Source organism: Bufo gargarizans, chromosome 11 (assembly GCF_014858855.1).
Source record: "Bufo gargarizans isolate SCDJY-AF-19 chromosome 11, ASM1485885v1, whole genome shotgun sequence".
NCBI classification, from domain to species: Eukaryota; Metazoa; Chordata; class Amphibia; order Anura; family Bufonidae; genus Bufo; species Bufo gargarizans.
The window spans coordinates 8,740,470-8,795,486 of NC_058090.1; the positions used below are offsets into that span (position 1 = coordinate 8,740,470).

The 55,017-nt window shown below is 45.2% G+C and overlaps 1 protein-coding gene across 2 annotated transcripts; it reads right to left on the reverse strand.

Moving 5' to 3' along the window:
* Positions 1 to 523: 523 nt before the first annotated feature.
* On the reverse strand, positions 524 to 43,438 carry ASB2 (ankyrin repeat and SOCS box containing 2). 2 transcript variants are annotated; one of them, XM_044271192.1, is made up of 10 exons: positions 43,156 to 43,437; positions 39,496 to 39,739; positions 26,172 to 26,273; positions 18,703 to 18,869; positions 17,098 to 17,253; positions 16,403 to 16,648; positions 15,446 to 15,620; positions 9,503 to 10,064; positions 2,254 to 2,407; positions 524 to 1,743 (listed from the first exon to the last, which is right to left on the reverse strand). In XM_044271192.1, the coding sequence occupies exons 2-10, from the start codon at positions 39,729 to 39,731 to the stop codon at positions 1,601 to 1,603; spliced, it is 1,941 nt and encodes a 646-aa protein (XP_044127127.1). In that variant the 5' UTR covers positions 39,732 to 39,739; positions 43,156 to 43,437; the 3' UTR covers positions 524 to 1,600. The 2 variants fall into 2 exon arrangements, with proteins under 2 accessions (XP_044127127.1, XP_044127128.1); XM_044271193.1 differs by lacking the exon at positions 26,172 to 26,273 and having other exon boundaries at positions 43,156 to 43,438.
* Positions 43,439 to 55,017: the final 11,579 nt, after the last annotated feature.

A 55,017-nucleotide genomic window follows, 5' to 3' on the forward strand; every position in this document is an offset into this window, starting at 1 on the left:
CATTACTATTACTGGAGGAACTAATGGAGGCATTACTATTACTGGGGGGATTACTATTACTGGGGGAACTAATGGGGGCATTAGTATTAATGGGGGGCATTAGTATTAATGGGGGGCATAAATATTACTGGGGACTCTAATGGGGGCACTATTTATGGGGGGCTCTAATGGGGGTACTATTAATTATGGGGGGCTCTAATGGGGGCATTATTAATTCTGGGGGGCAATTATTGAGGCATTAATATTATTGGGGGGACTAATGTGGACAGTATTAATTCTGGGGGGCACAAATTGGAGATTACTAGTATTATTGAGGGGCACTAAGTGGGCATTATTAGTTTAGGGGCACTAATGGAGGCATTATTAATTCTGGTGGGCACTAATGGAGGCATTACTATTATTGGGTGCGCTAATGGGGGCATTATTAATTCTGAGGGGCACTAATGGGGGCATAAATATTACTGAAGGGCACTAATGGGGGCATGATTAATTCTGGGGGGCACTAATGGAGGCATTACTATCACTTGGGGCACTAATGGGGGACATTATCAATTCTGGGGGGCACTAATGGAGACATTAAAGTTACTGGGGGGCACTAATGGGAGCATTAATAATACTGGGAGCCACATTATAACACCCCATGTTAAGTCACGCCCTACAATCACACCCCCTTTGGGGCATGGCTTAACTTGGCTAGTATTTTTTGTTGGGAAAGGTGGCAACCCTAGACCAGGCAGATATTTCCTGTGCAGTGTAAATGTAGTATTATATGGTGGCCATTCAGATGCGTGGGGCCCCTCATAATGGAAGCTAGGGGGACCCCCTTTAGGTAGTCCTTATGCCCTAATCAGGCACATCAGCAGGGGTCATCTTCATAAAGGCAACCCCTTTACGTGATTACAGGGCTCAATTTTTACCCTCAGCCCATTAGAAGCGCCAATATGGTTCATGTTTTGGTCCTTCCAGCTGCATACATACTCTATGCACATGGAAGAAACCAACGAGGGCCCTTTTCCGCTTCTGATTGGCTCCTCCCTTCTGAGAACATGTGGACATTTTTGGACACCCAGTCAGAGGACTGGTGAGAGGTCAGGAAGTTTGGTTGCAACATACCGAGTCCTATTTGGGAAGGATGAGTTTGTCTGTGCATATATGTATGGCCACCACTAGAGGGCAGTATAAACCCAAACAAAAAAACTATTAACCCCATCCTGGCCAAAACCAGAACTTGCTATCACAATAGCAAGCTGTCACTTGTCAAACAGCGAATTTCCATGCAAAAACACTAAATACAATGTGACACAGCAGTGCAAAGACAGCGCATTCTTTTAAAGTGAACCCGCCGCTCACAGATTGCAGCAGTTTTGAGGGCTGGGTCATTAGTTAGCCCGTGGGGTCCACTTCATGAGACACGTGATCATCGTCAGTCATGTATTCAGTAACTTCCATTGTCTTTTTTTGTAACTTGCCTGTTGCTTCTCGAGACGGCCCCCGAGGAGCGCTGTGATCTGAACGTTGTGCCCTATGAAGGCAGGAATAACGCCAACCCCACAACCTGGTCTCCATCACTTGGCTCCTCATGTCCTCAATGTTTCAGCAGCTAACTCTGGTTAGAGGTATCATAACCTAAGTATCGGATGAGTCTACCGGGAAGTGGCAAAGTGTCCAATAGCTTCAGACGATTTCTATCCAACAAACTCCGCACCTTTAAGCGACACAAGTGGGTAAGAGGTCTCGGCAGTTCTGGAAAAGGTGCAAATTTAGAAAAATTGGTCAAGGATGGAATTCAAAATTTCCTCAAATACTTTAAAGCTCATTGATTCCTCCACTAAAGTCAACTGACTTCCATCTGAGGTAAGACGTTAAACACCAGGGACAATGGAGGCCATTGGACCATACCAAGAAGATCTGGAGGTCAACCTTCTATTTGGCCTGTGCTGTTGGGTGCTCCCCCTTCCCATAGTCCCTTGTTCTCAACATTTCGGGGGTCATGAACTTGAAATGAACCACAGTTTTACCCCAAAACTTGGACAGATCTTCAGATAATGTATTATAGGAACCTACGCCATATACTGACTGGGGCAATGAGGGTGGAGCATGACAAAGAATGTGATTAGGGATGGGGGTAACTTCCTTCCCTACATGCACAGCTGAATGTTTATATAGGATGAGTAAGCAAAAAATGGCAACTACATATACGGTAGGAATACTACCCCCACCGGAGTCTTGTGATGTATAACGGATATAAGTTACCTGCTTTTGTCTTAATACAGTCCCATTCAGAGTAACTGTCTAGATGCTCCTGTAATCGGGAACAGAGCTGCACGTTCCCCACGTAATCCAAGAGGACGTCGATGATGGGACCGGCCCAGCGACTCAACTCCGGAGTGGAAACCATCTCACAAAACTGGAGGAACGAGAACAAAACATTGACGGATAACTTAAAGCAAAGGGCAAAAAGGATCAGAACCAGATGTTCTCACTGGAGGACATATTACTGACACAGGACACATAGCAGAACAAGTGGGGGCAGTATTATAGTACTTATATCATTGTACATAGGAGGCAGTATTATAGTAGTTATATTCCTGTACATAGGAGGAAGTATTATAGTAGTTATATTCTTGTACATAGGAGGCAGTATTATAGTAGTTATATTCTTGTACATAGGAGGCAGTATTATAGTAGTTATATTCTTGTACATAGGAGGCAGTATTATAGTAGTTATATTCCTGTACATAGGAGCAGTATTATAGTAGTTATATTCCTGTACATAGGAGTAGTATTATAGTAGATATATTCTTGTACATAGGAGCAGTATTATAGTAGTTATATTCTTGTATATAGGAGCAGTATTATAGTAGTTATATTCTTGTACATAGGAGGCAGTATTATAGTAGTTATATTCCTGTACATAGGAGGCAGTATTATAGTAGTTATATTCTTGTATATAGGAGCAGTATTATAGTAGTTATATTCTTGTACATAGGAGCAGTATTATAGTAGTTATATTCTTGTACATAGGAGCAGTATTATAGTAGTTATTTTCTTGTACATAGGAGGCAGTATTATAGTAGTTATATTCTTGTATATAGGAGCAGTATTATAGTAGTTATATTCTTGTACATAGGAGGCAGTATTATAGTAGTTATATTCCTGTACATAGGAGCAGTATTATAGTAGTTATATTCTTGTACACAGGAGGCAGTATTATAGTAGTTATATTCTTGTACATAGGAGCAGTATCATAGTAGTTATATTCTTGTACAGAGGAGGCAGTATTATAGTAGTTATATTCTTGTACATAGGAGCAGTATCATAGTAGTTATATTCTTGTACATTGGAGCAGTATTATAGTAGTTATATTCTTGTACATAGGAGCAGTATTATAGTAGTTATATTCTTGTACATAGGAGCAGTATTATAGTAGTTATATTCTTGTACATAGGAGCAGTTTTATAGTAGTTATATTACTGTACATAGGAGCAGTATTATAGTAGTTATATTACTGTACATAGGAGGCAGTATTATAGTAGTTATATTACTGTACATAGGAGCAGTATTATAGTAGTTATATTCTTGTACATAGGAGCAGTATTATAGTAGTTATATTCTTGTACATAGGAGCAGTTTTATAGTAGTTATATTACTGTACATAGGAGCAGTATTATAGTAGTTATATTACTGTACATAGGAGGCAGTATTATAGTAGTTATATTACTGTACATAGGAGCAGTATTATAGTAGTTATATTCTTGTACATAGGAGCAGTATCATAGTAGTTATATTCTTGTACAGAGGAGGCAGTATTATAGTAGTTATATTCTTGTACATAGGAGGCAGTATTATAGTAGTTATATTCTTGTACATAGGAGCAGTATCATAGTAGTTATATTCTTGTACATTGGAGCAGTATCATAGTAGTTATATTCTTGTACATAGGAGCAGTATTATAGTAGTTATATTCTTGTACATAGGAGCAGTATTATAGTAGTTATATTCTTGTACATAGGAGCAGTTTTATAGTAGTTATATTCTTGTACATAGGAGCAGTATTATAGTAGTTATATTACTGTACATAGGAGGCAGTATTATAGTAGTTATATTACTGTACATAGGAGCAGTATTATAGCAGTTATATTCTTGTACATAGGAGCAGTATTATAGTAGTTATATTCTTGTACATAGGAGGCAGTATTTTAGTAGTTATATTCATGTACATAGGAGCAGTATTATAGTAGTTATATTCTTGTACATAGGAGCAGTATTATAGTAGTTATATTCTTGTACATAGGAGGCAGTATTATAGTAGTTATGTTCTTGTACACAGGAGTCAGTATTATAGTAGTTATATTCTTGTACATAGGAGCAGTATTATAGTAGTTATACTCTTGTACATAGGAGCAGTATTATAGTAGTTATATTCTTGTACATAGGAGCAGTATTATAGTAGTTATATTCTTGTACATAGGAGCAGTATTATAGTAGTTATATTCTTGTACATAGGAGGCAGTATTATAGTAGTTATATTACTGTACATAGGAGCAGTATTATAGCAGTTATATTCTTGTACATAGGAGCAGTATTATAGTAGTTATATTCTTGTACATAGGAGGCAGTATTTTAGTAGTTATATTCATGTACATAGGAGCAGTATTATAGTAGTTATACTCTTGTACATAGGAGCAGTATTATAGTAGTTATATTCTTGTACATAGGAGCAGTATTATAGTAGTTATATTCTTGTACATAGGAGCAGTATTATAGTAGTTCTATTCTTGTACATAGGAGGCAGTATTATAGTAGTTACTAATGTGTGTTTTTGACCTTGCATCTACTGAATTGTACTGACATAATGCTGTCAGTATAATTTAGTAGAGGCAAGGTTGGATAGGGTGACATGGAATTGTAAATCCTTATAATGCTGTGGGGTCCTGTGAAAGGAGCAATGTCCATAATAAGATCACGCTTCTACACAGAGTGTGTTTTCCGCACTGGACGCGTTCGTCTGAAATTATCCTTAGTGTTTTTATTTCTCACCATTTTCTAGATCTCAGATTGATTTAAAGGGAGATTTTCTCCTCTAGAAGTAATTATACCACCACGCACGGTAGGTGCCCTAAATTATAATCATTCCTTTCTTATGAATATCCTGCCGTCTAATCCTGGCATATGCTTTTTATTTTTATGGAAATAAGGTTTTCTGTGCACTGTAGATTCCCTTGCGTCATTGCTCCCAGCTCTAAAATCTCATAGACTAGAGGGGGAAGTGCTGGGCGGTGTTATAGAAGCGGGGGCAGACTGGGAACTTAAAGTGGCCCTGGAAACAAAACCTAAAAGTGGCCCCATGTTGTAGGTGGGTCCAAACCGTTAGAAGACAGGGCAACACAAGTAGGCAGGACCAGCAATAATGTAATACAGAACAAAATACTGCCCCAGCAGAACTAAGGGTACTTTCACACTAGCGTTTTTCTTTTCCGGTGTTGAGTTCCGTCACAGGAGCTCAATACCGGAAAAAACGGATCAGTTTTATCCTAATGCATTCTGAATGGAGAGCAATCTGTTCAGTATGTATCCGGATGCATCAGTTCAGTCTCTCTTACGTTTTTTGGCCGGAGAAAATACTGCAGCATGCTGCAGTTTCCTCTCCGGCCAAAAATCCTGAACACTTGCAGGAATGCCGGATCCGGCATTAATTTCCATTGAAATGTATTAGTGCCGGATCCGGCATTAGGTGTTCCAGCAAAACGGATCCGGTTTTCCGGTCTGCGCAGACCTTTAAAAATGCAAAAAATAAATAAATACCGGATCCATTTTTGCAGATGACACCGGAGAGACGGATCCGATATTTCAATGCATTTGTCAGACGGATCCACATCCGGATGACAAATGCCATCCGTTTGCGTCTGGATTGCCGGAATCCTCTGCCGTAAGTGTGAAAGTACTCTAACTACCACAGTGCAGCACAAAATACTGCCACCCTCGCCAGTATGAAACTGTATCATTGTCCTGAGGGCGACAATACAGTTGGAATTAGGGACCTGTGGCCTCTGGCCAGGGGCATAAGTGCCTGGTGCTCCTATGTTAATTAATGCTGAGAGCATCAGATCATTGTGTACCTGGCTGGTGGCCATGAGGAGGCCTTGGGTGACCCCTGGGCATCGGCCCACCAGGAAATGTCCCTTTATGGTCTATGGCCAGTCCGCCCCGGTATAGAGGAGCAATAGAAAACTGATCATGGCGGTCCTACCCATGGCACAACTAAATTATTACTTGCATGAAAATAATATAAATATTTCTTAGGATTAGAGGACAAGGTTTTTACAAGAAAGTTATGGTTATGTTTCAGGGCGTCTACCCTACAAGGGCGTATGCATAATCTGAACTTGATTTTGGAGGTGACAGACCCCTTTGAAGTGAATTTAAATTTTAATGGGTTTGTTTATAGCTTCAAACTACTGTATTTTTCAGCCTATAAGACACACTTTTTCCTTAAATGTGTGTGTGGCGGGGAATGTCAGTGTGTCATATGGGGTGAATAATAATGAGTAGAGATGGCCTTGTGGTTCGCCCGGCGGTCGTTTTGCGGCGAACTTTGCATGTTCGCAATTCACTGAACATGTGAACATATGGAGATATTCGCGCCCGCCATACTCTTTTACATTGTGAAGAACTTTGACCCATGACACATCCATCAGGTGGTACAGGGCAGCCTATTGAGACGTTTCAGCACATGGACGTACCCCCTACCTTATAAATAAACCTGATCTGGCCGCCATTTTACATTCAGTGTTTTGCCAGTGTAGGGAGAGGTTGCTGTGTGGAGCAGGGACACCAAACGCTAGCTAATAGGGCCACAAAAGTCCATTTAAGGACTGATATAGGTGTGCTATCGATAGGTGTGATATACTGAGGGGTGCGATATACTTATACTATACTTTTATAATGAGTCAAAAACACATAGATCTATATAGTGATCACCTGGAAGTCAGTGACCTATGGGCTAGGGGCTTACTAGGGCCATTTTTATATAGGGTGAGGTTCTGGATGGGGCACCCGCTCTTATCAAGGCGGATGTTCTGTGGTTAGGCTATCAGGGCCAGAATAGCACCCCCCTGTAGGGCAATATCAGGGACAGTTCTTTGCCCACCCGGTCCTTCAATACCACATCGTCACCTAGCCCAGGGATAGTTGGTTTTTGCTTTCCCTCCAGGATTCATGGATGTGCACTGGAACCCCCCGGATTGTGGTAGGACATATGGTTTCTGATTATGTGCCGCCGAGCACTTGTTATTGCCGACCACATCTATGCTTTTTGCTTAACTTTAATAATTTAAGTTATTTTCATTTTGAGGGATATCTTTTCCATTCACACGTCCACAAAATGGGTCCGCATCCGTTCCGCAATTTTGCTGAATGGGTGCCGACCCATTAATTTTCAATGGGGCTGTAATGTGCTGTCCGCATCCGCATTTGCTGATCCGCACTTCCGCATCCGTGCTTCCGTTTCCGCCCAAAAAATAGAACATGTCCTATTCTTGTCCTCAATTGCAGACAAGATTAGGCATTTTCTATTATAGTGCCGGTGATGTGCGGTCCACAAATTGCGGAATGCACATTGCCGGTGTCCGTGTTTTGCGGATCCGCAAAACACTTACGGACGTGTTAATGGACCCTCATAGTAACATTATTAAAGGTTTCGTTTTATCTTTATGTATATTCTAATGGATTGCCTTCCTTGCACAATGTTATAATATACTTTCCATGTTAGACAGTATATTATAGTGTATTGGTATTGTGCGGCAGTTGTGTGCGGTTCTGCTGCGATACTGCAGGTATATAGAGGGACAAGCGTTATTGGAACAAATAATTTCTACTGGTGTGATATACCAGTCGCCCCCCCAAAAAACTGATTGAAGCGGGGTGTTATATACCAATATACTTTCTTTATGGTGCATTTGGGTACTGTATAGTGCATTTGCGCATGCGCTTACGAGAAAATTATATTGCCGATATTTCGCCTTGAAAAAAATAATGAATGGAGATCGCAAATTCAAATAATACATCTGGTATGTCACTGTCCATGTTGTGGGACTATTTGTGCACTTCTAGTAATTATTTCTTGGCTGCAAATATGAGCTGAAGGTTTTTCAGGTTCGCCTGCTATTAAAATGAATGGGACCCGCCGCAAACTTGCGGTTCGCAAACATTTGATCAATATGCAAATTACCTTACTTTGTGCCCAAGGGGCTGTCCCTCATTCAGTTCTGTGCCCAGCCGCACCCCAACTGCCGTCTCCTAGTGCCGCCCAGCTCATTAGTATTCACTGCACTGGGCGGCTTGTTATTCTTCCGACACGGTGAAATCCCGCGCATGCCCAGTGCTATCTTCCTGGCATCAGCTTCATCTTGTCTCTCCGTGCCGACACCCTCCAGCTCTAGTAGAAGATAGTACTGGGCATGCGCCGGATTTCGCCACGTCGAGAGAAAAAAAAAGCCGCCCAGTGCAGTGAATACTGAGCTGGGCGGCACTATGAGACGGCAGTTGGGGCGCGGCTGGGCACAGAACTGAATGAGGGACAGCCCCTTGGGCACAAAGTAAGGTAATTTGCATATTTATAAAAACACTTTTTTATAAGTAAACGGACAAGCAGATCTGAGGTCTGACTGTGAATCTGATCTGATGTCTAATTAACATTGGGAGTCTGATCTGAGGTCTGATTGGGGGTCTGAGCTGAGGTCTAATCTGAGGTCTGACTGTGAGTCTGATCTGATGTCTAATTAACATTGGGAGTCTGATCTGAGGTCTGATTGGGGGTCTGACCTGAGGTATAATTAATATTAGGGGTCTGATCTGAGGTCTGACTGTGAGTCTGATCGGATGTCTAATTAACATTGGGAGTCTGATCCGAGGTCTGATTGGGGGTCTGAGCTGAGGTATAATTAATATTAGGGGTCTGATCTGAGGTCTGACTGTGAGTCTGATCTGAAGTCTAATTAACATTGGGAGTCTGATCCGAGGTCTGATTGGGGGTCTGAGCTGAGGCCTAATTAACATTGATAGTCGGATCTAAAGTTTGATTGGGGGTCTGATCTGATGTCTAATTAACATTGGGGGTGTGATCTGAGGTCTGATTAACATTGGGTCTGAACTGAGGTCTAATGAAAAATATTGTTTTTCTTATTTTCCTCCTCTAAAACCTGGGTGTGTCTTATAGGGTGAAAAATACAGAACTTATAATGGAGCTGGGGCAACATAAATCATTTGTCTCCTGGACTCTCTTCTTTCTCCTACACTGATATATTGCAGCAAACCTTCAGGGCAGGGGAGAGAGGTGCGGCGCCGAAGTGTTTATTTCAGAGAGGAATGCCTAAACTAGTGGATAAATGGTAGAAAATCCTCAGCTGGTGTGAGCACGACTGAGACTGACCAGAATGTCTTAATTCACTGACAGCAATCAAAAATCTTGAATATTCATATTAGAATTACGACTGGGCTGTACCTGGACAATTTTTGGGTGTTTTTGATCTTGGGGTGTATCATTCTGTCGCCTTGGATCCTCAACTGGAGGATGAGGTGCACTTCCATATTCACACGTAAAGCAAGAATCTGCATCGCACCCAAGATCCATGATATACTTCAGCAAGCTCAGATACTTCATGGAGAACATGATGGTGGCCGGGAAGGAGGTAGGATGGGTGGAGATATAAGCATTTATATTTGCCCCGTGATCCAGAAGCATCTTCATGGTGGTGATGCAGCCATGTCGTATGGAGATCAGCAGCGGATTGATGATATCTATATTGGGGTTGGCTCCGGCTTCTAGCAGCAATTTTGTTGCATATATATTGTTGTTCATGACAGAAAAGTAAAGTGCGGTGCTGCGCCTGTCCTCATACAGCCTGGCCCGGTCAAACGATAGGGTGAAGTTGACATCATAGCCAGCATTGATGAGCTCTTCCAAGACGCCATCGTTGTTGCACTCGGCTGCTATGTGCAAGGGGCTTATCCCACTCCTCTTCACTCGCACGCGACTGGTTACAGGGATCAGCATTGAGACTATGCTAAAAATACAGAACAACAATTGTCAGTATTAGGGCTCAGGCACATGACTGTATTTTCTTTCTATGTCAGTTCCATTTTTTTTCTGCCGACCGTATGCGGAAGTTACTGCATGTGCATTCCGTTTACATATGTCTGTTCCACAAAGGAATAGAACGTCTTATTATTGTCCGCATTACGGTTCTATTAGGGGCCAGCTGTTTATTTCCGAAATAAATGCACACGGACGTCATCCGTATGTTTTGTGGATCCGATTTTTGCGGACGGCAAAATATATACGGTCGTGTGCATAAGCCCTTATGTACAGAAAATGACATTACTATAGTTAAAAAAGCATGATAATATACAGTCATGTGAAAAAATTAGGACACCCTTTGAAAGCATGTGGTTTTTTGTAACATTTTTAATAAAAGGTTATTTCATCTCCGTTTCAACAATACAGAGAGATTAAAGTAATCCGACTAAACAAAGAAAACTGAAGAAAAGTCTTTTCAAGATCTTCTGTAAATGTCATTCTACAAAAATGCCTATTCTAACTGAGGAAAAAGATAGGACACCCTTGCCCCTAATAGCGAGTGTTACCTCCTTTGGCTGAAATAACTGCAGTGAGACGGTTCTTGTAGCCATCTACCAGTCTTCGACATCGGTCTGAGGAAATTTTACCCCACTCCTCAATGCAGAACTTTTTCAGCTGTGAGATGTTTGAGGGGTTTCTTGCACGTACAGCCCTTTTCAAGTCACCCCACAGCATCTCAATGGGATTCAAATCTGGACTTTGACTTGGCCATTCCAGGACTCTCCATTTCTTCTTTTTCAGCCAATCTTTGGTTGATTTACTGGTATGTTTTGGGTCATTGTCATGTTGCATGGTCCAGTTCCGCTTCAGCTTTAATTTTCTAACTGATGGTCTCACATGTTCTTCAAGCACCTTCTGATACACAGTAGAATTCATCGTGGATTCTATGATGGTGAGCTGACCAGGTCCTGCTGCAGCAAAGCAGCCCCAAACCATGACACTTCCACCTCCATGCTTCACAGTTGGTATGAGGTTCTTTTCTTGGAATGCTGTGTTTGGTTTACGCCAAACATGTCCTCTGCTGTTGTGTCCAAATAATTCAATTTTGGACTCATCTGTCCAAAGAACATTATTCCAGAAGTCCTGGTCTTTGTCAACTTTATCTCTGGCAAATGTCAGTCTGGCCTCGATGTTTCTCTTGGAAAGCAAAGGTTTCCTCCTTGCACACCTCCCATGCAAGTTAAACTTGTACAGTCTCTTTCTGATTGTAGAGGCATGTACTTCTACATCAACAGTAGCCAGAGCCTGCTGTAGTTCTCGAGATGACACTTTAGGGTTTTTGGAGACCTCTTTTAGCATCTTGCGGTCTGCTCTTGGGGTGAACTTGCTGGGGCGACCAGTCCTGGGCATGTTGGCAGTTGTTTTGAAAGCCCTCCACTTGTAGACTATCTTCCGGACAGTGGAATGGCTGATTTCAAAATCTTTTGAGATCTTTTTAAATCCCTTCCCAGACTCATAGGCTGCTACAATCTTTTTTCTGAAGTCCTCTGACAGCTCTTTTGCTCTCACCATGGTGCTCACTCTCACTTCAACAGTCAGGAGCACACCAAACTAAATGTCTGAGGTTTAAATAGGGCAAGCCTCATTCAACATGCAGAGTAACGATCTACTAATTATGTGCACCTGGTGTGATATACCTGTGTGAGATCTGAGCCAATTTAAGAGGGAATACATGTGAGGGTGTCCTATCTTTTTCCTCAGTTAGAATAGGCATTTTTGTAGAATGACATTTACAGAAGATCTTGAAAAGACTTTTCTTCAGTTTTCTTTGTTTAGTTGGATTACTTTAATCTCTCTGTATTGTTGAAACGGAGATGAAATAACCTTTTATTAAAAATGTTACAAAAAACCACATGCTTTCAAAGGGTGTCCTTATTTTTTCACATGACTGTATAATACGGGATATATGGGATAAGTCTGAGGTAACAAGTCAGCAGTATAGCTCTGAGATAAAAAGTCAGTGATTCCAGATAACATAAGTGTCAGTGACCTTGACTGCAATATGACAAAGGTCTGAGATAATAAGTCAGCAGTATGGCATGGGTCTGAGATAATAAGTCAGCAGTATGACATGGGTCTGAGATAATAAGTCAGCAGTATGACATGGGTCTGAGATAATAAGTCAGCAGTATGGCATGGGTCTGAGATAATAAGTCAGCAGTATGACATGGGTCTGAGATAATAAGTCAGCAGTATGACATGGGTCTGAGATAATAAGTCAGCAGTATGGCATGGGTCTGAGATAATAAGTCAGCAGTATGACATGGGTCTGAGATAATAAGTCAGCAGTATGACATGGGTCTGAGATAATAAGTCAGCAGTATGGCATGGGTCTGAGATAATAAGTCAGCAGTATGACATGGGTCTGAGATAATAAGTCAGCAGTATGGCATGGGTCTGAGATAATAAGTCAGCAGTAGGACATGGGTCTGAGATAATAAGTCAGCAGTAGGACATGGGTCTGAGATAATAAGTCAGCAGTATGGCATGGGTCTGAGATAATAAGTCAGCAGTATGACATGGGTCTGAGATAATAAGTCAGCAGTAGGACATGGGTCTGAGATAATAAGTCAGCAGTATGGCATGGGTCTGAGATAATAAGTCAGCAGTAGGACATGGGTCTGAGATAATAAGTCAGCAGTATGGCATGGGTCTGAGATAATAAGTCAGCAGTATGACATGAGTCTGAGATAATAAGTTAATAAGTCAGCAGTATGACATGGGTCTGAGATAATAAGTCAGCAGTAGGACAAGGGTCTGATATAAAAAGTCAGCAGTAGGAGATGGGTCTGAGATAATAAGTCAGCAGTAGGACATATCGCTGAGATAATAAGTCAGCAGTAGGACATGGTTCTGAGATAATAAGTCAGCAGTAGGATATAGCTCTGAAATAAGCCAGCAGTACGATATCTATCTGAGCTAATTAGAAATTCATTTGAAATAGCACTTAGATAAAATTACATGGTTCTGAGATAATAAGGCTACTTTCACACTGGCGTTAGAATTGTCCGGCAGGCTGTGCTGCGGTTTTTGTCCGGCCGCCTCTCGGCATGTTTGCCGTGCTGCGGCTGCATCTCCGACCCGTCCCCATTATAGTGAATAGGGCTGAAGCGGACTTCTGGCAGCATATGTGTGCTGCCAGGATAGGGCCGGAACAGCCTGACAAACAATCCTAACGCCAGTGTGAAAGTAGCCTAAGTCAGCAATATAAAACAGCTGTAGGATAAATCAGCAGTATGACATAGCTCTGAGATAATAAGAGCAATATGACAGCGCCCAGAGATAAGTCAGCAATATGACATAGAAAAATAAGTCAGCAATATGACAGCACTCTGAGACAATAACTCCGCTGTATGACATAGTCCTGAGATAATAAGTCAGCAATATAAAAAAGCTCTGAGATAATTCAGCAACATGACATAGATAAATAGGTGATAATGTGAAAGGTCTCTGAGATAATAAGTCAGCTGTATGACATAGATCTGAGATAATCACTAATCCCTCAGATAATATGTCAGCAATGTGACATATATCTGACAAAAAAAAGGAAGCAGTAGGATATAACTCAGACAATAAGTCAGCAGTATGACATAGCTCTGAGATAATAAGTCAGCAGTATGACATAGCTCTGAGATAATAAGTCAGCAGTATGACATAGCTCTGAGATAATAAGTCAGCAGTATGACATAGCTAATAAGTCAGCAGTATGACATATATCTAAGATAATAAGTCAGCAGTATGACATATATCTAAGATAATAAGTCAGCAGTATGACATAGCTCTGAGATAATAAGTCAGCAGTATGACATAGCTCTGAGATAATAAGTCAGCAGTATGACATAGCTCTGAGATAATAAGTCAGCAGTATGACATAGCTCTGAGATAATAAGTCAGCAGTATGACATATATCTAAGATAATAAGTCAGCAGTATGACATAGCTCTGAGATAATAAGTCAGCAGTATGACATAGCTCTGAGATAATAAGTCAGCAGTATGACATAGCTCTGAGATAATAAGTCAGCAGTATGACATATATCTAAGATAATAAGTCAGCAGTATGACATAGCTCTGAGATAATAAGTCAGCAGTATGACATAGCTCTGAGATAATAAGTCAGCAGTATGACATAGCTCTGAGATAATAAGTCAGCAGTATGACATAGATATGAGATAATAAGTCAGCAGTATGACATAGCTCTGAGATAATAAGTCAGCAGTATGACATAGCTCTGAGATAATAAGTCAGCAGTATGACATATATCTAAGATAATAAGTCAGCAGTATGACATAGCTCTGAGATAATAAGTCAGCAGTATGACATAGCTCTGAGATAATAAGTCAGCAGTATGACATAGCTCTGAGATAATAAGTCAGCAGTATGACATAGCTCTGAGATAATAAGTCAGCAGTATGACATAGATATGAGATAATAAGTCAGCAGTATGACATAGCTCTGAGATAATAAGTCAGCAGTATGACATAGATATGAGATAATAAGTCAGCAGTGTGACATAGCTCTGAGATAATAAGTCAGCAGTATGACATAGCTCTGAGATAATAAGTCAGCAGTATGACATAGCTCTGAGATAATAAGTCAGCAGTATGACATAGCTCTGAGATAATAAGTCAGCAGTATGACATAGCTCTGAGATAATAAGTCAGCAGTATGACATAGCTCTGAGATAATAAGTCAGCAGTATGACATAGATCTGAGATAATAAGTCACCAGTGTGACATAGCTCTGAGATAATAAGTCAGCAGTATGACATAGATATGAGATACTGCTGACTTATTATGACATAGATCGGAGATAATAAGAGATAATAAGTCAGCAGTATGACATAGCTCTGAGATAGTCAGATTATAGAGATAAGATCCCAGTTCCAGCTTTTCTGCCCGGGTCTTTTTTATACGTCTCATGTAAAATGTATAAAATCTTTACTGTAATGTTACGTAGGACAAGCATCTGGACACAGGTGCCATAAACTAAGATGGCGGAGCATCCCTGCAACTCTGAGGCCCGTTCTCCATGTGTTCCTCAATGTCACGTGTGATGTGGATGCACTTACATGTTCCAACAACAATGTAGGAGATTCCTGAGTGTTGACATCAGATATCCCCCCCCACGCGCGTATACAGCACCAGCGCGCTGTTACTATTACCAGTGCCAGATGTATTACTCAGTGTGTGTGGGACCTGTCAGTTTCATCTCGCTTTCCTCATGTTGGAAGCATGCAATATGTTTTTTGGGGGCAGAGTTCAGGGGGTGAGAGGGATATAATGTACGAAGGGGGAGGGGTGACTTACTCGTCATTGTCACGTTTCTTGGCTGCGATGTGAATGGGTAAAAACCCATCTTTATTTTGCTTGTTGGCGTCAGCTCCTTGTGCCAGGAGGAACTCAACAATCTCGTCGTGGCCGTTTTTGGAGGCTTCAAAGAGGGCTGTGGCGCTGTCATTGGCCTGGGTGTTTATGTCAGCTCCTAGTAAAAAAATAAATTAAAAAAATTAAAGACATTATCCATCTACCTATTTATTAATTTTTTTACAACTTTACTAGTTTTCTAAATCAGGGATGCTCAACCTTCGGCCCTCCAGCTGTTGTAAAACTATAACTCCCAGCATGCCCAGAAAGCCTACAGCTATCAGCCTACAGCCGAGCATGATGGGAGTTGTAGTTTTACAACAGCTGGAGGGACGCAGGTTGAGCATCCCTGCTCTAAATGATGGAGTACGCCTAGGTTCATTCATTGCCTCTTCAATCAAAGACAGGCTGGTTGCAAGGGCGGTACTCCCTGACAACCTCATGGAAAAGCATGGTTTTACGGCTGTGCGCCATTGCTTAAAAAGCAACCCCATCAAGGGTGTATGTCTAAGCAGCTGTACGCCATTTTTTATCCTTTCCAGATGTCAGTTTGTTACAGGGTCGAAATGGCCCACCAGATCACCAGAGGATCCTCCGGTGGGCCCAGGCTCGGATACCATAGTGGACCCAAAGGACCCGGTTCCTGAGAAAGCTGGGTGACAACCAACATGGCCGTCATTACTTCTCCCACATAGATTGTACCCCATCTTTCCTAGATCCCTGAATGATAAACCCGCCATGTTGGTCAGCTCTACAGGACTGAAATGTGTCTCAGCATGAATTCTAGGAACCGGCCATATTGGTTGTCATTCAGCTTTTCATGAAACAGATATAAGTAAATATTTATCGTGCATAGAGATGAGGGTGTCTGTTGTGATAATCTGGAGCTTTGGCACCTACCGCATTTGAGTAAGTACCGCAACGCCTCCAGCTGTCCGCTCTGCGCGGCCACAAATAAGGGGCTGATGCCGTAACAGTTCTTGGCCTCAATTTTTGCTCCTCCCTTTACCATGATGTCGATGATATCCAGCACGTTTCTCGCCACCGCCTCATGCAGCGCCGTCCAGCCCTGGTTACACCGGTGGTTAACGTCAGACCTGTAGTCCACCAGCATCTGGACCACGCTGCTGTTCTTCCGCTCGCACGCTGTGAATATCAAATGAGTATAATGCGAGGTATAATGGTGTATCATGTGTGATACTGTCTAATGAGCTGAGGTATCTAAGTCAATCATGTATGATACTGTCTAATGAGCTGAGGTATCTAATCCGATCATGTGTAATGCTGTCCAATGGGCTGATGTATCTCATTCTATCATGTGTGATACTGTCTATTGGGCTGATGTATCTAATTCTATCATGTGTGATACTGTCTAATGGGTTGGGGTATGTAAGCTGATCATGTGTGATACTGTCTAATGGGCTGATGTATCAAATTTTATCATGTGTGATGCTGTCTAATGGGCTGATGTATCTAATCCTATCATTTGTGATACTGTCTGCTGAGTGATGCACCTAAGGTGGATACCCTCTTCTGAGCGGGTGTATCTGAGCCCATTCTGTGTGTGTGGTTTCGGGGTGTGGACATGCTTTTACCTTTATACAGGGGGGTTTCTCTGGACTTGTTCACAATATCGGGCTCAGCTCCAGACTGCAGCAGAAACTGTATGCACTCCAGGTGCCCCTGTACAGTAGCGAGGTACAGCGCCGTCTCCTCGTGCAGGGTCCGCTGGTCGATCATCACAGGATATGCTGCACAGAGGACACACGTCTGTAATTTCTTTAGGTATTGTGCTGGTAGCCATTCAGTGACAGGTAGCCATACAGTGACAGGTAGCTAATGACAGCCATACAGTGACAGCCGTAAAATGACGACCATACAATGAAAGGCAGCTGGTGACAGCTACACAGTGACAGCCATACAGTGACAGGCAGCTAATGACAGCCAAACAGTGACAGATTCGAAAATATAGGAAAATCCAGCTCAAGAATGGTGGAAAAATTCGTAGCTTCATTGCGGCATAAAATCTTCGACAGGAACAGGAATTGTTCGGTTACGCGTTTCAGACCACAAACAAATATCGGTCCTTCCTTATGACATAATTGGATATGTCATGAGGAAGGACCGATATTTGTTTGTGGTCTGAAACGCGTAACCGACCAATTCCTGTTTCTGTCGAAGATTTTATGCCGCAATAAAGCTACGAATTTTTCCACCATTCTTGAGCTGGATTTTCCTATATTATTACCATTACGCATCCGGGTGCGTCACCCGTGCTCGACTGGTGAAGGGGAAGGTGAGGGCTGCTGTGTGCTTTAAGTGATACAGTGACCGCTGTACAGTGACAGACGTACATTCACCACCGTACAGTGACAGACGTACAGTGACAGGCAGCTAATGACAGCCGTATAGTGACCGCCTTACAGTGACCACAGTACAGTGACAGGCATACAGTGTCAGATGTACAGTGACCACTGCACAGTGACCACCGTACAGTGACCGCCACAAAGTGACAGCCGTACAGTGACAGACGTACAGTGACAAGCAGCTAATGACAGCCGTATAGTGACCGCCTTACAGTGACCACAGTACAGTGACAGGCGCACAGTGACAGACGCACAGTGACCGCTGTACAGTGACAGACGTACATTCACCACCGTACAGTGACAGCCGTACAGTGACAGGCAGCTAATGACAGCTGTACAGTGATAGCCGTACAGTGACAGGTGCACAGTGTCAGATGTACAGTGACAGCCGTACAGTGACCGAAGTACAGTGACCACTGCACAGTGACTACCGTACAGTGACCACCGCACAGTGACTACCGTACAGTGACTACCGTACAGTGACCACCGCACAGTGACCGCCACAAAGTGACAGTCGTACAGTGACCGAAGTACAGTGACCACCGCACAGTGACCGCCACAAAGTGACAGCCGTACAGTGACCGAAGTACAGTGACCACCGTACAGTGACTACCGTACAGTGACCACCGCACAGTGACTACCGTACAGTGACCACCGCACAGTGACCGCCACAAAGTGACAGTCGTACAGTGACCACCGCACAGTGACCGCCACAAAGTGACAGCCGTACAGTGACCGAAGTACAGTGACCACCGTACAGTGACCGCCACAAAGTGACAGCCGTACAGTGACAGGTGGATTTTCCTGAGAATAAGCTAAATTCCATCCACCAACCTTTGAGCAGAAGCTTCAGACAGTGCAGGGAGCCATAGTACGCCGCCTCATGCATGGGTAGCCAGCCATCTTTGTTGGGTTCGCACAGCCGTGTCCCGGATTTCAGGAGGTTACTCAGCGCCTCCTCATCTCCCTTTTTGATAATCTCCTCGATGGGGTTCCGTTCTCTGTGAGAGAAAAAGGCCAGAGTCAGAGGAAACCTCCAGCAGGAGGAGGCAGACATCTTTCTGGCCCCAACCTCTGCTCCATCCACCTGTGGTTACCCTGTAATCTGCTCTGCGGTCTCACATTGGGCACAATCCCTGCCGAGGCCTATCAGTGGAGTAAGTGGAGATTGTCCTGCCGACAACCAATCAGATTCCAGCTCTCATTCTTCAGAGGCTGCATGGAAAATGATAGCAGCGACCTGATTGGTTGCCAGGGGCAACCTGCCCTCCCTTTTCCTCTGCACTAGTTTTGCTAAATCTCCCCCAAATTTCTCCATGATTCAGGGGATTAAGGAAGACATAACGTGACAGAGGCCGAAGAGCAGTCTTCTCACGCCTGCCAGATCTGATGAGGGTTGTCATTTGTTTTCCTGAAGACATAATACGCAGCAATTAGAGGATCAGGAGCCTCGTACATGGCAGGAACGCAGGAGGAATGATTGCATTTCTCAGATAATTAGCCTTCATGTCGTGTGGCTCCTCAGAGTAAAGTCAGCGCCAAGACAAATACCGGCCGTAAATCCATACGGATGCTGAAGTAATCATTGTGGCCGGAGGAGAACAATCTGCGCCCATCTTTGAGGCTTCACTGCCGGGCGCATCTACAGCCCAGACCCCCATATGTCACTTATTGAGGGGTCCTAAAGGTACTCCATGACAGAGCAAGCCACAGATGCCCATGTTACAATGTACCAGTCACATGCCACCATTACAATGTACCAGCCACATGCCCTCATAACAATGTACCAGCCACATGCCCACGTTACAATGTGCCAGCCACCTGCCCACATAACAATGTACCAGCCACATGCCCACGTTACAATGTACCAGCCACATGCCACCACAACAATGCACCAGCCACCTACCCTTATAACAATGTACCATCCACATGCCCACGTTACAATGTGCCAGCCACATGCCAGCATAATAATGTAACAGTCACATGCCCATGTTACAATGTACCAGCCACAGTGCCCTCATAACAATGTACCAGTCACATGTGACTGGCACATTGTTATGAGGGCACGTGGCTAGTACATTACTCTGTTCAAAGTGCCATACAGTGGGGCATTATTACTGTCTATCACGAAAAAGAGGGCACCATTAATTTCTAGAGGGCAAACCAAGTCGTGGATGGAAGAAGAAGTTGTCATGGTGGTCTGATGCCCGATGGAAAAAATGGGGAAAGTAAAATGATTCCTACCAAAGAACATGTGTTTCAACGGTAAATTGGATTGTATTTTACTGCACTGCGTTCACTTATACCGTCTGTAGTAAATACTGTGTGGGCATTGTATTCAGTAACAGTATGGCGGTGATATTCAGTCAATACATGGTGGCAGTTGTATGGTGCCATTATTTAGTGGTATTGCTATGTTGTGGTGTTACCAAGGTTGGCAGCTGTCTTAGGCAACAGATGCGTTTTTTGCCTCTGCCTACATCCGATAATCCAGAAGGTCTGATAATGCGGCACTTGTTCCCAGAGCAGAACCTCAGTATAATGTAATACTCCCATGGCGGATCGAACTTTACAGTAACTTCATAATACTCGTGCATCTGCAGAATGTCACTGCGTGGACCCCCCTGAACTCCGTACACAATTTCATATGTCACAACGTGTTCATTTCACAGGAGCACATATGTAACACGTTAGGAACATGTAACGATCCCAGGGGCAACTGTTTCCTAGAACAGCCGACTGACAGCAAGAGTTCTCCTGCATGAATGGAGACTGTCTCAGCTGTCATGGCAGCTGCACGGGGTCAGGGGGACCGTATGGAGAGAGAGGCAAGTGTGTCGGCGAATAATTGCCCTGTAATGTGCGGCCCCCGTGTACACCCACCCTGCACGGCTGTCTAAGAACTGAGGGTCTGCTTCAATGTCCTCCCTGCCTCCGCCATGAGAATGTCCCTGACAGCTGTACGACCCAGAAAAGACAAGGGGAAGGGGTCAATAATGTCCCTTTAAATTTGAAAAAAAAAAAAAAAACTTACACAGCTTTGCCTCCATGGTGGTTTTATCTGGGCAGTATATAATGCTATTATCTGGCACTGTATGGCGGTATTATCTGCGCTCTGTTTGGCTGAACTATCTAGGCAGTGGATGATGGTTTTAGCTGGACATTGTATGGTGATATTATCTGGCATTATCTGGGCACTAGATGGTTGCATTTTATAGGCACTGTATGGTGGTATTATCTGGGCTCTGTATGGTGATATTATCTGGGCACTAGATGGTTGCATTTTATAGGCACTGTATGGTGGTATTATCTGGGCTCTGTATGGTGATATTATCTGGGCACTAGATGGTTGCATTTTATAGGCACTGAATGGTGGTATTATCTGGACACTGTATGGTGATATAAGCTGAGAACGGTATTATGGTATTATCTGACATTCTGTTGCTGTATTATCTGGACACTGCATGGTTATATTATATGGGCACTCTAAGGCGGTGTTATCTGGACATTTTATAGTAGTATTATCTGCGCTCTGAATGCCTGAACTAAGCACTCTATCGAGTGTATAAGGGTTTTAACTGGACATTGTATGGTGGTATTATCTGGCATTGTATGGTGGTACGGTATTATCTGGATGCTGTGTGATGTTATAATCCGGGCACTGTATGGTGGGATTATCCAGGCACTGTATAGTGCCATTATCTGGCAGAGTATGGTGGTATGATCTGGACACTAGATGGTTATATTATCTAGGCATTCTATGGTGATATCTGGTCACTGTATGGTGCTATAATCTGGGCACTAGATGGTTGTTTTATCTAGACACTGTATGGTTATAATATATGGGCACTGTATGGCGGTATCTGGACATTTTATGGTGGTATTCTTTGGATTCTGTAAAATTTTTGTACAGTATGATACTATTATTTGGTTACACTTTGACATTGCTGCTTGAACTCTTTATGGTGGCATACATTAGGCACTGTATGATAGTAGCAGTATTTGGGTACAATATGGCACTGAGATCTGGGCGTCATATGGTGGCTATTTCAATGGCGCTGTTGTAGGGCACCAGTTACTTTCACACACTGAATAGTACTGTTCTTGGTGCACTGTATGGTGGTATTCGTTTAGACATATCGTTTGGTCCCCGTGTGATGATAGGCATAACATGACACTGCTATTTGAGCCGTATCTGGTAGTATTATTTGTCATTGCATGGCACTATATCATGGGCACTTTTTTCATCCTGCACCATATCACTCCGCAGGGCAGACTAAGCGTGAGCATTCGACTCCGGCTCTGTGTGGCAGTATTATTTCTTCATATTATGGTGGCTTAATTTGAACACTGTTCTGTATGGTAGCATTATTGTACGGTGCTACTATTTGGTCACTGTATGGCATTATTTGGGGTCAGTATTGCATTTTTAGCAGACTATTGTGATCGTGTTTCTGTCTGTACTCTGCTATATAATATAATCAAGCTGTACGGTTTTCATGATTTACCAGCAGGCAGTTTTTACGCTCTGTCCGCAGAGGGGCCCCTCGTAATGTTCGCCCTGGGGACCTCCCTGGATTGAGAATGACATCTTTAATCCTTGGGCCTTGTGGCGCCTTTATATAATAGCCATTATTTACCTTCAGCAGGAAGATCTGTGGACATTATATCTCCTTCATCTTGTAGATTTTGTACCCGGGAGAAGATCACATGTTTACACTTAACTTCAAAGTGCCGGTCCACCTACCTGCCCGTCTGACTCATTGACTATGTGCGATCATAATCTGCCTCTGCTTATTCCACTCATCTCCCACCTGGGCAGAATTACGGACATGGGGGGCTCCTTTAGGGGACACTCTGCACAGTGCCTTGGGTAATCGCCTACATGCCAATCCCTTAAACCCCCTTAAAGGGCATCACCAGTACAGATAGGAGTCATCATCTAAGTCACTTACATTCATTTTTGTTGGTGGGAGCTGGGTGAAAACCAGTATGGGACTGTCACCCAGCTTTCCTACTCCTGAACGGCTCTTTACTGTAGTATTGTGGGAGCAGGTATTGTTTCAGCGCTAAAGTAGGCAGATTGCCATTCAGGAGTCTGGAAAAGCTGGATGACAGCCAGTAGGGCTCAATTATCGCTCCTAGAAGGGTTTTCACCCAGCTTTTCGTGCGCTGAATTGATAATCTGCTAAAGTAAGTAGTAATAAGTGAGGATAAAATAGGATCTAAGGTTTTTTTTTTTTTTTTTGCTATTCGGGAATCTAGGAAAGCTGGGTAACAACGAATATGGCCAGAATTACAGTCCTGAATGGCTAAGGAGCAGGTAACACACCATTGCAAATGTAAGCATATTTGCTATTCAGGAGCATGGGAAAGCTTGGTGACTAGCATCACGGCAGTAGTCACCTCCATAATAGGGGTTATCACCCAGCTTTCCACAATGAAAGCGCTCATTGCTCATGGTCCTTCGGCCGCCCCTCTCTTGCCCCTATCTGGTGCTGCTTGAGGCCTCATTGGTGGTGCACCCCTTAATTATATGGGTTGTCACCCAGCTTTCCAAGCCCTGAATGGTTAACATACACAGTTTTGTAGGAGCAGGAGCCATGTCATTGCAACAGCAGTCTGAGAAAGCTGAGTGGCAGCCAACGCGGCCACAACCATAGGGGCTGTTACCCAGTTATAGGGGGGCATCCCGACACTTGGACCTGTGCAGGTAACATCCACCACTTCCCTACATCTGCATAGATTTGCCATTCAGGACTATGGGAAAGCTGAACGACAGCCCCATAGGGATTGCGATTGGCAACCCTATTGGTTATCACTCAACTTGACGGAGGCTCTGTAATAGTTTTATATTACCGCCATCACTCTCATCTGCTGCAGCGGGGGATACTGCGATGCAGGGTGGGCTGCTGGGGGGCCCGTGACCACAAACACAGGATCCGTCCTCTGCACCATGAGAAAGTTCAGCCAGGATGTGACATTGACGTATTATAATGTATATAATGTACGCTTCTGTATTCAGACATATAGGAGACGCCCGCTCTGGAGATTCGGGCTCACAGCCACATACTGGGACTTCTCTATAGGAAATATACCAAGCGCAAAGTCCAGGTGTCCTCTGACCACAGGGATCATTAGAAAGGTTGGCTCTGCCCAGTGAAGCACTTACTTTTAAACACAGTGGGGGTCATTTAGTAAGACCGGCTCTTAGATTCCCCACTATGCTGCCGTAAGAGTCAGCGTGCGCCTAGTCATAAATTAGGTGCATCTACAGCGGTCCATGCAACTGGTGTAAAAACGACGCCAGCCCCTGGGATTATTGAGAGATGCCCTTTAAATGGGATGCCCAGCTGGGGGCCTGCTGTGCACTACCGCTGCCTTTAGCTGGTTTCTAGTTCTGCCCATTTCCTAATGGATTCCGTGGTAGTCTAAACTCATCTGAGACACAGGAGGCTGCTTTGTCCTTCCACCATGTTTTACACTACAGCTCTGCTCCACCAGAACACAGCTACGATCAGCGACTCCAGCTTAGCTGCACTGCCCAATGGATTAGTCTGAATTCCACCAGCTGTCTCAATAGAGATATAGGCTTCTCCTCCTTTCTTTCACTATATTTTACACTGCAGCTTTGCTCCATGTGGAATCCATGCAAAATCCATGTGGAATCCATAGTCAGGTAGGGCACATGGATTAGCCCCATTCAGTGGTCATATCCATGGCAGAAATCTGAGTTCTGGATTAAAGCTACAGATTCCACGGCAGATACACATTCGATTTTTTCTAAGGCCACGCTCACATCGGATCCGGCACAAACGTCGGCTGTCGGCCGGACCAAAAACTGTTGCATGCAGCCATTTTTGTGTTGCAGAAGGCCAAAACCTATGCCAGAAAGCTGCCGGACCTCATTACAGTCAGTGGGGATCCGGCAGTGCGCTACACAATCAGGCAATGCTGCCCCAGCAAAACCTGGCTGGCTGCCCCGGCAAAGATCTGCTCCTGGACAAGTGAACGAAGCCTGAGGCTATGTTCACATCTCCGTTAGAGATGATCTGGCCGGCCGAAAAAGCGATATTTGTGTATCCGAAACCTGGCATTTATGCCGGAGAGCGGCCAGATTACCGATGGATCCTATTATGGTTCAATAGGGATCCGGCGGTGATCTGTTGAATCCAGCAATGCCTAATCCGTTGAACGCCGATAGGCTGGAAACGTTCACCAGAAATGTGAACAGAGTCTAAAGTATTTTAAGTCACCCTCAGGCCTCCGCAAACCGCGGATCCGCAAAAAACAGAAGCCGCCCGTGTTGCCTTCCACAATTTGCAGAATGGAACGGGCGCCGGCAATATTAATGCCTATTCTTGTCCGCAAAGCGCGGACAAGAATAGGACATGTTAAATATTTTTTAGCGGGGCAGCGGAACGGAGCCACGGATGCGGCCCCATTGAAGTGAATGGGTCCACATCGGAGCCGCCGAAAAGGCGGCTCAGATGCACACGACAGTTGTTTTTCTCGGCCTCCGTTCCGTTTTTTTTTTGTGGATAGGATGGGGACCTATTCATTTCAATGGGTCAGCAAAAAAATGCTGATAGTTCATCCATTTGTGTTCCGCGTCCGTTGTCCGCGTTTCCCTTTTTTCACATTTGCGGACAAGGATAGGCATTTATTACAAGGGATCTGTGGGAAAAAAATTGATCCTCCAAAAAAAAAAGTTTTTTGGGCATACGCACAATTTGCGGACGCAAAAAACAACTGTCGTGTGCATGAGGCCTTACCAACGTGTTGTACCTCCCAGTAACCAATCACGTGGCAGCATTCATCACCGGTCGCATCTGATTGGCTACTTAGATAGTTTAGTACAAATCGAAGCCGGCAAATTCGGACATGATCTGTAGATTCTGGCCGTGCTGCAAACTGCAGAGATTATATGGGGAGGTGCAGATGAAGCAAATGCAATAAATGCCAAATTGTTCCAGTGCATCTTGATGTATGAATAGAATGCCAGTACTACAGTAAAGACTGACACACGGGCAGAGCAGCAATAAGATTTGTGCACGGTTGTCACTCAGCATTGCACTGGAGAATGCTGGTTTACAGTGGTTATGGCCCTTGTCACCCAGCCTCCGCAACCTGCACCGCGACTACTGACAACCATGCGAACATTTCCGATTTTAGGAGCTCACACCAGTACATAGGAGAATTACAATTTCAGCAGTTTTCTATGGCATTCTTCATAAGATAAGAGAATTCCCTTCCATCACATTAACCCCCCCCCCCCCCCTAAGACAATAGATGTCACTTACACAGGCTTGGCGTTGAGACAATAACTCCCATCGTATCTCTTCCTCACGACCCCCGTGCTGAAGTCAGGGTTCTGGGTCTGCGCCGCGGTGGCCTGAGGGGACCTGGATTTGTGGCGACATTTGTGAAACAATGAGAAATACTCAGAGTAGGAGAAGCAGATCATGTCCACTACACCTTGTGAGGGGAGAGAAGAGCCTGGCGGAGGGGAGAAGGAGGCACTGACAGATGAAGCCTCCTGCCGGCTGAATGGAAGCAGATGGTGCGGGCTCTGGAATCAGCTGCTAAGTGCTCTTGATTATTTTTGGCCCTGGGAGGAAACGTCAAGGGATTTGAATGACCATATAAGACAACAATGGAGTAAAAACAGCGCTCTGGATCTATAGGTCCAAAGGCCGGGGGGGTTCACCTAGAGCACACGTGAGAATGACCCCCACTCCCCTGCTGGAAAGCTCCCACTGACCACAGAATGATCGTCCTCTGCACGTCTGACCCGCTACACCTGGCACAACCTGTTCAGATGCTGCTTCCCCCTTTATTTTTCAAAGCCGAACCCATGGCCCTAGTTTTGGTCCGCATCCGATCCACGTTTTTTTTGCAGATCAGATGCAGATCCATTTGTCTCAATGGCACTGTCCGTATCTGCATGTTTGTTCCGCGACCTTGCAAAAAAAAAAATAGAACAGAGGGCACGACTTACTGATCCGCAAAATGGGGAACGCACACGGCCGATATCCGTGTTTTGCAGACCGCAGAAAATGTATACAACCGCGTGCATGAGGCCTTAGACTGGGGTCCAAACAGACTGTAAGCCCTCGCGGGCAGGGACCTCTCTCTCCTTCTGTACCAGTTTGTTAAAAGGGTTGTCGTCTCACTTCAGTAAATGGCATTTATCATGTAGAGAAAGTTACTACAAGGCACTTACTAATGTATTGTGTCCATGTTGCCTCCTTTGCTGGCTGGATTCATTTTCCCATCACATTATACATTGGTCGTTTCCATGGTTACAGAACACTGTGCAATCCATCTGTGGTGGTCGTGCTTGCACAATATAGGAAAAAGCACCAGCCTATGTGCGCTCCCACGGTCCCGGCCACCAGAGAGGCTGACGCTTTTCCCTATAGGATGGTCGTAACCATGGAAACATTGCACTTGAAAAATAATAAATAATAATAATAATAAAATGTGGGGGAGGGAGAGATGTGTGACTACTATGAGAATTAGACCGTGTCACGTGGATCGGTGGTGCGCGCTGTTAGTAAATCTGGGGCATGTTAGGACTCCATTTAGCCACGTCCACCTTTGTAGAATACTAATTAACGTAAAAAGTATCTAAAACATAATGGGGGTCATTTAAAAAGTTTCCCCCCTGCCCAGCCGTAGGATTCGGGTAAATTATGACGAGGCGTCAATCCTTGCCTGCAGCAGTTTTTTGCCAACATTTTCAGGCGCTAATGTTAGTAAATTTGCTGGACCGGCGAGGATGGCATAAAAATGCACATGTAACAAAATATTGTCAGATGGGCATTTAAAAAAATTGCAAAAAGGAGTCTCGAGACTATACGTGAGAAACTGGTGTAAAAATGTATGTAAGTGACCCCCCCCCCCATGGTGTTGCTAATGGCTGTAGTCAATAAGAATAGATATGACAGCTATAGTATAGGGTTGAGTCATGTGACAGTCACAGTCCATAGGAATACATTGTGTCATGTGACAGTCACAGTCCATAGGAATACATTGTGTCATGTGACAGTCAGTCCATAGGAATACATTGTGTCATGTGACAGTCAGTCCATAGGAATACATTGTGTCATGTGACAGTCAGTCCATAGGAATACATTGTGTCATGTGACAGTCACAGACCATAGGAATACAGTTTGTCATGTGACAGTCACAGACCATAGGAATACATTGTGTCATGTGACAGTCACAGACCATAGGAATACATTGTGTCATGTGACAGTCAGTCCATAGGAATACATTGTGTCATGTGACAGTCACAGACCATAGGAATACAGTGTGTCATGTGACAGTCACAGACCATAGGAATACAGTGTGTCATGTGACAGTCAGTCCATAGGAATACATTGTGTCATGTGACAGTCACAGACCATAGGAATACAGTGTGTCATGTGACAGTCAGTCCATAGGAATACAGTGTGTCATGTGACAGTCACAGACCATAGGAATACAGTTTGTCATGTGACAGTCACAGACCATAGGAATACAGTGTGTCATGTGACAGTCACAGTCCATAGGAATACATTGTGTCATGTGACAGTCACAGACCATAGGAATACACTGTGTCATGTGACAGTCACAGTCCACAGGAATACATTGTGTCATGTGACAGTCACAGTCCACAGGAATACATTGTGTCATGTGACAGTCACAGACCATAGGAATACACTGTGTCATATAAGAGCTGCCGTCCGGATACTGAGGGTCATGCATCTCTGTATACAGGTATCACTCTTTCCCTTCCACTTCATACATTGAATTGTGGATGTGAGGTTACATGGAGGTAGCCATGACAAACACAGGGAAATCCTCCATTCTTTACACTGCGGGTACTGAAATTCTGACATCAGTCATATGATTTTGGAGCTGCTCAGTAGCTGGTATCACACGTTGGTGCTGATGTCATGATAACATTTCTATGACTGTGTATTTGCTCCACAGAGAATGAGCTAATGTGTATAGTAGCCTTTAGATACACCAGTATCACACATGATGGGCTTAGATACAGCAGTTAGTATCACATATGATGGGCTTAGATACAGCAGTTGGTCTCAGACACGATACGATGCAGTTAGTCTCAGACATGATACGCTTAGATACATCGGTTAGTTTAGATACAGCAGTCAGCATCACACATGATGGGCTTAGATACAGCAGTTAGTATCACACATGATGGGCTTAGATACATCAGTTAGTATCACACATGATGGGCTTAGATACAGCAGTTAGTATCACACATGATGGGCTTAGATACATCAGTTAGTATCACACATGATGGGCTTAGATACAGCAGTTAGTATCACACATGATGGGCTTAGATACAGCAGTTAGTATCACACATGATGGGCTTAGATACAGCAGTCAGCATCACACATGATGGGCTTAGATACAGCAGTCAGCATCACACATGATGGGCTTAGATACTCTTGCCGGTCCAGCACAGCTGTAATAAGGTGCCATTGTCCCGTCTTTCAGTCTGGCTCTGTAGGGTGCTGGGCCCTTTCTCCCCTCTCCGGTAGGTGCAGCAGTTATCAGGGTGGGGGAGGGGATCTGTCTGGAGGAGCTGATTGTATATGTAATAATGGGATGGGGGTGGGGGTGTATGGACAAAGACACTGGCAGGCCTTATGTCCCCATGCGGTGATGCTCTCTGCCACCGCATTGTCATTGGGCACATTGTCCGCCCTGGGAGGAAGGAGGGGGTCCGTAGGGGTCTTCAGCTGCCAGGGTCCCGGCCACCTCCCTGCCGGGTTTTCCACGCAAGCTTAGTCTTTGTTCTGTCTGCGATTGCGTTCAGTGGTTACGTTTTTTTTCAGGCGGATGCCATCAGTTTTGATGCGTTTTTCACATAACGCAGAAATGAGGCGTGAAGAACATGTACAGAGACCCAATGAAATGAATGGGCCAGGATTCAGTGCAGGCGCATTGCACCCGTATGGAAAAATCGCTGGTGTGATAGGGGCCTCAATGAGAGGCATCCTTCTCTTCCCTGTAAGATCCACTCCTGTGTTGGATTTTAAAAAACTGCGCCAAAACCTGCATCAAAACTGCAAGTATGAATTCAGCCTAAGGGCTCATGCACACGACCGTATGCCCTCCGAGACATACGGTCCGTAAGCGGGCTATATGTTTCGGAGCGGCATACATCGTGCACACGGGAGCGCACAGCACCATAGGTTACAATGATGCTGTGCGCATCGGACCGCCCGCGGGACTATTGTCCGCACTCATATGATATAGTGATTTATAATGCTGTGTCTACATTATGTACATACAGCAAAGGGTCATGCAGAGACACGCAGCATTATAAATCAGTATAAGGCCTCATGCACACGACCGTTGTTGTGTCCCGTGTCCGTTGTTCCGTTTTCCGTGATTTTCTGCGGACCCATTGACTTTCAATGGGTCCGTGGAAAACTCGGCTAATGCACCATTTGTCATCCGCGTCCGTGATCCGTGTTTTGAGTCCGTGAAAAAAATATGACCTGTCCTATTTTTTTCACGGACAACGGTTTGCGGTCCCATTCAAGTCAATGGGTCCGTGAAAAAACACGGAGGCACACAAGGTTGTCATCCGCGAGTCAGCGTCCATTTTTTTCCTATCATTTGCATCTTTCCTTCATGTCTAGAGATCCTCCAAAAATAAAGGAAGACGCACGGAAACAAAAACGGACATGGATCATGGAACAATGGAACCCCTTTTTGCGGACCGCAAAAAAATGCTGTCGTGTGTATGAGGCCTGAGGGCTAGTTCACACGATCGCGTGAAGCCCGTGCAATGCTGTGGACCGCAATGCACGGGCACCGTCCGTGGGGCAGGCGCATGGGGATTGCAGACCCATTCACTTGAATGGGTCCGCCATCCTTCCGTTCCGCAAAAAGATACAGCAAGTTCTATCTTTTTGCGGTGTGGAAGCACGGAACAGAAACCCCAAAAAGCACTCCATAGTGCTTCCATAGTGTTCCGTTCTTTCGTTCCGCACCGTTCCGCATCTCATTGAAATGAATGGGTCCGCATCCATGATGCTGAATGGGCACGGAACTGTGTCCGTGTATTGCGGATCCGCAAAGGGGATCCGCAATACGGCAACAGGCATCACACGTTCGTGTGAACGAGCCCTAAGGCCTCTTGCACACGAACGTATTTTCTTTTTTTTTTTACCGTTTTTTTTGCGGACCGTATGCGGAACCATTCACTTCAATGGGTCCGCAAAAAAAAAACTGAAGTTACTCTGTGTGCATTCCGTTTCCGTATGTCCGTTTTTCCATCCCACAAAAAAATAGAACATTTCCTATTATTATCCGCATTACGGACAAGGATAGGACTGTTCTATCGGGGGCCAGCTGTTCCGTTCCGCAAAATACGGAATGCACACGGACGTCACCTGTATTTTCTGCGGATACATTTTTTGCAGACCACAAAATACATACGGTCGTGTGCACGAGGCCTAATGCCGCACGCTCCTGTGAAACGAGCAGTGTCCATAAACGGGAAACACAGCATGATTTCCGCGCAGGACGCGCTCGTCTGAAACAGGCCTAAGGTTATTTCCACACGTGTCGTTTTGACGCACCTTTAATGTTAGGAGTGGACCATATAATGAGGGAAACAGTATACAGGAAAGATTCAACTGCATTCTTTTTAGGGTCCATTCACAAGTCCGTATGTGTTTTGCGGATCCGCAAAACACGGACACCTGCAATGTGCGATCCGCAATTTGCGGACAGCACATCACAGACACTATAATAGAAAATGCCTTTTCTGGTCCGCAATTGCGGACAAGAATTGCGAATCCCGAAAAAAGGATGCTGATCCCAAAGATGCAGATCCTGGAAATGCAGATTCCTATCCGTTCCAGCCCCATTAAAAGATAATGGGTCCGAAAATTGCGGAACAATTGCGGACCCAAATTACGAACGTGTGAATGGACCCTTAGAGTGCTGCCACACACAGTTTTGTGCTGTGCGATTTTTGGGCCAAAAACATGTCTGACTTGTTCAGCGTTTCTTGCTTAATTTATATGAAACGTACTTTTTTTTTTTTATATGTTGTGATAACATTGTAACCATTCATGGGTACCGTTATATGTTCCTCTATTTATATATACTGACGCCTCCATATTTCGCACATGTTTTTTTTTCAGCTACAAAAAAAAAAGTGGGAGAGAACACCAGCGATATTAAAAACAAATGCCATTGACCCCAATAATGCAACTCAAGGGTCAAAAAAAGGCTTCTAGAAGAAAAAAAAATGCCAGTTTATCCTTTATTTTAAATTCGGACCAAAATAGTGCACGCTGCAATTCTCTCTGCGCAGTCCGGTGGTCCGGGAGGAGTAAGGAACATATGACTTGGCCCACTGACTTTAAAGTGTCAGCGTTCAATCCGGGTGTTGTCCGTTCTACACTCGTCACGGACGTCTGAATGAGGATTTAAAGGGGTTGTCCAGGATTGTCTACCAGCACCAACCAGCTGTTCTGCAGACGCATATCAGTCGGTGGTGGAACCCCACAGCTCCCTGTGTTGTGCATGGAACTGCAGCACTGCTCCTATTGAATAGCACCAGGGCTACTGCAGAACAGCTGACTGGCAGGGGCCCAGCGTGTCAGACCCCCGCTGATCAGTCACCTATGTCCTATGCTGTGGATAGGCCTCCAATTGTAAAATCCTAGACAATCCCTTTAAGAGGCATTGCTTCTAGGTGAGAATAGTTCCATAGACATATAGCACCTGACAGACCGCAGTACTGCAGCAGTGTGCACGAGTCCGAATTTACAGAGGATCGCCTTCACTCATCGCATTATAAGCAGCACAACAGCTGTGTGAACGACAGCAGCCTTTAAAGAATGATTCTATTCACTGACATAGTAACATAGTACATAAGGCCGAAAAAAGACATCTGTCCATCCAGTTCGGCCTGTTATCCTGCAAGTTGATCCAGAGGAAGGCAAAAAAAAAAAACTGTGAGGTAGAAGCCAATTTTTCCCACTTAAGGGGAATAAAAAATTCCTTCCCAACTCCAATCAGGCAATCAGTATAACTCATTGCGGTCCACAGCACGGGCACCCAGTGTTTTACCATTTAGTATGTACGGGTGACTTGCATTATTCCTTCCCATGTGCATAACCTTACATTTGTCAGTGTTAAACCTCATCTGCCACTTCTCTGCCCAAGACTCCAATCTATCTAGATCCCTCTGTAGCCATATATTGTCATCTGTAATATATATACACAGTAAACTGTCCTCTTCCATGTCAATTACTTTACACAGTTTAGTGTCATCTGCAAAAATTTATATTTTACTGTGCAAGCCTTCTACAAGATTATTAATAAATATATTGAAGAGAATAGGGCCCAATACTGACCCCTGAGGTACCCCACTAGTGACAGTGATCAAATCTGAGTGTGTACCGTTAATAACCACCCTATCACTCCAGTTACTTACCCAGATACAGATGTTTTCTCCCAGTCCAAGCATTTTCATTTTATATACTAACCTTTTATGCGGTACAAATATACGACATCCATTGATTCACCGCTGTCAAGTCTAGAACTTACCTCCTCATAGAAACTGATTAAATTAGTCAGACATGACTGATCCCTCATGAAGCCATGCTGATATGGCCTTATTTGCTTATTTTCATTGAGGTACTCCAAGGTAGCATCTCTTAGAAAACCTTCAGTTTACCCACGACAGATGTTAAACTTACCGGCCTATAGTTTCCAGGCTCTGTTTTTGGACCCTTTTTGAATATTGGCTATGCTATGCGCCAATCCTGTGGAACACTCCCTGTCAGTATAGAGTCTGCAAATATCAGAAATAAGGTTCTGGCTATGACATTACTTAATTCTCTTAGGATACGGGGGTGTATGCCATCTGGTCCTGGCGATTTGTCTATTTTAATCTTTTTATGACACCGCTGTACTTCTTCCTGGGTCAGACAGGGCACTTTTAATGAGGAATTTACTTTTACATTCTGCATTTCATCTGACAGTTTATTTTTCTCAGTGCATACAGAGGGCCGACACCTTCAGATTTATACTTTTTACCATTTATATAATGGAAGAACATTTTAGGGTTAGTTTTGCTCTCTTTGGCAATTCATCTCTCGGTCTCTAGTTTGGCTGCTTTTATTTGTTTTTTACATATTCAATTTTTTTCCTTATAGTTTTTCAGTGCTTCCTCGCTACCCTTCTGTTTTGGTGATTTGTCATTTATTGCTTTCTTTACAGTTCTATTTATCCACATTGGTTTCTTCTTGTTCCTTAACCTTTTATTCCCATACGGTATGTACCTCTCACAATGAGATTTTAGGATGCTTTTAAAAATATCCCATTTTGTGGCTGTATTTTTATTTTTGAGGACTTTGTCCCAGTTAGTTAGGCCCATGGCCTCTCTTAGTTGGCTAAATTTAGCTTTTTTGAAGTTTGGTATTTTTGTTCCTCCCTGTAGAAACGCTCTTTTGAATGACAATTGGAAGGTTATTACTTTATGGTCACTATTTCCCAGGTGTCCCCCGACCTGCACGTCTGTGGTTCTGTCAGGCCTATTGGTTAATACTAAGTCCAGTATGGCCGTCCCTCTAGTCGGGTCCTGAACCAGTTGGGAGAGGTAATTGTCTTTGGTTATTGCCAAGAACCTGTTTCCTTTATGAGATGTACAGGTTTCAGTTTCCTAGTCTATATCTGGGTAGTTGAAGTCCCCCATAATAACCACCTCATTATGATTTGCCGCCTTGTCTGTCTGATTTAGTAGTAGATTTTCTGTGGACTAATTTATTATTGTTTTTGCCTCTATGTATTTCTACCCACAGTGACTCCACATGTTCATGTCCCTCACTTATATCTCCTCAGACTGTGGGCTTTAGTCATATCAATCATCCAGCCATGTCTCAGTTATTCCCACTCCATCACCAGTTTTATTAGTCAGGCTTCTGGCATTAGTATACATACAATTAAGAGGTTTATGTATATTTTTTACCCTACACCTTTCCTTCTGAACTGTTCTAGTCCCTCCTTCCATTCCTCCCCCAGTCCCACTACCTTGCCCCCCGGTCTCTATCTGCTCTATCTTCCCGTCCTATAATGTAATTGCCCCCCCCCAGTCCCTAGTTTAAACACTCCTCCAACCTTCTAGCCACCCTCTCCCCCAACACAGCTGCCCCGTCCCCATTGAGGTGCAGCCCGTCCCTACGATAGAGCCTGTAGCCGATAGAGAAGTCGGCCCAGTTCTCCAGGAACCCAAACCCCTCTTTCCTACACCAGATCTGGAGCCACTTGTTCCCCTCCCTCATCTCCTGCTGCCTTTCCTGTGTGGCTCGTGGTACCGACAGTATTTCGGAAAATACTACCTTTGAGGTCCTTGCCCTAAGCTTTTGACCTAAATCCCTAAAATAATTTTTAAGGACTCTCCACCTACCTCTGACTTTGTCATTGGTTCTGATATGGACTATGACCGCTGGGTCTTCTCCAGCCCCTCCCAGTAATCTGTCAACCCGATCCGCGATGTGACGAATTTGAGCGCCTGAAGACAACACACAGTTCGATGATCCCAGTCTTTGTGACAGATCGCCCTATCTGTACCCCTAATAATGGAGTCTCCCACCACCAGCGCCCGTCTGCCCTGCTCCCCTGGTTACTGGAGCTGACATTCCCCTGACTGGCAGAGGAAGTGTCCGGCTGCAGCAGTGCCGTCCCCGGACTGACATCCCCCTCCTCTGCCAACCGTGCACACTTGTTGGGGTGTGTCAGATCAGGGCTAGCCTCCCTGGCACTCTTCCCTCTACCCTGCTTTCTAACTGTTACCCAGCTACCTACCTCACTTTCCTCAGCCTCTTCGCTACCACCCTCCCCCACATCTACCCCATAGAGCGCTTGCTCAGTGAGCAGAAAACTCTTCTCCAAATTGTCAACGCCTCTCAGTGATGAAACTCGCCCGGTTAGATACTCGACGTGCGATTCCAAACGGGCAATTTGCTCACATTTTGAACAAAGATATGCACCCTCTAACGCTGTTCCAGGACTGCAGACATCAGACACGATGTGCACTGGACGGCGCTGTCAATAATGGAACACATACTAATGGGGATTACACAAGAAAGAGAAAAATACAATATGGTGCAGTGATAAGAATCTAACTTACTGTAGTCCCCTCCTAAAGTCCCCGACTCTGAAGTCACGTAATCTGAAGCAGAGACCTCGATTACGTCCCTGTAAGGATGTGTAGTCCTTGGCTCATATACATACGCACAGTGGCGTCGCTACAGGTCATTCCTTGCCCCCCGGGGTGCCCACCCCTGATTCGCTGCTGCGCCCGGCCGCCCGCCCGCACTACTGAGTGAGTGATTCACAAATCACAACACAGGCAACATACACAGACATGACAGATGGGGAGGGGGTGGGGGGGGGGCGTTCGGACCCAGCGGAGGCAGAGCGTGCAGGGCGGGCGCAGGCTGGGAGTGCGGCAGCCGCAGAGTTGACATCACCACGTAAAGCTGCGTGCCTGCCCGCCCGTGCGAACGCTTGCTTCTGTTCTGCAGCTCTGCTACTGCGTCTGCTAGTGTCAGTGAGCCTGTCTGTGCCCAGCCCAGGCCCCAGCCTCGGACAGGAGAGGAGGACTGTGTGTGGCAACTTCCCAAGAACTCTGCCCGTCCCTGCCCCGGCCGGCCCCTAGGCAAGCTAAGAAGTAAACAAAGTAAGAATAAAAAGGTTTTAAAAAATTATGCACCCCCACTACCTCGCCTCATGGCCTGCTTGCGCCCAGCCCCTCCTCAACCCTGATACCCCTATAACTTAGGGGTATCAGGGTACATTATACAGGGGTAATATACAAACCGGATTCCCAAAAAGTTGTGACACTATACAAATCGTGAATAAAACTGAATGCAATGATGTGGAGGTGCCAACTTCTAATATTTTATTCAGAATAGAACATAAATCACAGAACAAAAGTTTAAATTGAGAAAATGTACCATTTTAAGGGAAAAATATGTTGAATCAGAATTTCATGGTGTCAACAAATCCCCAAAAAGTTGGGACAAGGCCATTTTCACCACTGTGTGGCATCTCCCCTTCTTCTTACAACACTCAACAGACGTCTGGGGACCGAGGAGACCAGTTTCTCCAGTTTAGAAATAGGAATGCTCTCCCATTCTTGTCTAATACAGGCCTCTAACTGTTCCATCGTCTTGGGCCTTCTTTGTTGCACCTTCCTCCTTATGATGCGCCAAATGTTCTCTATAGGTGAAAGATCTGGACTGCAGACTGGCCATTTCAGTACCCGGATCCTTCTCCTACGCAGCCATGATGTTGTGATTGATGCAGAATGTGGTCTGGCATTATCTTGTTGGAAAATGCAGGGTCTTCCCTGAAAGAGATGACGTCTGGATGGGAGCAGATGTTGTTCTAGAACCTGAATATATTTTTCTGCATTGATGGTGCCTTTCCAGACATGCAAGCTGCCCATGCCACACGCACTCATGCCACCCCATACCATCAGAGATGCAGGCTTCTGAACTGAGCGTTGATAACAACTTGGGTTGTCCTTGTCCTTTTTGGTCGGGATGACATGGCGTCCCAGATTTCCAAAAAGAACTTTGAATCGTGCCTCGTCTGACCACAGAACAGTCTTCCATTTTGCCACACTCCATTTTAAATGATCCCTGGCCCAGTGAAAACGCCTGAGCTTGTGGATCTTGCTTAGAAATGGCTGCTTCTTTGCACTGTAGAGTTTCAGCTGGCAACGGCGGATGGCGCGGTGGATTGTGTTCACTGACAATGGTTTCTGGAAGTATTCCTGAGCCCATTCTGTGATTTCCTTTACAGTAGCATTCCTGTTTGTGGTGCAGTGTCGTTTAAAGGCCTGGAGATCACGGGCATCCAGTATGGTTTTACGGCCTTGACCCTTACGCACAGAGATTGTTCCAGATTCTCTGAATCTTCGGATGATGTTATGCACAGTTGATGATGATAGATGCAAAGTCTTTGCAGTTTTTTGCTGGGTAACACCTTTCTGATATTGCTCCACTATCTTTCTGTGCAACATTGTGGGAATTGGTGATCCTTTACCCATCTTGGCTTCTGAGAGACACTGCCACTCTGAGAAGCTCTTTTTATTCCCAATCATGTTGCCAATTGACCTAATTAGTGTTAATTGGTCTTCCAGCTCTTCGTTAGGCTCAAATTTACTTTTTCCAGACTCTTATTGCTACTTGTTCCAACTTTTGGGGGATTTGTTGACACCGTGAAAATTTGAATCAACGTATTTTTCCTTTAAAATTATACATTTACTCGGATTAAACGTTTGATCTGTCATCTACGTTCTATTACAAATAAAATATTGACATTTGCCATCTCCACATCATTGCATTCAGTTTTTATTCACAATTTGTTTAGTGTCCCAACTTTTTGGGAATCCGGTTTGTAACGAAGGACCCCTGTATAATGTCCCCTGATAGCACTGAGTCCTCCTCAGTTATATTACCCTTGTATATTGTACCCTGATACCCCTTAGTTATAATATTACACATAATGTCCCCTGATACCGCTCAGTTATATAACTGAGGGGTATCAGGGTACATTATTATACAGGGGTAATATAACTCAGGAGGCCTATCAGGCATTAAACGGTGGTAATATAAGTTATTTTACCCCCTGTATAATGTACCCTGATACCCCTTGGTTATATTATCCCCTGTATAATGTACCCCGATTACCCTCAGTTATATTACCCCTGTGTAAGGGGTATCAGGGTGCATTATACAGGGGTAACATAACTGAGGAGTGCTATCCTATCAGGGACGTAATACAGGAGTAATGTAAGCTATATTACCCCTTTATAATGTCTGATAGCCCTCCTCAGTTATATTACACCCAATGTACCCTGATACCCCTTAATTATATTACCCCAGCGCCAGGGGTGTAGCTGCAGGGGAAGCGGCTGCTTTAGTATTTTTCAGTAGTATGATTAGCTGGTGAAAATTATTAGTGCCCCCCCCCCATTTTAAACTGTATCTTCTGTGCCCCCCCTACATATTGATCCTAGAGTCGCCACTGCATACGCAGCCCCTGGAACGATACATCCTGGGAGTATTTACTTTGGTTTGCTTTAAGCATTTTTGCTCGGCTGCATCAGATTTCGAGGGGAGTTTTCCTCTGGGAGTTCCCTGTATAATTCAGCCATTGTGCATTGTATGAATGACACGTATAACGATAAACGTGGAGGCCGCAGCATCGACCACGAGGGACCTACACTAGTATCCTTCATCTATACAGGGGTCCAGGATATGACAGACTGTGCTATACAGAGCTGCAGGGGAGGGGGGGGTGTTTTTGCTCCAAAAAGACAAAAAGGGCAGCATAATATTTTTTTTTTTAACTCTATATCATCAATGATGCTGAACAGCTGGAGGGTAAAATGTGACAACTGATCTTAAGAGGCAGTAATTGTGCTCAGAAAAGTTGTCACTTCTCTTCTCCTGCTGCAGGGGGCGATAATGCGCTCAGGAAAAGGTTCCTCCCAGGGAATGCGAGACTCATATCAAATTTGACTGGACTGGCCCCTTTAACAGCGAAGCCATCTCTCACCTGTTGCTGTTCTGCGGGGGCCGATGAGAGGACTTGGGGGGCTCGGCATTGACGCTGTTGCACTGCCGTTGCTTTTGATGGTGCTGGCCCGTTGGCTGGTTGGTGCTGTTGTCCGAGAGACTCTGTTCGATAGCCATCTGTATGAGTTCTTCTTCGCTCAGGCTGCTGTAGAGGCTGTATTCCTCTGAGCCTAAAATGCACTGGGGGGGCCCCGAAGTAGAAACCCGCGTCGCCATGTCTGAAACTAAAGGGAGAGAGATAGGAAAAAAGCCTAAAGACATTTACAAAATATACATAGATGCAAGGGGTTAAAGGGGTTATCCCATGAATTTAAAACTCTTTTTTTTACTCACATATCTGGAAAACTTTCTTCCCTTTCTATGGGTGGGCAGCAGTTCCTGCATCTACCAGGGTGCATTCCAATAAGCTATTGTTAACACCTTTCACCCCTTGCATAGAAAATAGTCCCTCACATATAGCCCCAGAGATACACACAGTATATCATGCCCCCATCTCCTCGCTCCCCTCAATTTCCCTCTCTACCGTCTACACATTTCTATGAATTTAGAAGCAGGGATGAATAATTCTGGGCCAGTTTAGGGCTCATGCACACAGCCGTTGCCCAGCCGTGCAGGTATTGCGACCGCAAACAGCGGGTCCGCAATATACAGGCACGGGCCATGTGCAAACCGTATCACGGATACGGACCCATTCACTTGAATGGGTATGGAATCCGTAAGGTCTGGTGGGGAACGGAGGCACGGAACCCCACGGAAGCACTACGGAGTGTGCGAACCACGAAAATATTGAATATTTTTTGCAGTGCCGACAGATCATGGGTCTGAATCCGTCTGCGGCAGCTGCACAGATGGTGCCTGTGCATTGGGGACCGCAAATTTGCGCGGAACGGCCTTGTGAATGAGCCCTCACTATGAGATCATTACGCCAGCGCGGAAAGCAGGGAAGCTACTGAGCATGTCAGTCCACCTCTGAATGCAGGAGAAGGTGGACCAGAAGGAGAAACAGCAGGGGGCGCCACCAAAGAGGAAAATGCGATGTATATTTTATTGCACGTATATTGCAATAATACTTCATACGCCATGTTCTTTTCACAGTATAGTAAGTCCTTTTGTGCGGGGTAACCCCTTTAATAAGAGGAGTGGGCTGATCTTGTGGGAGGTCACAGAGTTATATAGTGGGAGCAGCAGGGTCTCACAGCAGCACAGTGTATTTCAGGAGAGCAGTATGCTGATCTTGTAATGGGAAGCGACCTGTTCCCTCATGTGGTGATGTCAGCGAGGACAGGGCTGTGTATGATGATGGTAGTAGTAGTTATAATAATTATTGGTGTCCCCGGCAATCAGCGGTGAGTGTGTGAGAGGCGATTACAGCGCAGAGGACATCAGATGACAAGAATCAAACTTTCCATACAGTCAGAGGAATGTGAGGAATTATAATACTATAAAGACCGATATTACAAGCCCCCCGGTCTCCTAAGTGATATCACATGGCAGAAGGCAACTCCTCGCTGCCATTGTAAGAACCACTGTCATGATGTGTAGTGCCAGGCATGGCCCCTAGAGGGCGCTGTCACTTAGACTAGACAGACCTGCTGTGGGCATACTGGGCACTCAGTCTGGTCACCTTGTCGGGTGGAACCATCAGGGGGACGCTCTTGTTTGGGTGTACTCTGGATGGCAATGTGCATAGGATAACTTTGGCACCTTGGCTGGTACTATCGGGCATTCCAGCTGGCACTATTCATTAGGGTACCGTCTGGCATCACTATTTATGGAATTAGTCTGGGCAAATTGGCTGGCACTATCCATGGGTTACTCTGTCTGGGAGTTTACACTTTAACTGGCACTTCGGCTGCCATTGTTCACCTTAGCTGTCTCTAATCATGGTGGGCTCTGGTTAATACTATACATTTGGGCATTCTGGCTGGCAGTATACATTGGGGCGCTGTAAATCGGGATGGGAGACATCCGCCATGCCCAGTGGGAGCACACCAGCTTTCCCTAATATGGGGGCATTCTCACTGGCACTATACACTGTGGCACTGGCACTACTACTGTAGCCTGTACTATGAAATGGGCGCGAATGAGGGCATTCTGTCTGGTAGTATACAGGGAGACACTCTAGCGGCCACTGTTTATAGGGGCACTGTCATGGGGGCACATGGGATGTCAGAATTTGATGGCGGGCCTGTGTCTCTGCATAGTGGACCATTATGGTTGTAACAGGACAATGAGAACGCTCGGTCAACTCTGCTATTTCACTCCCTGGCATGTGCCAGTTCCAGCCATTTATTATCAGATCAGCCCTGGCACAGTAATCTGTTTCTGGAGCGCCAGGACTTCTCATAGGTCAGATAATTTTATATCCAAGCATCATGATTCTTAATCTTGCAGCACATGGATCTTTCCAAATAAACAGCCCCCCCCCCCCATCCCATCTGTTTGACCGGACGCCCCAATCAATCATGGGTCCGGCTATCACGCGGAAGAAACACGTGTCAAATATCAGCACATTAATAATACCCCGGCATAACATAAACATCATCTGGTCCTCAGTGTGCCCATGTGTACCCACATACAACAAGACGCTGGCATTTGTTTACGTCTGCTCCTAAAATAATCATGCACCCCCATAAATTAGAAAATGGGGCTCTCTCTCCTCCCAAGACCATCTGCTTCTATGAGCTGTCAGAGTACTAGCGGCAAAGAACTGCGGCAGGTGAACCGCCTGTCGGATCCGTGCTGCCGCTAGTGCACGTGTGCCCCCGGACTACCGCTCCGGCTCCATTGACTATAATGGAGGCGGTCCGGAGTTCTGGCGGCAGCACGGAAAACATGCTGAGAGGTGAGCGGCATAAAAGTATGACATGTACCTTTATTCAGCTGCCTCTCAGCATGTTTGCCGTGCTGCCGCCAGAATTCCGGACCGCCCCCATTATAGTCAATGGAGCCGGAGCGGTAGTCCGGGGGCACGCGTGCACTAGTGGCAGCACGGATCCGACAGGCGGTTCACCCACTGGAACAGCCTGCCGCAGCTCCTTGCCGCTAGTGTGAAACTCCAGCATTTCTAGATTGGCCTGTACATTTTCATGGCTATGTATAAACTCTGTCATTCCAGTTTTCTGCTCATGAACCAGGAATATCAGGATGAATACAGCTATAGGGCTGCAGCAGTGCATGGATTTTTGGGAAGATAGAAAATATAATCATGAAGATAAAACCTGTAATTATTATTTGTTATTATTTATTATTATTTATAATTATTTATAATTATTATTATTATTTATGTCTGTAAAGCGCTGTGGAATATATCTGCGCTATATAAGTGCATAAAATAAAATAAAAAATTATTATTATTATGCACTAATTAATGCAATAAACCATAATTGACAGAATGTTGCCAAAAATTGAAAACGATTGTAGAATAAACCACTTATAAAAAGCTACAGTTGCCACTAGTAACTAGAATTTGCAAATTAAAAGTGACTTTATCAAGCACAATCTATCAGCATTCATTACTCTTGCTCTGGTTGCTATGGGTTACACCATTGTATGTATCAGTAAATAACCGCATTGTTGTCATGTAATCCCTGGTATAATGACATATGTTACAATATTCCAATATTCACACGTGCATTACCTTAATCTGCAGAATAGATGCAAGGAGGACCCTGATCCTGGGGTTCACAAACTTCTCATCTAGTGCACCCTTCCAGATCCCTCTGCTGCAGGTCTTCAGTGTGACTCCCAGAAACCTGTGTCTAGAAGTTGCAATGTATTTCTGGAGCAGCACATGATCAGAAGTGACAAGCCAAAGAGTTAGTCAGCCCTGTATCTCAGATTTCCAGAGTGGTGATTACAGGACACTTCTCCCCCTGTTACATCAGTCTGCGGAGCAGAGCCCCTGGGCATGCAGACCCACAGACTGGCACACCAGTTAGACCTGCAATTGCATCACTGTTTATCTGCCCTGAGAAGGAGCCCATATATGGAGAAGTTACTGGGAAAGTAGAAGTAATAAGCCTGTGTATTCCCCAAATACAGAGACCTGGGGGAAGATGTCATCACCAGCAACACGAATCAGAGCGAATCTCACCGCCACATCTAATAACAGAAACAAAGGAAAAACTGCCACACAATATTATAGAAAGAAATAACAAAGCGACTACCCCCATGTAACGTAATAATCTCATAAACATAAGAGACTCTGCCCTGATCACGGAGGGCAGTATTATAGTAGTTATATTCTTGTACATAGGAGCAGTATTATAGTAGTTATATTCTTGTACATAGGAGCAGTATTATAGTAGTTATATTCTTGTGCATAGGGGCAGTATTATAGTAGTTATATTATTGTACATAGGAGCAGTATTATAGTAGTTATATTCTTGCACATAGGAGCAGTATTATAGTAGTTATATTCTTGTACATAGGAGCAGTATTATAGTAGTTATATTCTTGTACATAGGAGCAGTATTATAGTAGTTATATTCTTGTACATAGGGGCAGTATTATAGTAGTTATATTCTTGTACATAGGAGCAGTATTATAGTAGTTATATTCTTGTACATAGGGGCAGTATTATAGTAGTTATATTCTTGTACATAGGAGCAGTATTATAGTAGTTATATTCTTGTACATAGGAGCAGTATTATAGTAGTTATATTCTTGTACATAGGAGGCAGTATTATAGTAGTTATATTCTTGTACATAGGAGCAGTATTATAGTAGTTATGTTCTTGTACATAGGGGGCAGTATTATAGTAGTTATATTCTTGTACATAGGAGCAGTATTATAGTAGTTATGTTCTTGCACATAGGAGCAGTATTATAGTAGTTATATTCTTGTACATAGGAGGCAGTATTATAGTAGTTATATTCTTGCACATAGGAGCAGTATTATAGTAGTTATATTCTTGTACATAGGAGGCAGTATTATAGTAGTTATATTCTTGCAAATAGGAGCAGTATTATAGTAGCTATAGTCTTGTACATAGGGGCAGTATTATAGTAGTTATATTCTTGCACATAGGAGCAGTATTATAGTAGTTATATTCTTGCACATAGGAGCAGTATTATAGTAGTTATATTGCACATAGGAGCAGTATTATAGTAGTTATATTGCACATAGGAGCAGTATTATAGTAGTTATATTCTTGTACATAGGAGCAGTATTATAGTAGTTATACTCTTGTACATAGGAGCAGTATTATAGTAGTTATATCCTTGTACATAGAGGCAGTATTATAGTAGTTATATTCTTGTACATAGGAGGCAGTATTATAGTAGTTATACTCTTGTACATAGGAGCAGTATTATAGTAGTTATATCCTTGTACATAGAGGCAGTATTATAGTAGTTATATCCTTGTACATAGAGGCAGTATTATAGTAGTTATATTCTTGTACATAGGAGGCAGTATTATAGTAGTTATACTCTTGTACATAGGAGCAGTATTATAGTAGTTATATCCTTGTACATAGGGGCAGTATTATAGTATTTACATTTTTATTCCAGCTCGCCCGCTCCACTCCATATTACTGTGTTATTTACCTTTGGCTGCTGAAAGTCGTTCAGTACCAGTGATAATATCTATTGTTGGAGGAACCCGATTCCCCTGTGGACAGATGATCTCCAGCAGCTGCCCCTGAGACACAAAGAGCGAATGCCGGAAACACCACACATTGTCTAAGAAATGTAACCAAATATAATAGAGGAATGGTGGTGTGTGCAGGAGTTTGCAGTGGTAGGATGCCCAGCATCCTTGTAGAGAAGGTTATGATCCAGTTCACTCCTCTATAATACCGCATGTGTCTCTCCAGTTGTGGTAATACTTCAACTCACAACAGAAGACAAATGTGGAGCAACATCATGGGTCATTCCCAAAGAAAGCCATTGACACCTACAGAATGTAATGGGACACAAATCTTCCTGACAGGGGAGAGTCCAATGCTGGTGTCTGTGTGCATTTTTAAATTTTTTTCATTCCCAATCAAAGAAAGGAGTATTCTTGTCCACAATACGTACCAGGAGGGGACAAGTGCTATAACTTGGGGAACGGCCATGGCATATGTGTGTACGTGACCCTATAGAAATGAATGGATCTGTGTGCTATCTGCAAAAAAATTAAAATGCAGAGCACAAAGAGGAAAAATACGAAAGAAGCCTTAGACAGAAATTTGTTAAATATAAGTATTGGATTATTTTACAGCAGAATATAAGTAAAAGTAACAGAGAGAACCAGGGAAGTGACAGCGCCCCATAGAGCTGGGGCATCAGGGCACATACAAGCAGATGCATGAAAGTGTATACTCCGGGGAGATCACCTATAACCCACACCCTTTACTTTATACCCACTAGACCCATTACTATAGATGGAAAGATAGACACACAGATAGATAGATAAACAGATAGACATTAGATAGATAGATAGACATTAGACAGATAGTAGATAGATAGATAGCATACCTCCCAACTTTTGAAAATCGCAAAGAGGGACAATATATGCCGGCTCTAACTCCGCCCCAAAGCGTAATTACTGACTCCATCAGAGCTGCAGCAGCTGGGGATCGGTTAGGTGAGTATAAATTCCTTTATTTTTTTTATAGCATGTGAAGAAGCTGGGAGAATTTGTTTTCTAGCACTTCAATATCCATTTAAATATTAGCAGATTAAAATATCTATAATCTGATGATTTAAGTCCAAATTGCACCAAATAATGAAGTTGTGGTCTAATATACAGGTAAAAACCATACAGATATTTTAGTAAGGAGTAATTTAGTAAATTTATTAATGCATATTTAAGCATTAATTCCCCAGGTCAAAAAGAGGGACATAGGGACTTGGGTCAAAAAAGGGACACTTGGAATGCATGAGATGGATAGATAGATAATAGATAGATAGATATGAGATAGATAGATGTGGTGTAAGAAGACACTAGAAAACCCTCCTCAATGCTGTCAGCTCTGGAGGTGGAGGACCGCGCTGAGCAGTGCAGTTCTATACATAAAGGCAGGACGAGTCAAAAATAATTACCGTCACTTTTTGCTAAATCCATCTGCAGCATGGTTATAAAGGGCTGTATGTAGGAATACCCCTTTAAAATACACACAACCCAGTAGTGGCTCTGGGATGGGAATTAAGAATCTTCTCTATATAAGGCTTTATGCACATGACCGTGCCGTTTTTTTTGGTCCGCAAATTGCGGATACGCAAAAAACGGAAGCCGTCCGTGTGCCTTCCGCAATTTGCAGAACGGGCAGCCCATTGTAGAAATGCCTATTCTTGTCCGCAAAATAGACAAGAATAGGACATGTTCTATTTTTTTTTTGCGGTGCCACGGAACGGAGCAACGGATGCGGACAGCACACGGAGTGCTGTCCACATCTTTTGCGGCCCCATTCAAGTGAGTGGGTCCGCATCCGAGCGGCTCAGATGCGGACCCAAACAACGGTCGTGTGCATGAGGCCTTAAGGGCACAAATAAGAACCAGCAGAGCCCTATAGACATGAGCCCCAAACTTCTATGTAGCAGAGTGGACTTCGGGCACCTTGGCCTGAGTGCAGCTGCTACCTCTGCGCACCCTATACCTCCTGTACTGGGATGAATGGATGAGAGGTATATTCCAGTATTGGGGGGGGGGGGGGGGCTGTTGTAAGTTTCCACTGTTGTGTCCACTATGGTCTGGTTACCGAGGTACACAATGTCAGATTTATAGCAGGGGAGGTGTACACAAGCTGCGAGGCTCTGCTCCACAGATATGACATTTCAGATGCCTCCATGTGAGCAGCAGCATCTAAGTTTAGCAAGAGGGAATGTCAGATGTCACATAGCCCCCTTTATGTGTGTGATAAAAGTTATATCAGCCAGAAGCCTTCACCCTGCTAAATATAAGCCCCTCCATTGTCTTGTATCTGACCTTTCCTGTCATTGATAATCAACACAAGAGGAAACAATAATCATACAAAATATCCACATCTGAACCCAATGTTATCAAAATAAAACCTGGAGTCACAGTGTAAACACAGGACATTACTAGTATGGATCCTGAATAACAGCCTGGATTATGCTCCAGAGCTGCACTCGTTATTCTGCAGGCTTCAGAATGGAAAACTCACAGCATTCCCTGCTCATTCAGTGACTGCACAGATCTTGTTCTAGTGATTGGCATTCTGGGAAGTGTCATCTTTACACCATGTATTCTGCAGTCATCTCATAGAGGTTTTGAGGAGGTTTCCAAAAATAACCAGCAGAATAGTGAGTGCAGCTCTGGAGTATAATACAGGTCGTAACTTAATGATTTTCCTAGTTTATGATGTAAAGTCATAGTTTTATTAAAGACACGGAGGCGAGTATTGCTTTCTCCTTCTTTACTGTCCACCAATAGCAGCAAAGGAAAAATTTACATACAAGAAATAACCATAGTAACCAAGGTCCCTCCCCTATAGCCCCTATAATAGGCAGCTCTTCCTGTGGACCTTCCTCTTTCTTTGAGATCCTGGTGCCAACATCACGAAACACCGTAACAAAACTGCGAACTGCGAACTGGAACGGTCAACTCCAACTCCAACGAAGTGCATCCAACGAGCCAACATGGCTAAACAGTGGTAGAAAGATTAACCGGAGGTACAGCATCCTAGGACAGATCAACATTCAACCTGAAAAAGAGAACAGACCATAGGTCCAGGTGAAACATATGTGTCAAGACCAACAGCGTCAGGTAATCCCCTTACTCAAATCAGACATAATAGGGGATCGAATGACGATCGTAGCAATAAATAACAATAACAACAATAATAACAAAATCGACAGTACAACAAGTATAATAACGAAAAACCCACTGCAATAGGAACTACAAGAGAACCCAAGGGTGGGAACAGGGTGGGCAATACTCGCCTCCGTGTCTTTAATAAAACTATGACTTTACGACATAAACTAGGAAAATCATTAAGTTTTACAGCAAGACACGGAGGCTCATATTGCAAGTTTAAAGCTGATCTATAATAGAAGAAAACAAATGAGACGGAGGACGAAAATAAAACTCCCTAAACGTGGTGACATTGGACCAGTCAGCCAAACGCATAACGTCCTCCAACCGGGCCCCTGAAACCGCCAAAGAAGTGGCAGAGGCACTCCTGGCGGAATGCGCAGTGAAGACGGAAGTGTCTATCCCAGCCAGTGACATGATCCACTTTAGCCAGCATGCCAATGTCGGACTAGAAACCGGTCCGAAAGGATGGCGAATGGAAAGAAACAGTTGGACTCGTACTCCCTTAAGCAAGCAACAGGGCACAATGCCGGTGTAGAAGGAAAACTGGGATAGGAGACCGACCTGATGTTGGTCTTGGTGCGACGCAAAATATTAAAAGTGACGCCCTCAGGAGTAAAAGAACGAGCGTCGTAGTCGAGGGCCCGAACATCCGAGACCCTCTTGCAAGAAATTTGGCAAAATAGAGCCAATAATTTAGCGGATAATTGTCTCAATGAAAGATCTGAGTTATCAGGCCAAGAGGACAAGAAGGAAAGGACCAGTAAAACGTCCCAGGTGGTCGAAAAACGAGGCCGAGGAGGGCGCGTCAACCGAGAGCCTCTCAAAAGGCGAGAGACAGAAGGATGTTGACCCGCAGGGACGCCCTCATAACCTTGATGGGTGGAGGAAATAGCCGACCAGAAGAGGTTGATGGTCCGGTAGGCCTTGCCTGCCTCGAAGAGTGAGGTGAGAAACTGCAGGAGGTGAGCTACAGGCGCCGAAACGGGATCCAAGTCCCGTTCCAAGCACCAGCCAGACCAAGTTCTCCAGGCTGCCCGATAAGACTTTCTGGTCCCGGGAGCCCAAGCGTTGTCCAGTAGGCGTCTAGTTGCCTCCGAAATGCCATCGACAGCTTCAGGTGTCCGGAGATCCGGCAAGCCAACAGCCGCAGGGAACCATCGAGGAGAAGTGGGTGGTGGAGACCCTGAGGGTTGCGAAGGAGATCCGTGCGAATCGGGAGAAGAAGGGGTACCTCCACTAGGATCTCCAGCAGCGAAGGGTACCAGACCTGAGACCCCCAGAACGGGACCACCAGCACCAAATCCGCCCGATGGCGACGAACCTGAAGGAGAGTCCGCGGGATCATCGCGAATGGAGGAAAAGCGTAAAGGCGGGAGACAGACCAGTCCTGGAGGAACGTGTCCACCGCCACTGCTTCCGGATCCGGACGCCAGCTGTAAAACCGGGTGAGTTGCTTGTTGAGCCATGAGGCAAAGAGATCGATGGTCATCGGGCCCCATATTTCTGAAATCGCCGAGAACACCTCCGGATCCAACTGCCAATCGCTGCCGTCTGACAGGTAGCGAGAGTTCCAATCCGGGCGAACATTGCTCAGCCCCAGAAAGTACTCCGCCTGCACCATAATGTCCCTGGAGAGGCAATATGACCAGAAACCCTTCGCTAACCGCGCCAAGGTTGCCCAGTGAGTACCACCCAACCGGTTGACGTAGCGGACAGCCGCGACATTGTCCATCCGCAGTCTGATGCACGCATTGGCAATCCCATTGGAGAAGCTCTTGACTGCGAAGGAGCCAGCCAGAAGCTCCAAGGCGTTGATATGGAGGCGAGCTTCCGCCACGACAAAGATCCTCCCGTGGAGACTCCGTTGCAATGAGCGCCCCATCCCTGGAGGCTCGCATCCGACTCCACTGTGAATTCCGGTTGGAATCTGAAGATCGCTCTGCCATTCCATGCCTCCAGATTGGCGATCCAGCAACGCAATTCCTCCCGGGCCTCTGTGTCCAGGACCACCACGTCCGCAAAGGAGGCACCGGACCGAAGATGCGCAATCTTCAGACGCTGGAGGGCACGGTAGTGCAATGGAGCCGGAAACACGGCCTGAATTGAAGATGCTAACAGTCCGATGATACAGGCCAGGTGTCGTAAGGACAGGTGAGGAGTGGTCAGAGCATGTCTCAGTTCCTTGCGGATCGCACGCAATTTCGTCATCGGAAAACTGAGGGATTCCCTGACCGAATCCACCATGAAGCCCAGGAATTCCATCCGCTGTGATGGGATGAGGCATGACTTCTCCGTGTTAAGGAGAAAACCGAGATCCGTCAGCAGGTCCGCCGACCACCGTAGATGTTCCAGCAGCCCCGAACTGAATTGGTGCATCAGAAGGATGTCGTCCAGGTAAACGATGAGGCGTACGCCCCGACTCCTCAACCATGACACGACCGGTCGTAGCAGTTTGGTGAAGCACCAAGGTGCCGAAGACAATCCGAATGGGAGACAGGTGAACCTCCAGATCTCTCCTCTCCACCAAAACCGGAGAAGATCCCTGGAATGTGCAGCTACCGGGACCGTCAGGTAAGCATCCTTTAGGTCCAACTTTACCATCCAGTCCCCAGGAGTCAACAGGTCCCGAAGGAGGTGAATCCCTTCCATCTTGAAATGACGGTAGCGCACCACCGTGTTCAGAGCGCGAAGGTTGATGACCGGTCTCATCTGACCTCCTTTTATTTGAACGAGGAAAATGTTGCTGAGGACACCCCGCTCTGAAGGAGGGGCCTGCTCTATCGCCTGCTTGTGGAGGAGAGACAACAGCTCCGCGTCTACCAGTGTGTAATCTGGGCGCGATAACGGTATGGGCTGTCCAAAGGAACCTCTTTCTTGCGCCACGGGCCTGAAAGCTTGAACGGCCGGACAGACGGCCCCTGCTACAACCTGATTAGAGACCCGTCCCTGAAATACCCTGTGCATAGATGACTGGGCCTTGTCAAGCGCGGTGAATGTTCCTACAAATCGACCCATATCCTTTATAAATGAGTCACCGAATAGGAGACCCTGGGCGTCCTTACCGGCTTCTGTGAGAGCCAAATTAGATAATTTGGGGTCGATTTTAAACAATATGGCTTTGCGCCTTTCGATTGCCAAGGAGGAGTTGGCATTCCCGGCGATGCAGATCGCCCTTTCGGTCCAACCCCGCAACTCCTTAGGGTCAATAGGGGAGCCCTCAGTCCTAGCTGCCTCAGCTAGCTCAAAGATCTTGGCTAATGGGCCGAAGACATCCAACAGTTTATCCTGGTAGCTGCGAAGAGCTGAGTCCAGGCCCTTTTTTGGGTTCGAACCCGTTTTGGCCAAAAACTGTGACATTTTGGGATCCACTAAGGGTGTGTCACACACCTTGTTGGGGACTAGTGGCCTGGAGCATTCAGCCCTAAGTTTACTCTGTGCTTCCCTGCTTAGAGGGTGTCGCACCCAGTGCTCCAAATATCTTCCCACATGCTCAGTGGGGAGCCACTCCGCTGACCTAGGATGATGCAGGTCGTCTGGGTCGAACATGGGTTTGCCCACTGAGTCCAACAATGTGTCAGACCGGTTAGTGGCGGAGGAGGATGCTACGTCCTTGGCCAAGGAGGCCGCAGGAGTGGAGAATGAGGGGCCCTGAATAGGGGGAGAGACATCCTCCTCTGATATATAATCTACATCCGCAAAAGCCTCCTCGTCCGATGCTCTGTCAGAGTCAGACTGATTAGGGGATTGTGCTCTAGCACATTTCCATGCTCGCGCCCGTTCTGCCTGGCGTGATGAGGCCCTCTTACGTGAACTATGCACGTTACCTTGGGTGGCAGGATGTGCACCAGTCAGGTTCTCCGGTGGCACAGGAGGTTCAGTATAGGTAGGCTGCGGTGTAGTTTGGGTATCTTGCAGAGCTACTCTGGAAGGCTGAGCAGATAGCGCCTTAGTAATGCTCTGTGATAATATAGTGGACATGGAACCCATGGCCGCCATGATGGCATCAGACACAGAGCGCTGAAGTGCCAGCGCCTGTGTATCCTCTTCAGTGGCCCTCTGATCCTCAGGAGAGGAGGGGGGAATATTGCTGGTGGGAGTCTGGGCAGAGTGGGACATGATCAGGAAGGATAAATCTGGCAGGGGCTAAAACAGAGGAGGCAAATAGATCTGTGCTATAACCTAATCCTAGCACTGCAAAGCGCTGAAAATACCGCTCAAACAACAGGTACCCCCAGACGGAGAAACGGCCAGCCGGCAGGAGCAGCGTGCAGAGATGCAGGAAGCGCTGTGGGGCAGAAGAGACGGACGAAATCCTGCGAGAAATCGCGTCCTACCATTCGAAAATGGCCGCCGAGATCTCGCGAGACTATCGCGTCATCACAAGAAAATGGCCGCCAAGATCTCGCGAGATCTCGCGGCCGACCGGGGAGCGATGCCCAAATCGCGGCAAGGTATGGCGCCGCAAAACAGGAAGGGGGGGCCCCCGCCTCCTAACGCAGAGGAAAGCGGTGGGGACCGAGTGAAAGCGCGGTAAGGGGGAATGGAGGAAAACAAGTGGGGCAGAAGCCGCAATGGGAGGCAGCAGAAAACCGCAGAGGGAGAGACAGGGGAAAAACTAAATGGGGATAACAAGATGGGCAGAAACCCACAAGGGAGCACTGCAAGTAAGGGTTAGTCACCCTAGAGGAAGGCAGTGCAACCAAACCATAACCTGCATAAAATAAATACAGCAATGTCACAAGAGAAGTATATAGGTGTACTTAAAGGGTTGTCCGGGTTCAGAGCTGAACCCGGACATACCCTTATTTTTACCCCGGCAGCCCCCCTGAGCCTAGCATCGGAGCATCTCATGCTCCGATGCGCTCCAGTGCCCTGCGCTAGATCGCGCAGGGCACGAGCTCTTTTGTTTTCAATAACACACTGCCGGGCGGTAACTTCCGCCCAGCGGTGTGTTCGGTGACGTCACCGGCTCTGAGGGGCGGGCTTTAGCTCTGCCCTAGCCGTTTTACTGGCTAGGGCAGAGCCAAATCCCGCCCATCAGTGCCGGTGACGTCACCGGGGTTCCTGTCAGCCCCATAGAGAGCCCCGGTACGTCACCGGAACTCAGAAAAATGCCTTTGCCCTGTGCAATTTAGCGCAGGGCAAAGGAGAGCATCGGAGCATGAACTGCTCCGATGCTCATGTCAGGGGGGCTGCCGGGGTGAAAATGGAGGTATGTCCTGGTTCAGCTCTGAACCCGGACAACCCCTTTAACTGGTGGTAGCAGCAAAGAAAGAGGAAGGTCCACAGGAAGAGCTGCCTAGTATAGGGGCTGTAGGGGAGGGACCTTGGTTGCTATGGTTATTTCTTGTATGTAAATTTTTCCTTTGCTGCTATTGGTGGACAGTAAAGAAGGAGAAAGCAATACTCGCCTCCGTGTCTTGCTGTAAAACTCAGGATCAGTACAGGATAAGTAATGGAATGTATGTACACAGTGACTCCACCAGCAGAATAGTGAATGCAGCTCTGGAGTATAATACAGGATGTAACTCAGGATCAGTACAGGATAAGTAATGTAATGTATGTACACAGTGACTCCACCAGCAGAATAGTGAGTGCAGCTCTGGAGTATAATACAGGATGTAACTAAGGATCAGTACAGGATAAGTAATGTATGTACACAGTGACTCCACCAGCAGAATAGTGAGTGCAGCTCTGGAGTATAATACAGGATGTAACTCAGGATCAGTACAGGATAAGTAATGTATGTACACAGTGACTGCATCAGCAGAATAGTGAGTGCAGCTCTGGAGTATAATACAGTCCTTACTGACCACGGAATTTGTCATGTGATTTTAATTCCTCTGGTTTTCTTTGGTATTCCCTGAACAAAAAAAAATCCATAAACACTTTGCCTATTTAATAATTCATCAGTGTTATTAGTGACTTGAGCTGGTGTAGATTCAGTTACGTGACTGAGCTACTACTTCACGGAAGCAGCATTGTCATTAATTGGAAAGCCCACTAAAGCCTCATGCTCACGAACCTCCGCAAACTGTGGATCTGCAAAACATGGATAACGTCCGTGTGCGTTTCAAATGTCCTGCCCATAATAGAACAGTTCTATCCTTGTCCGTAATATGGACATGAATAGGACAGGCTCTATATTTTTGCGGATGTTTCGTCGGAATGGACATAGGGATGCGGACAACACCGTGCCCTCATCTTTTGCAGCCGCATTGAAGAGAATGGGTCCGCATTCGACCCGCAAAAAATGCGGATCGGATGCAGGCGAGAAATACGTTCGTTTGCATGAGCTCTAAAGCCTCTTGCACACGAACGTTGTGCAAATTGCGGTCCCCAATGCACGGAACGGATGCACAACGTTCGTGTGCAAGAGGCCTAAAAGTGATGTTTCCATGTTGAAGATAAGTTGAAGAAACTACTAAAAGGGGGTTGTTGTGGCGGCTATCACATGGATTTCTGCAAGAGCCGCTGAAATGTATAGGACAGTCACAATAAATGTTGGACTCAGAGGATGCAAGTCTGATGCGACTTTACCATAGACTACAGTGCAAGTCGAGTGCGTCTGCCGCTTGCACCTCTGGGACCCGCGCTCCTATTTCCAAAATGGGCAGCCACCCTCTATTGATTTCTATGGGCGTTCCGAAAATAGCCAAGAGCAGGCTCGGCTATATCTGGCATTCCCATAGCGGTGAATGGAGCGGTCCCTGTGCATGCGCACTGCCCTCT

What these genes read in the sequence shown, in the direction of transcription:
- ASB2 (XM_044271192.1), bottom strand. Translation starts at nt 39,731, where the DNA reads ATGGCGACGCGGGTTTCTACTTCGGGGCCCCCCCAGTGCATTTTAGGC. An exon ending in CCCCCGCAGAACAGCAACAG is followed by an intron (nt 26,274 to 39,495) that starts GTGAGAGATGGC and finishes CCACAAATCCAG; the next exon opens with GTCCCCTCAGGCCACCGCGG. An exon ending in CTGTATTAAGACAAAAGCAG is followed by an intron (nt 1,744 to 2,253) that starts GTAACTTATATC and finishes CACCTTTTCCAG; the next exon opens with AACTGCCGAGACCTCTTACC.